Genomic DNA, 72,089 nt, shown 5'->3' with positions numbered 1-72,089 from the left:
CTGTATAAGTCGAATTTCAGCATTTTTGTGTGACCGGGAAAACCACAGTCACAAGCCGAGATGCAGTTCCATAGAAACTTGCCATTTTAACGCTGACTTAGAAATCGCCAGCTCATATACAGTGCATAAAATATATTTATATATATACCCTTATACACCATTTAATAAAAAATATCACAAAATTCTTCTAAGTCCCTCGGGAAGAGTGAAAGACGCGCACGTTCATTTTCAGAGCTCCTAGACCTACCTATAAGAAGTAAGCCAAAAAGTAGCTTCGAAAAACGCTTAGGTTAAGTTTCAGAGTTGCTTCTAATGTACCAAAGCTGGACTTAGACATAATTTCACTCTCACAACATTATGGCTTGTTGGAGACAGTCCGAACCACAAGTACCGGGTCCATGGTTCTGGCCGTATACTGGGGGGGACGGGGACGACTCCCATTAACCCCTGACTATACCGGGGATACGCTTATCACAATGCCTTTCTGGTCTGTGCTGAAGCACGGCATTCTGGCAGCCAAGTGGCTTGACCTTTATTAGTGAGCCTGGTTACCCCCTCTCGGAACCACAGACTTAGAAATCGCCAGCTCATATACAGTGCATTAAATATATTTATATATATACCCTTATACACCATTTAATAAAAAATATCACAAAATTCTTCTAAGTCACTCGGGAAGAGTGAAAGACGCGCACGTTCATTTTCAGAGCTCCTAGACCTTCCTATAAGAAGTTAGCCAAAAAGTAGTTTCGAAAAACGCTTAGGTTAAGTTTCAGAGTTGCTTCTAATGTACCAAAGCTGGACTTAGACATAATTTCACTCTCACAACATTATGGCTGGTTGGAGAGAGTCCAAACCACAAGTACCGGGTCCATGGTTCTGGCCGTATACTGGGGGGACGGGGACGACTCCCATTAACCCCTGACTATACCGGGGATACGCTTATCACAATGCCTTTCTGGTCTGTGCTGAAGCAGGGCATTCTGGCAGCCAAGTGGCTTGACCTTTATTAGTGAGCCTGGTTACCCCCTCTCGGAACCACAGACTTAGAAATCGCCAGCTCATATACAGTGCATAAAATATATTTATATATATACCCTTATACACCATTTTAATAAAAAATATCACAAAATTCTTCTAAGTCCCTCGGGAAGAGTGAAAGACGCGCACGTTCATTTTCAGAGCTCCTAGACCTTCCTATAAGAAGTTAGCCAAAAAGTAGCTTCGAAAAACGCTTAGGTTAAGTTTCAGAGTTGCTTCTAATGTACCAAAGCTGGACTTAGACATAATTTCACTCTCACAACATTATGGCTTGTTGGAGACAGTCCGAACCACAAGTACCGGGTCCATGGTTCTGGCCGTATACTGGGGGGGACGGGGACGACTCCCATTAACCCCTGACTATACCGGGGATACGCTAATCACAATGCCTTTCTGGTCTGTGCTGAAGCACGGCATTCTGGCAGCCAAGTGGCTTGACCTTTATAAGTGAGCCTGGTTACCCCCTCTCGGAACCACAGACTTAGAAATCGCAAGCTCATATACAGTGCATAAAATATATTTATATATATACCCTTATACACCATTTAATAAAAAATATCACAAAATTCTTCTAAGTCACTCGGGAAGAGTGAAAGACGCGCACGTTCATTTTCAGAGCTCCTAGACCTTCCTATAAGAAGTTAGCCAAAAAGTCATTTCGAAAAACGCTTAGGTTAAGTTTCAGAGTTGCTTCTAATGTACCAAAGCTGGACTTAGACATAATTTCACTCTCACAACATTATGGCTGGTTGGAGACAGTCCGAACCACAAGTACCGGGTCCATGGTTCTGGCCGTATACTGGGGGGACGGGGACGACTCCCATTAACCCCTGACTATACCGGGGATACGCTTATCACAATGCCTTTCTGGTCTGTGCTGAAGCAGGGCATTCTGGCAGCCAAGTGGCTTGACCTTTATTAGTGAGCCTGGTTACCCCCTCTCGGAACCACAGACTTAGAAATCGCCAGCTCATATACAGTGCATAAAATATATTTATATATATACCCTTATACACCATTTTAATAAAAAATATCACAAAATTCTTCTAAGTCCCTCGGGAAGAGTGAAAGACGCGCACGTTCATTTTCAGAGCTCCTAGACCTTCCTATAAGAAGTTAGCCAAAAAGTAGCTTCGAAAAACGCTTAGGTTAAGTTTCAGAGTTGCTTCTAATGTACCAAAGCTGGACTTAGACATAATTTCACTCTCACAACATTATGGCTGGTTGGAGAGAATCCGAACCACAAGTACCGGGTCCATGGTTCTGGCCGTATACTGGGGGGACGGGGATGACTCCCATTAACCCCTGACTATACCGGGGATACGCTTATCACAATGCCTTTCTGGTCTGTGCTGAAGCAGGGCATTCTGGCAGCCAAGTGGCTTGACCTTTATTAGTGAGCCTGGTTACCCCCTCTCGGAACCACAGACTTAGGGTCTCCCTTTCAGGCGATAAGTTCAAGACTTCTACCGCCGCTTTCATTGACTCAGGAGCTGGAGGAAACTTCGTGGATCTTGAATTCGCCAGGTTAAACCGCATACCACTCGTGAGAAAGAAGGTTCCCATCGCACTCGTCTGTATCGATGGACGTCCTCTTACCCCGGCCCACATCTCCTTAGAGACGGCTCCCTTGCTTCTGTCCTCACATCTGCACAAGGAGATCTTAGTTCTCGATGCCACTCACGCTCCTGGGATACCCATCACCCTTGGTCTTCCTTGGCTACAGCTTAACAATCCTCTCATTGACTGGACTTCCTCTGCTCCCATTTCCTGGAGGCCGAGGTCAGACGAGACTCATCAACTGCTGGCCAATACCTCTGTTCCCGAAGTTATTCTACCTTCCATTTACCATCAATTCCGGGACGTTTTCAATAAGGTACAGTCAGACCTCTTGCCGCCACACAGGACTTACGATTGTCCGATCGATCTAGTTCCCGGTTACTCCCTACCCAATATGTATAAACGTAGAGATTGACGCTCATACAAGTGTATGGACTCACAAGCTGTATTACAGCATATAGGTAGATAGGAACTTCTATAAATAATTCCAGCATGTATATAATACTAGGTCAAGGGGGGACATGAACATGGGACCTAGCGGTCAGTCAGCGCGACTACCGCAGATATGGTTTACCCTGCTTACCCCCCTTAACATATACACTTCCCTAAATACACTTATCTACTTAGATTAGAATATAGTCTTCTAAAATGATTGAAGTCTAAATGTAGCTTTGTGACTGCTTAAAACATCTTCTTTCTCTTTATTTATCAAAGGTTATTCAATGTGATTAGTGTTTGTTTTTAATGTAATCCTAAACTAAAGTAGCACTGTGTCTGTTTGCAAAGTTTAGCTATGGGCAAAATATGTTTGTCTCTTTTTTTAACATTAATAAAGTTGTTGAGTGTAAAAAAATGTAGCTTTCATCCCTCTTCCGCCTTCGCCCAATAGGAGCACAGCTGGCATGCGTTCCAGGGTGGAAACGGACGCATCCCAGTGACGTGGTCTCTGACTCTAGGACTAGTGCCAGAGGGGAGGCGATGTCACAGAGATGCGACGCGTCGCCGGCGCGCATGCGCAGTGTACTCGGTTGGGCGATTTTGGCGCAAAACGGGTGTATTAAAGGTAAGGAGGTATAGTGATGTGGTACACCTTGATAAAGTCCCGTGGGACGAAACATGTCGGTTGTGGGCTGTGTTTCTGTCCCTGTGCATTTATCCAATAAATCACCCTCAGTTTTAGCACGGAGTTGTGCCCTTTATTCATTTTTTCTACAGGATTCTCCCTGCAGACTTCTACTTCAGCTGTGCTCCTTGCTTCCCAAAACTCTACTCCCTACCCAAGTCCAAGACCTACCCCTTGTCGTTACCAGAATCTCACGCTATGGATGAATATATCCAGGAGAATCTCAAGAAAGGCTTTATTCGTCACTCCAATTCCCCAGCAGGGGCTGGGTTTTTCTTCGTCAAGAAAAAGGACGGATCGTTGAGGCCTTGCATCGACTACAGGGGTTTAAACCACATCACTATTAAAAATCGTTACCCCTTCCCCTTATTACCGAACTGTTCGATAAATTACAGGGGGCCAAGATTTTTTCCAAGTTAGATCTACATGGTGCCTACTGCACCGACACACTTTATTCGAGCAAATACCCGGTATGTACCTGGCAGATACCTGGAATGCGCCACTCCTAACCTCTGACAAGCCCCGTTGCATTTGCCTTCCCAGCCTGGGTTCATGCCTGGCTGATGGGCGGCTGATCTGTTAAATGATAATGATTAGGATTTAATAGGCTGCAATGCTTCGCGTGTCTACCAGATGGCATAAATTCATGAATTGTAATGCAGTATATATATATATACTGTGCAGTATTGCAGCCAGCAGGAATAAAATGCTTCAATCCCTGCTTGGAAAATAACTCAATGTACTCGGGCAGAAAACAGTCACAAACCTCAATACACCCGGGTATACCCGAATTCGTGGGACTAGCCAAGCTCGAATAAAGTGTGTCGCCAGTGTATAACCTGGTGCGCATCAGGAAGGGGGATGAATGGAAGATGGCCTTCAACACGCGTCGCGGAATCACTCCCCTCGGCGATTCCTCTGCACAGCGCCGGGCGCGCCCACGCCCTCCTGCACGCACACCTGCACCATCCACTGGCTCTGTTCACACGCGTACACGAGTTACGGAGCAAGCTCAGTCTGCACACTCTTATTCCCGTCCCCCGGACCTCAGGCTCCGCCCCCGCACACTGCACGGGCATACTCAGGTTACTAACAAGACTCACCTGGCCTGTTATGCCTGCACCAATCTGCAGTGTCTCCCTGTAGCTCTTCCTGTCCCGCCTCCGTTCCTAATTAGACCTTCCTGCTTTATCTAGCTCCTCTCTGCTCAGTCTTTGCTCGACATAGTCTCTGTATGGAAGTACTTCTGGATTCTCTCAGTGTTTTCACAGGTTCTGACGCAGCTCGTACGACTACGCCTCTGGCTCTCGATCTCGGCACTCCTTGGACAACGCTCACTCTGGTAACCCCTTGAACTCGGCTTGGACTACGACCTATCTCCACTCTCCACTCCCTGACTTCGGAAAGGCATCATTCACTCTATCTCTACAACCGGTACCGGCAAGTATTGTCTACCTTACTACACCTGGCCTGGCAACGCTTCATACCACACTACGGACACGCTCCCTTTGCTGCGGGTGCGTGTATTACCACTTCCCCCTTCAGCTCAGGGGACGGGTCTGGTCTGCGGGCAGCACCGGCGTAACAAGCGCCTCCATCTATAGTAAGCCCCAGGAATGCGGGGAGGAATCCTTACCACAGAGATTCCCCACAGGGATGAGAGATTCCAGTCTCACACACGGATTATCTTTAAAAGCAGCAGTCTCTTTATTCTCTTGGGCAGCAGCAGCAGCAGCCGACAGGTACAGTTGATGCACAGTCCACTAACTGTTCTCCCTTATGATGTTCCCTGCCGTCACTCTGGACCCAAAGGGCATCCAGAGTGGGGCTAGCTCTTCCCTCACCCCCTAAGCAGGGTGAGAGGTATTTGGTCCACCTCACTAACTACAGCTATTTCAGCTCTACTCATGAGCTGATCACTCCTCTCCTCACTAACTCACTCACTCACTACTCTCAGACTGACAGAACAGAACACACTAAATAGGAAATGCACTGCTCTTTTATGATCTCAGCAGGCACCGCCCCTGTGTCTCTTGCTTTGACACAGGGTCAGGTGACCTACCTCCACCACTCAGGGCAAGTGCTTGAAGTGGGGGGAACCCATTATAACTCCAGGCAACCTGCCCTTACCAGGGATTATACCAGGAGAAGGATAGAACTATAGCACCATTTCTTACCAGGGCTACATATAATAGGATTGCAGCAATAAAAGTACAGTACTACATTAAGACGTATATTCAAAATAGGAGGTAAATGAATAGAAGATTATTTACAGGGAAAAATCAGAGTGTAGACAAAGAGAATAATAATCTACTGAGGATGTAACGGACAAGCACACATTCTCAATCACAGACAGGTTATTGCCCCACAACCAGTGTATGTATGTATATATATACAGTATTTCAATATCCCTTTTAATTGCTAATAGTAAAGCTTCTCTCTGCATTGATCTAAATCATTTTCAGATGAGGTTTTAGAGGACAGATCCAAACCGCCCCCCCCCCCTTCATTTCTTTAATACAAGAATGAAGCAGACGGTCTCGGGAGCAGAACCCCGTTAATTTCAGCTCTGGGGTCCCCCTGCTTCCGAAGATACTGTCCTCCGAAGGGGGTGCCTGTATCTCCTGCAGTTTTCTGCAGTTTAAAGCCCCCGATCACATGGGCCAATAGGAAGTTGCACCTGATGACATTACGGCTTCCTATTGGCTCGCAAGCTTTGAAAAGCAGTCGTAATGTGAACCCTGGAGTGGCTTCCGGCACCCACCACGGAGGTAAGTACCTCTGGAAGCAGGGGGTCCCCAGATGTGAAATTAATGGGGTTCCACTCCGGAGACCCCCTGCTTGAATTCTGTATTTAAAAAAATTAAAGAAAACAACAAAACAAACGGCTTGGATTTCCTCTGCAGGGGGGACATTATTGCTAAGAGGGTAATGATCAGTAATTAATCTTGTAACAAAGCTCCCATCAGGCTTCCAAGGATCGGCAATTTTCAGATTCAGTCCATTTTCTTGGTACCATTTTTACACAGACAGTACTTAGAGATAACATTTGTAAATGTACCCACCCCTTATTTATTTTTTTATATATAAACCAATAACTTTGACATATAGCCATTTCTAATTATGTCAGCTGCAGCAGATCACAGGGACCCTGTGTGTGCACGTACAAAAGAACCTAATACAAATGTTGACTGATGTCATCAACATTGAGGTTACATCACCAGATAATGCCAATTCTATGCCGTTCTTATTAACACAAGTTAAAACTGCAGTAGATTACTATTCTGTGATTTAAAGAGATTTATGGTGGTATCAGCTTAAATCTGCTTTCTTCTTTATTAAAGTTATTAGGTCTTTAGCCTTTAAAAAAAAAAAAAAAAAAGCATTTAATCATTTTTTTTTCTTTTTATGGGCGCATAGATGAATGTTGTTATGAACAGATGGCAACACCCCAAGAGAGAAACAGAAGAATTCCAGGTGCTGTCTTCTATTTTATATTTCCAAGCAAGACACAAACATACACGAATACTCTGATCACAGTAGAGAACTCTGAACAGCTTCACATTTTCAATGTGTAATCATTACTATACGCTTGACACAGCCTGGATGAGGTAAAGGAAGATGTATACATTGGTGAGGCTGATGTGGTAGAAAGTCTTGACTGGTCAGATTAAGGAATAAAAGCGTTTTAAAAGCAATATCTATTCTCTCTCTTCTCTCTCTTCTCTCTCTCTCTCTCTCTCTCTCTCTCTCTCTCTCTCATTATGCACGCCAAACTATAAGACCTAGGGCAACCAAACTTGGAAGGTTTACTTTATGTATAAAAACCATAGTCATGGTTTGGATCCTCTCGAACATTCCAAAGAGGGTGCTGCTAGGAACGTTATGTTCCATGTGCTGTAACTGGTAGGCTTTGTATCTGGCACGTGCCATCATAATGCACATAGCCTGGTTGGTAGCAGATAAGGAGAGTCAGATAGCTATAAAGTTTACCCAGAAAGCAGACGAAGAAAGAAAGAGGAAGTCAGGTGGCACGTGAGGAGAAAAATCGGGTTATAACGGAAGGTCTGCTGCAGCTATATCAAATCGAATTGTACTGGAGAACAGGAGGAGACATAATGTATAAGGGAGATGTTTTATAGAGCTATAAGCAAAAATCCCTGAGTCCTCGGTTAAGCCGGTGTGAGTAGCCTCTACTCACTATTAAGCACCGCCCTGTGACTCCTTTGGATTGAAGCTGCTAGCATGGCTGCTGCTAAACTGTGTGCGTCCTCCGGTTTGCCCCGGTGGCGTTTCCTCGATCAAAAAAGTAGACAGAACAAAAAAGGATCAAAGTAACAGCTGCTCCAAGGTAGAAAAAAATGGGGAAACCCACCAGCCATAGAAAATTAAAAACAATTTATTAGGCTACATAAAAAACATAAAGACAGTGAAAAAACTCCACCCACGCATTTCACGCCACCTATGGTGCTTTTTCAAGGAAAAAGATTCCCCATTTTTTCTACCTTGGAAGAGATGTTACTTTGATTTTTTTTTGTTCTACAGACATAAATTGGCATATTTTATTATTATTTTATTACAAACTTTGAAAGAAAGACTGTTGATCACATTTTCCTTTTATTTTATTTGTTTACTATATTCTTCAGGTGGAATTTGAGGAACAAGTGTGTTATGCAGCACTGGACCTCAGCCCTAAAAAGCCCAGGAAAAATAAAAAAAAGAAAGCCTGCCATATAGATGCTCAAGATTGTGTGGAGGACAGAAAATCCCTGAAGCCTGGCAATATCGTATCTAGATCCAGCATATACCTCAACAGTGAGCAGTTAAAAGCTGAAAGCAATGCCGCAGAGGATATGATCCATGACGACCCAATCAGGCTCTACCACCTAATACATATGTAACCCTTCTATGGTACCCCACCTGACATGAGATTGGGGGTACACTCCTTCTGGTCACTGAGTGGTCTGGGTGCTGTGACCTGCTGGTAAACAGGAGGGCTGAGTGCTCTGCGGTGTTGTGGGGAGAACCCAGGACAGGGACAGGAGGTGTGGTGTGGGACAGGTTACCTTGTTCTCTCAGGGTGCACAGTGCCTCCAGCCAGCAGGGATCCCCTGGGTCTACAGAGGAGAGACCCCCACTGACACTCCATTCTCCATACACAGGGACACACACAGCAGCTTCTTTTCTGTGGATCTTTATTCAGAGCAGCATAGATGTGCAGACAGCATACAGCATGATATCACAGGCTTGGAGTAATCTCTGCCCCTCTGCTCATGGCAGCTTGAATTCCCCTCCCTCCTCACCCAGGTGGGGAAGGAGGGAGAGAACTCTTCTTGGCTTGCTATCTCTCTCAGCTCTCTCTGAAGACTAACTCCTGATCACTAACTAACATACTATATTTTTGGAGACATGTCTCAATTTGAATATCCTCAGGGAGTGTCTCTAACTTTGAATCATTACAACTCAAAGCTGGATAACGATTGTCTCACACACACATCCGGGGGTGTTCCAACCCATATCCACCCTTTGGATTAACATGCTCAAAGGTTGCTTAGGCCCGCCTCTGAATATTGCTACAATACTTCAGAGCTGAAACTCACAAACAGGCTAACTGAAGGAATGAACCTTTCCACTGCCCGTTCTAACAGGACTGACAGAGGAAAGGCCCAGAATTAGCAATAGCTGCCGAAGGCCAGGCTATACATAAAACAAGAAACATATCTACAGAGGACCAAAATCAAACTGATTGACCCACCCGAAGCAGAATTTGTGATCTGCTGACTGGGATTTTTTTGTGCTTAATATGATCTGGGGTACTTGCATCATCTGTACTTGGCATATACCACGAACGGAAAAAGTGTAATTGCGAAAATAATATACTGAGCAATAAACAAGAAGAATATAAAGGAAGCATGTTGAAAGAAAACATGATAGGGAGCTCACTTTAACAGGTCAACGGCCTCTAGATTCTTTTAGTACTGAGATGAGAAAAGGTACAAGCACAGATCCCTCATGACCAATTGTTAGTAGCCTTATTTACTGACTGTGGGACCTTCCTTAGGTCTTACAGTAGTAGTAGAAAATGAGTGTGCTGAAAGCTCTTTCATCTCACTGGTAAAGATGTTTGCAGTAGTGTGAAACATGAATACAACTGCACAAAAGAGCGTTCAATAATGCCAGCCTTGATTACACATCCAAAGCGAAGTAAATATATTGCAATAAGACTGTTTTGTATCGGTCTTCGTTTGGAAGGACTGTAATACTTACTAAAAATGAACAGTGCAGTATACGGAAAAATGGTTGTAGATAACTTTGTATAAAATGATTTCATATATAAACAAGTACATATACATGTGCTGGATTATATGAATATATTAAGATGCTGGAAGAACCACTGTGTGAATTTACAAATAACCTATATATGTTTTTTTATATTTAAGGACTTGAAGAATCCAGTTCTCCATGTTAATTTGTTGGTAAAATCTGTGTTTATTTATTTTGTTTTTCCAGTGCTCTCCTTTGTATATATTTAAAAAAAAAATTAAGGGACACATCTGAATTAGGTGCCTGTCTGTGCACTTTTTTTTGTGGTTCCCATTGTGTCTTTTTTCTTTATCTCATAGCTTAGTGATGAAAGTTATAGGAAGGGGTGCTTAACAGTCAGTACAATTCTTCTTTTTTTTTTTTTTTACGGTGATTAGTTTATAATTTTTCACTTACAACAAAAATTCTTATGTATAGTTTATTAATCTATTTCAAGTTTTCATTGCTGCAACAGATAATAATGGGGTCCATATGCAGTAAAGCGCAGAGATTCTCAAATGTCCCCATCTTGTGGGCAACTGCATTGTTAGTAAACATTTGGAAGATACACACACACACACACACACACACACACACACACACACACACACACACACACACACACACACACACACACACACACACACACACACACAGTATATAGCAAATGAAAATATAAATTGTGAGCACATTCACATGTCTTAGACAGGTCTGCAACCCCGCCTTTCAACCATTATCACCTAACATACAGTGCTTCCACTGCAGCAAGGGATTCTGGGAAATTACATGCAAATGAGCACACAATGTGTCACCTTTTGCCTGAAATCCATTTACATGGACCCCATATAAGCAAATGCTCTGCTGTTCACACAGCTTTTACGCACAGCATGGGATTAGATGCAAAGCCAGTCAAACCACGCACAGACATGCTTCAACCTTAATGGGTCTCATCAATGTGAGGTTTGTTGTACTGGCTTTGCAATTTTCAAGGCTGGGTGGATTTACCTAACACATTTTAAGTCATGGTGGGTGAAAAAGGCAACAAAAAATCTCCAGCGTTAGCATATAGCCAATAAAGAATATCACTTGTGAGCACATTCATATCCCAGAATCCCTTGCTGCAGTGGAAGCACTGTATGCTAGATGATAATGGTGAAAGGCAGGTTTGTAGACCTGTCTAAGACATGTGATTGTGCTCACAAGTGATATTCTTTATTGGCTATATGCTAACGATGGAGGTTTTTTGTTGCCTTTTTCACCCACCAAAACTTAAAATGTGCACACACACCACTACAAAGGAAAAGGGGGGAGAAGCTGGTACAAATTAACAGGGTCTGAAAGGGGGCCCGGGACCCGACTATATTGCATGTTTTCGCTTTCTCGGTAGTATCATTATTTGTCACTCCTTGCTGCCGCCCTCCTTCTCCTTCTGAACCGCAGTATTAAATGACATCAGAACGTCGTGTTATCATGGCAACGCGACACCGTCACGGTGACGTCAGCGGCGTCATTTTACGCTGTGGTTCAGATGGAGAAGGAGGCCGTAAGCAAAGAGGCGGCCACACATCTAAGTGCGGGAGAGAAAAGAGCTGCTAAGTGTCCCGGAAAAAAACATTTCACCGGGGCCCGAACTCACTCTTGGCAGCCCAGCATGTATCTACGATTAACCATATATACCGTACAATACCCAGGCAGGAACTTGGATAAAGGACACAGCACACTGAGTGAATCAAAAAAGTTTGTATTGTGGTCAAGAAATGATACCAATGTTTTGGTCAGCTATGGGGCCTTCATCAGCAGACGGAGACGTTGGTACCATAAATAAGTAAGATAAAAGTGACAGACCTCAGCAGAAAGTTGTGTGGAGAGAATATGAAAGGCTTCAGGGATAATCACTGTTGAGTCAAGGTCTGATGCATCTGAACTTCATAAAGAAACATAGAAACCTTAGAACCTTAGAACAACACTCCATTCCATTACTCATTGTACTATGACCTGCACGGTATTGTGATGTCATTTCACCCATTCAATATGTTCTCAGAGAATACCAGTAACTCAGACTAATCCACGGAGGAAACTTGGATTCACTTTACTATTTGGGATTACACATGGACTACCTGATTCCCACTCAGATTTTGTGATTGATACTACTGTAACCCCCTGTATCTGCTATCAGCACAGGACATGGCCCCTTTAAGAATTACATTCCACTGGACCATGTGACTGTGCTTAGCCAGTGGAGTGACAGTTGGAAAGGGAGCCGAGGGAGTGAGGCTACTACAGAGAGAGATTAGGGAGCCCGGCTGTGCATGAATTACACCAGGTTGGAGTGGGTGAGCTAACCCACAAAGGATTTAAACTGCAGTTATATTGCCATCAGTTTGATCTTTATGAAGCACCAGGCCTGCAACACACACACAGTTTATGAGCTGCAACGATTGTGCTAGCGCACCAGGATCTACAGGCCAGTACCCCATGATTGGGAGGCCAGACAGAGATAAAAGTTATTATTTGTTTGCACAGCGTTCGCACTGTTGGTATAGTTTGCTTAAATATGTGTATGGAGTGATTCTGAGATTAAGTCACCGTACTAATTCATATGAGATATGCAACGCCACAAATTATAGCTATGAGAATATAAAAATTGTTATAATTCATTACCACTGTGTTGTATCTTGTCACTACAGTCTCACACAACATGTAGCTCACACTATAAGAATTAAACAATAACCCATAGGACTCAGGCTCCCACCTCAGTGATAGGCCATATAATCTGAGGTAAAATAAAGAGGGGTTATATGTATATAATATATATATATATTTTTTTTAATTCTCAATATATTTTAATACATAACACAAAAAAAAGCACACGCTTCATAGCGCGTAACTGTGTACAAAAATGGGTAAATTTATTAAGGAGAGTGTCCTTAGGAGATACACTTACAAAAGGTTAAAATAACATGTACATTGGAGAGAAACTGTATGGGGCGTCATCTACAGGAGCAGGGGGGGGGGGGTGGGGGGCATAGTGATACTGTGCATCTGGTGTAGCTGCATCTGACTCCTGCCACGAGCCCTGCAGCGTTTCAAGTGCTCAAAAGAGCTTCCTTCTGTAATGCACCGTTGGAAATACAGGCAGAGCAGCTGAAAGGTAACGAGAACACAGTACCTCCTCCCACACGCCCGCCTGAGATGACGTCACCGCGTCTCTACGCGTTTCGTCACGTTGCGTGACTTCCTCAGGAGTTGATTGGTTGATGTGTCATAGCCAGTTTTATAGGGCAAAGTCCACGTAAACACGGCGAAAAAAGCTCAAAGAAGACTGGAATCAGCTCTGCTGATTCAACACACAATCGAAAACGGCTAATAGTATGATATTATTGTTAGAAAAATGATATAATCAATACTAAAATCGCATAAAATGCACTGTGTGCTATACAAAACTAACAAAAACAAACCAGTATAAATATTAAAGGTGGATACATTAGTGATAAATATAAAAATAAACACTAGCAATAAAAATCGGTGTATATATAATACCCGTAAATATAGCATAAACTAATCTAATCATTAGATCTTCAGTGGTGATAGAAAATAAATGCACTGTGGTATACAGCTACTTGAAGTAAAATTTATAATATTTGCAGTCCACCTACAATCAATGAGAAGCATTGATTTAATTATTTTGTCGAGGGAGTTTATGATTTTTCGATTAACTGGGTCAAAGTTACAAGATTATACAAAAATTGTGACAAGTTTTAGAAGTAGATAAAAAGGAATCTGTACGTTGCTTTGTATAGGGTTCCTGAAAGATTACGGGTAGATTTGGAACAGATATTAGCACGCATTAAAGAACTGCATCCGTTATAATAAAAAACAAAGAGAATATCCACCCAAGTTAAACTTCGTATCTCTGACCAACATTGTGTATATTTGTCAAGAGTTGGAAAACTTCAGAAGAATGTCAAATATTGAAAAGACCCAGAGCTAGATATTTATCCTGATCCCCTTCACCCATGATGTGATCAATGAAAAGTGTATGACCTAGATCTATATACAGATGAGGCGCGATACAAGTTCCCCGTGCATCACGTGGTGGACCGCGGCTCAAGTGCGGCCAAGCACGATCACAGCCCAGCGCAGAGGTAATTTCCCTAGAATTTTTAACGTTGCTGCCTATATCTATACTGTATATATTTGTTTATTCTCTAATTAAGTTTACGTCAAACCACTTATTTTGCTTAGGGAGTGTACAAAATACATATTGGGTGTTATTCATTCAATTGAGATGGAGCCGATAGAGGCACTATGGCACACAAACTCCCATGGATGTCAATGGCAATTTCCACTCGATGGTGCCATTACAGATGAATTAATAACCCCCATTGTCCCATCTGTAACCCCAGGGGATGCTATGTACAATAATGGTTGTGTTACCACTTATATAGTAATATTCTTTGCAAGTACCTAAGCAACTGAAGGTTCACATATCAACAAAATAACACTGCTGTACTAAAACCATGACGACACAGCACTGGTTGTTCCAAGAACAGTCTGACATTGATTGACCTGCTAAATCTGAAAGGAATTTCAAGATTAACTAAACCCTAGTATCTCTGCCTATGAAAAGAATATGAAAACCAGAAACAGGCACTCAAAACATTAATATTTGACATTTCAGTTACTGTACCAAAGTAATCTTTATCAAGCCTTAATGAATAAGCACAAGCAAAGCTCCCTTCATTACACCTTCTTCAATGTTATGGTTAGAGGTCCAAGAAAAATCAAGGTCTTGGCAATTAAAGATTGAATGCGTAATTGAGAAGACTCCCACCCCCTCATTAAGAGGTCCTTGATGAAAATAAAATTTTACTTAAAAGAAGTTAAAGCAGACATGTTTTAAAGTCTGATTACATTTGTTTAAACAAAGACCATTTCATTGCTACATTTTCATTATACCGCTCAACCCCCTTATAACGCTTTTCTTGGGGTCCAAAGAATCACATCGCGCTATAAGCAGATCGCGTTAGAAATAATGTATAATTGTATGCATTGTACAAGAAAGTATTTAAGATATCAATAATCGTGTTAAGTATTCATAAATAAGAAAAGTGGGAGCCACGCTTGCATCGCGGTATAAGCAGATTCGCGTTGTAACGGATCGCCTTATAATGGGGTTGAGCTGTATATATGTTTTGGTAAACTAGGATTGTGCATGTAAAGGCAGGCTACAGATTAAAAAAACAATACATTATGAGGCAAAGTAATACATTTTACACCTACGGAAGGGAATGCCAAACCAGTTTACATTCTTGCACCCAATACAAAATCCTTAGAATAATTCAAGGAGAACAAGTTATTGTAAAAAGTATGCCCTCTAACAGCCAGGTATATTTTATGCATCATTCAGTGTTGAATGAACGTGACTTGTTGCTAAATGCTGGCCTTATATATGGTGAGAACGTATAGTAGAGGACTTGCTATACAGGTGTAGTGTGTTAGGATCGTGCAGTAAACTTCAATTTCAGGAAATATAACTTTCTTGCTTTTTTTTGAGAACATGAATATTTTCACAAAATCTGGACATACAAAAACAATAACTATACAAGACGAAGTATTTTATATAGTAAACCACAAAGTTTAATGACAGTTCCACAATATTAACTCACAAAAACATTACATTGAACAAATACTGTATAAAAGTAACCATATACAGGTTTAGTGAACACAACCATACTGTTGAAAATATTTACATCTTTCAGCATAAATGTTGAGGTTTCCATAGTATTTGTATAACTGGGCAATCGGTGTTTTAAAATAATAATAAAAAAATTTAAAAAAAAGAAAAGAATCGCCACAATATTTAAAATAAGTATTACATTTGGATAAAACGGATCTAAATAGAAATGTTTTTACAATTAAGAAACAGTTGAACTAGACACACTAAGTGGCAGTTAAAATAAAAAAAAAACATGTACATTACAGGAATATCCCGTTATCAGTTACACAATTGCCTCGATTAAAAATGTATCCTAACATTAAAACCATGCTTTTCAACTCAACTGAATTTACTTGCTAATTGGAAGTAAAAAAAGGATAAAATGCGGCGAATTCAGATTTCCCCAAATCTGCATTTCAAATCCACTTAACACGTTAGTAATATAGCTGAGACTTCCTATCCACACAAAAGGTTTACAGGTTTATTCTCAGTCGGCACACGAAATACGCGTCAAGAATGGAAATGTTGGATTCCGTGATGTTACGGCGCATCTCATGACATGACCAACTGAGTTCTATGACAACATTTTCACGTGCGTATTATAGCTCCTGGGAGATAGGCGATGGAGAGCAATATCCACCTTCACCTACATAAGGGACAATGCAGAAACTGGAGACGTACAGCTGTGGACTCCCGTTGTAAAATGTGCAGATGCTTAATACAGGTGTAGCTAAACTAAATTTACCTATAAGCTAGGAAAGCCACAGGCTTGTGACCACAGCGTTCCCCGGCAGCAGGCATCGATAGTGCCTAGGGACAGATACAAGGAATGAACCCTCTCCCACAGGAAGCCGTGGCTTTTACCTTCCCTGGAGCCTAGGGATGTTTGTTTTTTTTCTGCCGTGGCTCCAGGAATGCTAGATTTGCCTACATTTGTAGGCAACCTAAAAGGACTTTAATGATTTACTCTTAGGATAAAATGCAACCAGCAAAGGGATTGCTTAAGCATGAATCAGTACAAAAATATACATATTTCAAAAATGATCTTGCAGTTCTCAGCAGCCGAGTCAATATCTTACTTGTAGCTCAATTTCCTGTAGATGCTAAAAAGAAGAGCAGTATATTAGAAATCTTTAATATCCCATAACTCTTCACAAATACAAAGAGATGAAAAAGACAAATACAGGGGGTCTCTAATGCTGTTACTTCTTCACCCCCCCCCCCCCCCATATCTGGCATTCACTAATCTACCAGGATCTATGGAGCATGTGGTTAACTTAATTTATCATAACTAGAATGTACACAACTTTCACGTTAACCCTTAAGAGAAGTTTCAACAGTTTATACATTGGCAGGTTCTACGTATTCTATTTTAATGTCGCGACTGGAGATAAAAATGTTACACAAATGAGCAAAACTGGTCAATTTGGGACTTCCGCCACAAACAAATAATTAGTGACATTTCCAAATATTCGCCACGCTTTACAAATGTATTATTTACTACAAGCTCTGGTGAGATGCCATCTTCAGCAAAATGTACGTGAAATTAGTTACTGTAAATACAATCTGTGCGGCACAGAGACAGAAATACACCACATGCCTAACTGGAGTCAGAGTTGGTAGTAATACTGTAGTATTTGTGTATGAATGGGAGTCTTCTGGGCTGCATATAAGGGAAACAGTAAAAATCCTGATGAACAATAGGCCTCAGCCCCTAGGAGAGTGCAAGAGAACCTGCCACGCCCTGGCTACTTTTCCCCCACTTCACAACTGCCACTTCAATGTGAGGAGCTTAGGGGGGATGGAAACTGAATGCGGAACACGGATCTCAGTCTCGCGATCCCTCTGAGCTCAAGCACAGTGCTAGGACATGTCAGTAGGGACCACCACAACCTGTTAGAGCCACCAAGAGAACCATATGATACCTCTAGCACCGATTGACTATATATATATATATATATATATATATATATATATATATATTATATATAAATATATATATATGAACAGATGGCATTCTCGTGTATAAAAGTGATTGTAGGTGCTTGTCCCATAATAAGCAGATAGACAAAAGTATCCTCACCGGGCAGACTTTGTAGCAGGCTTTCCAGAAAGAACGAGACCGCACATCAGGCAACCTGAATTCCAAGATGTATTGCAGGTAAGTGGCACAAACACCCGACGTTTCGGTCCAGTTTGTAGGACCGAAACGTTGGGTGTTTGTACCACTTACCTGCAATACATCTTGGAATTCAGGTTGCCTGGTGTGTGGTCTCGTTATTTCTGGAAAGCCTGCTACAAAGTCTGCCCCATATAGTTACTGGAGTAATAATTATGATTCAACATTTAATTATTATTCAATTGAATTTATATAGTCACAATATAGTAAATATTGCTTTTGTGTGCGGTATGATGAACACATTTAGTAAGGTTAATACCCTGGTTAAGTTCTGCCTTGCGTCTGTGTCAAAAGCTTAGGTTCCAAGTGCAGGCCCATGTACTAAAATATATAAGGGAATGCCGGCTCTCTAATTCTTTATATGAAAATGACAGCTGGGGCGACCAAGACGGATCGCGTGTACTCAGATTTGCAATTCTAAGGACGTTCTCTCCAAAGGATCCATTAAAACCAGATTTAAATGGAGTTACCATGGGGTTGGTATGTCTTTACAACTACAGGCTAGCAAGAATTAAATGTTTTGTACAGTATGTGTTGGTGTACAAACCAATGTACGTGGTTGTTATAATGATATTCTACACATTTTTACATGTAACCAGTTGCAGATACATTAATTTCACCCACAAATTACATTTAATATGTATATATCTGAGGGGTTATCTGGAATATGATGGTGCTGGTTAAGTACTTGGAGAGACTTATGGAGTCTTTTATACTCTGATTAAAGTCGAAATAAATGAAAGTCCTCGATTTCAGGTCATAAATGTGTCCCCGGTCAAGGGAAAGTGATAAACAATCAAGACACTCCCCTACAGACTTGTAAAGGTATTTAGAGACCCGTTTTGTGGTTGATCCCTTTCATACACTCAAGCATCTACGTGACATTTATCAACATGGCTTTCTTTCTATTGTACTCTTTTTCCATAGGAGAAATTCTCTACCCGCAGATTAGTGAAGTGCTCAGGGACGAGAATGCGGTAAACACTCCCTAATTGGAATGCATGTTAAATGTGGTGAGAGATAATATAATGTGTACAGTTGCATTTATGCTTGTACTGTACTTCTTTTACATCTGACATTCAGCTCTCGTGACATGTTTTACAGGAACATTTATCACGACTCCATATATTAACCAAACTGTGATGGTAATAACAACAGCCAAACCAGGATTTGATACTAAACATTGTGCCTTTAAAAACAAAAAACAGAAACAATGCACATTTATGCTTTCAAACAAATAGTTAAGAAATGAAAAAACACATGGATTTTTACTGGCTGCTCAACAGCTAAATCAGGTTTCAAATTAAACTAAGGAGTACTGAAGAAAGCTTATGTTACTAAATCCTTTGTTCCATTTTTTAGAAGTTACCGTCATTTCACCATACCTGGTGTTGGTCCTTTGTACTCTTCTAGGTGAGCTCCAAGTATTGGGACCTCTTGGGCTCCAGCTGTATCCCCTCTGAGCCAAAGAACCTTGAAGCAGAATGAAAATTCATATACCGAGATTTGGTCATAGGAATGACAGGCTGTCGTAATTTACTTCTGTTGTAAACATGTTGTTTTCATTGGAATTAGACAGTCAATACACATTTGAAGTGAGATAATATCATAGGTAAGTTGGCAAGAGAAAACTGTGCTGTGATGAGTAACAAAATAATACCTATAACAGAAAACCTGCTGCACTGCACCTTCCTATATCGATGTTCTCTCTTGGTCATCATACCATAAATATGTCAGTATATCTACTCGTTCCATACTCAAAAATAATTCAAAACGTGTGTGAAGTCTGCTTCTCAACAGGTTAACTACAGATTTGACAATCAATTAGGTAAGATTGTTTTTCTCTGTACCTGTTCCCAAATCTCTGTCACCCAGAGTACACCAAATTATTGTAAAATGAACTTGCACTGCAAATTGATAATGAAATACATTGCTAAGTGTTCTAAACAACTTACCAGAGGCACTTGGACTCAGAGATAATGTACGATTTGAAAGAGCAGGATATTCATTCTGCAAATCAAATAGTTCTATATTATGCAAAGCACAGACTTATTATTTCTTACCTTAACTACTAAACATTGCTAATAAACATTATTTGAATTTAAACCGGTCACCAAAAGAACAGGAAATTTGGCATACTTTCTAGGAGCACGTGCCGTCCGACTTAAGAATGTAAACTGGCGATGCAATAAGGATTAAGCAATATAACATTGTCTCTTCAACTTTGTTAGCCCTTCACAGTTTAAAGTACAAAATTGAGACCACTGCAACATTAAAAAAAAAAAAAAAAGCTGTGTGTGCTGAGCACGCGCATAGTAAGTGAAACTTCTTTGACTTTTGTCACAGAAATTGTATTTGTGTTGGTGATGTTTTAATTAAAAATCAAAATACAATTTCAGTTACAAAACGCAAATAAATTTGACTTAGAATGCGCGTGCTCGGCACACATCCCATGTATTAGCTATTTGCACTAAGTGTGAATTCCTTGTGTGTATGTGTGTCAGTGTGTGTGTCAGTCAGTCAGTCAGTCAGTCAGTGTGTGTGTGTGTATGTCAGTCAGTCAGTCAGTGTGTGTGTCAGTCAGTGTGTGTGTGTGTGTCAGTCAGTGTGTGTGTATGTGTGTCAGTCAGTGTGTATGTGTAAGTCAGTGTGTGTGTCAGTCAGTGTTTGGGTGGGTCAGAGTGTGCGGGGGGGTGTGGGTGAGTCAGTCAGTGTGCGGGGAGGGGTGGGTGAGTCAGTCAGTGTGCGGGGAGGGGTGGGTCAGTCAGTCAGTGTGTGGGGAGGTGTGGGTGAGTCAGTCAGTGTGCGGGGAGGGGTGGGTCAGTCAGTCAGTGTGCGGGGAGGTGTGGGTGGGTCAGTCAGTCAGTGTGCGGGGAGGTGTGGGTGGGTCAGTCAGTCAGTGTGCGGGGAGGTGTGGGTGGGTCAGTCAGTCAGTGTGCGGGGAGGTGTGGGTGGGTCAGTCAGTCAGTGTGCGGGGAGGTGTGGGTGGGTCAGTCAGTCAGTGTGCGGGGAGGTGTGGGTGGGTCAGTCAGTCAGTGTGCGGGGAGGTGTGGGTGGGTCAGTCAGTCAGTGTGCGGGGAGGTGTGGGTGGGTCAGTCAGTCAGTGTGCGGGGAAGTGTGGGTGGGTGGGTCAGTCAGTCAGTGTGCGGGGAAGTGTGGGTGGGTGGGTCAGTCAGTCATTGTGCGTGGAGGTGTGTGTGGGTGGGTCAGTCAGACAGACAGTGTGCGGGGAGGTGTGGGTGGGTCAGTCAGTGAGTGTGCGGGGAGGTGTGGGTGGGTCAGTCAGTCAGTGTGCGGGGAGGTGTGGGTGGGTCAGTCAGTCAGTGTGCGGGGAGGTGTGGGTGGGTCAGTCAGTCAGTGTGCGGGGAGGTGTGGGTGGGTCAGTCAGTCAGTGTGCGGGGAGGTGTGGGTGGGTCAGTCAGTCAGTGTGCGGGGAGGTGTGGGTGGGTCAGTCAGTCAGTGTGCGGGGAAGTGTGGGTGGGTGGGTCAGTCAGTCAGTGTGCGGGGAAGTGTGGGTGGGTGGGTCAGTCAGTCATTGTGCGTGGAGGTGTGTGTGGGTGGGTCAGTCAGACAGACAGTGTGCGGGGAGGTGTGGGTGGGTCAGTCAGTGAGTGTGCGGGGAGGTGTGGGTGGGTCAGTCAGTCAGTCAGTGTGCGGGGAGGTGTGGGTCAGTCAGTCAGTCAGTGTGCGGGGAGGTGTGGGTGGGTCAGTCAGTGTGTGGGGGGGTGGGTGGGTCAGTCAGTGTGTCAGTCAGTGTGTGGGGGGGGGTGGGTGGGTCAGTCAGTGTGTGGGGGGGGGTGGGTGGGTCAGTCAGTGTGTGGGGGGTTCAGTCAGTGTGTGGGGGGCGGGGGTGGGTGGGTCAGTCAGTGTGTGGGGGGGTGGGTGGGTCAGTCAGTGTGTGGGGGGGGTGGGTGGGTCAGTCAGTGTGTGGGGGGGTGGGTGAGTCAGTGTGTAGGGGGGTGGGTGGGTCAGTCAGTGTGTGTTCAGTCAGTGTGTGGGGGGGTGGGTGGGTCAGTCAGTGTGGGGGGGGGTGGGTGGGTCAGTCAGTGTGTGGGGGGGGGTGGGTGGGTCAGTCAGTGTGTGGGGGGGGTAGGTGGGTCAGTCAGTGTGTGGGGGGTGGGTGGGTCAGTCAGTGTGTGGGGGGGGGGTGGGTGGGTCAGTCAGTCAGTGTGCGGGGAGGTGTGGGTGGGTCAGTCAGTCAGTGTGTGGGGAGGTGTGGGTGGGTCAGTCAGTCAGTGTGCGGGGAGGTGTGGGTGGGTCAGTCAGTCAGTGTGCGGGGAGGTGTGGGTGGGTCAGTCAGTCAGTGTGCGGGGAGGTGTGGGTGGGTCAGTCAGTCAGTGTGCGGGGAGGTGTGGGTGGGTCAGTCAGTCAGTGTGCGGGGAGGTGTGGGTGGGTCAGTCAGTCAGTGTGCGGGGAGGTGTGGGTGGGTCAGTCAGTCAGTGTGCGGGGAAGTGTGGGTGGGTGGGTCAGTCAGTCAGTGTGCGGGGAAGTGTGGGTGGGTGGGTCAGTCAGTCATTGTGCGTGGAGGTGTGTGTGGGTGGGTCAGTCAGACAGACAGTGTGCGGGGAGGTGTGGGTGGGTCAGTCAGTCAGTGTGCGGGGAGGTGTGGGTGGGTCAGTCAGTCAGTCAGTGTGCGGGGAGGTGTGGGTGGGTCAGTCAGTGTGTGGGGGGGTGGGTGGGTCAGTCAGTGTGTGGGGGGGTGGGTGGGTCAGTCAGTGTGTGGGGGGGGGGTGGGTGGCTCAGTCAGTGTGTGGGGGGGGGTGGGTGGGTCAGTCAGTGTGTGGGGGGTTCAGTCAGTGTGTGGGGGGGGTGGGTGGGTCAGTCAGTGTGTGGGGGGGTGGGTGGGTCAGTCAGTGTGTGGGGGGGTGGGTGGGTCAGTCAGTGTGTGGGGGGGTGGGTGAGTCAGTGTGTGGGGGGGTGGGTGGGTCAGTCAGTGTGTGGGGGGGGTGGGTGGGTCAGTCAGTGTGGGGGGGGGGTTGGTGGGTCAGTCAGTGTGTGGGGGGGGGGTGGGGGGGTCAGTCAGTGTGTGGGGGGGTGGGTGGGTCAGTCAGTGTGTGGGGGGGTGGGTGGGTCAGTCAGTGTGTGGGGGGGGGGGGTGGGGGGGTCAGTCAGTGTGTGGGGGGGGTGGGTGCGTCAGTCAGTGTGTGTGGGGGGGGGGGGGGTCAGTCAGTGTGTGGGGGGGGTGGGTGGGTCAGTCAGTGTGTGGGGGTGGGTGGGTCAGTCAGTGTGTGGGGGGGTGGGTGGGTCAGTCAGTGTGTGGGGGGGGTGGGTCAGTCAGTGTGTGGGGGGGGGGTGGGTGGGTCAGTCAGTGTGTGGGTCAGTCACTGTGGGTGGGGTGTGGGTGGGTCAGTCAGTGTGTGGGGGGGGGGTGGGTCAGTCAGTGTGTGTCGGGGGGTGGGTTCAGTCAGTGTGTGTGTGGGGGGGGGGGGTCAGTCTGTGTGTGTGGGGGGGGGGTCAGTCAGTGTGTGTGGGGGGGGGGCGGGTGGGTCAGTCAGTGTGTGGGGGGGGGTGGGTGGGTCAGTCAGTGTGTGGGGGGGGTGGGTGGGTCAGTCAGTGTGTGGGGGGGGGTCAGTCAGTGTGTGGGGGGGTGGGTGGGTCAGTCAGTGTGTGGGGGGGGTGGGGGGGTCAGTCAGTGACGGGGGGGGGTGGGTGGGTCAGTCAGTGTGTGGGGGGGGTGTGGGGGTCAGTCAGTGTGTGGGGGGGGTGGGGGGGGTCAGTCAGTGTGTGTGGGGGGGGTCAGTCAGTGGGTGGGGTCAGTCAGTGTGTGGGGGAGGGGGTCAGTGAGTGTGTGGGGGTGTGTGTCAGTGTGTGTGTCAGTCAGTGTGTATGTGTGTGTGTGTATGTGAGTCAGTGTGTGTGTATGTGAGTCAGTACAGTATGTGTGTATGTGTCAGTGTGTATGTGTCAGTGTGTATGTATGTGTGTGTGTGTGTGTGTGTCCTGCCCCCCTTTCTCCTGACTCTCCCCAGCACACTTGTCCTCCCCCCAGCACACTTGTCCTCCCCCCAGCACCCTTATCCTTTCCCTGCACCCAGACCCTTTCAGCATTCCCCCCCCCCCCCATTCCTACCAGATCGCGGCACAGAGGAGATGGAGGCAGTGTCGGCGGGGGGAGAGGGAGAAGCGCGTCATCGTCAGCTGGAGCCAACTCGGAGGCTTCTGATGGTGCTGTGGGGGACGTGGGGGACGCAGCGCACTCATCACCCCCCTCCTCCCCCCCCGTTTCCGGAGCAGTTCTATGCCTCGGCCGGGGCATGCACCGGGAGGAGAGGCCGCAGGAGATCAGTGCCTGCATAGAGCCCCGGGGAGCAGTGTGGGCTTCAGTGTCCCTGTGAGGAGAGTCATGGCGTCTCGAGCGTCGCCATGACTACCGGGCATGCGCAGCATATCAATGGGCGGGGAACGGGCGGGGAATCAGCGGCGCCGTCACAACTGCGCATGCGCGGCATGGCAGCGGCCGTTAGGAGCGCCGCATTTGTCACGATGTGTGGGGGGGGTGGGGCTGGGGGGGGGAGGGGGCTTAGGGGGGGGAGCGATTAGGAGCGGCGCCGGCGGCGATCTGATTTGTGGAGCGGGTGTGATGTCAGTGTTGGGGTCGGGCTGAGCCAGAACACAGCCCGGCCTCAACTGCCAGCACTGACGTCACATCCGTTTCATTTCTGTCTCCACAATTCTTTTTTGCCCCATCACGAATGAGGTGCCACTAAGGAAGTTTCACTTCAAAAAAAGTTTGCACTCACTATAATCAGTTTTTCTCAACAATCTTCTCAGGACAACTCAAATGTTAGGAATAACAAATTAATTACCAAGCATGTGTGCAATTATATTAAATATGAATGTGTGATGGATATAACCAGCCAATAGCCTAGCTAAGGTGCCCAAGTGAGAAGATTGAGAGAAAGTGTCGCAGACACACACAATTACAAGTTGCTATAAAACTACTTCAGAGCAATTTGCAGTCAGCTCTGAAGTGGGATCCAGCAGAACTTTCTAATGCACTAATTTGCACAGAACGATAGCCTACAAAGTGAAAAAAGATCCCAGCTCTGCAAGCTGAGGCAAAGAGACTAGTAACAGGCACTGGCATTCACGGACCGTTCTACTCCAAAAAGCTCAAATGGCTAAAATTCAACTAAAGCGTATTTTTGGAACAAAGGATCAGAGTTACAGTTTTGATTTGATTCAATAAGGTGGGTGGGGAGGGAGAGAACCCATACACTGCACTATATCCAGGAGGAAGATTAGAAAACAGACTTTGGCTTAGTCAGTATGCACTCTGTTCTAGAACCATAACAGTAAAATACATTTGCAAGACCAAAAAGGCAGATTGACTTACTGGATAATGACTAGAGTTGCCATTGTACGAGGCTTCGAAAACACTCTCAGTCATGCCAGTCCTTTCCCACTGGGGACACCGGTTTGCTATATAATAAGATTGTGGCTGCAATGCACCCGACATATGGCTTTCTGGTATACTTCTGTGCCTTTTAAGCTTTGAAAAAGACAGATCATCACTTGCTGCCCTTTTACGTCTGCTTGACACTGGTGAATTGATCAGAGCATTTACAGTTTCTGATACTTGCGTTTCTTGGCTAATTGCGTTTAGGATTCTTCGCCTGGGCAAAAACATCGGATGTGGATCCCCTAAAACTAGTTTCCTGTACACGGTTTTAAGTTCTGAACTGGTTTTAGCAGGACTTTTCACTATAGGAAATGTGGAAAAAGAATGCCTTCTTCTTATGGTGCCTTGAATCTCTTTGGGCCACATAATCAGCCCTACATGGTTAGAAGTCTGTGCTGGTGACTTTATCTCACAATTCTCCAGCTTCCTTTGATTCAGCAACGCCGCAGACAACAGTTTTGATGGCGATTCACCAACTTGATAGCTTTCTCTTGGACCCAATAATGAAGAACATGGAAGTACACATCTGGTAAACCATGCGTCACTTTTACGCAAACATTCTGGCCTTGATGCGATGCCGCTCTCATTACAGATTTCGTTAGTAAAAGTCTGGTCTGTGGGAAGGGTATGTGACAAAAAAGAAGCTTGCAGTAGATTCGGCTTTGCAACTTGAAGACTTTGTTCTGTGTAAGGATCTCTGGAGCACAAGCTCCTCTGCCCACGTTCAGCAATACCGGAATTGTTCAAATCGCTTGTATCTTCAGGTCTCCAAGGCATGTGGGAATTTGCCTCATAATTAACAGTGCAACACGCTTTCTCTTTCTTAGAAATTGGGCCCAGCAGTGACTTTGAAAGCCTGGATGTGGGAATCTCTCTTTTTACTCTGGTAAGATCTGTCTTGTGCTTGTTAGCGTACCAAACATTGCGTCTGTAGTATTGAAGTACATTAACGGCTGCCCATTTTTTGCTTTGGATTTCCATCAGTCTGCTGAAAAATTGTATCATATTCGGATAAAAGTCAGCAAGAGTGACATCCCCGAATTCAGAGAAATTAGAGTCGTTACAGTCCACAGATTCTGGCTTATCTGTTTCACTGTCCTCCCCTTCCGTAAAACAAAGTGTCTGCTTACATGCTCCTGCTGTACTATCCGACGCCAACTGTCTATTGTGTCTACCAATAAATCTTTTCAGTTGTGTGGCAATGGAGACTTTTAGAGGAGAAGCAAAAGAACGGGAAGCATTGGTACTTTTATGTTCAAGATATCCAAGAGAAATATCTTCTCTGTTACCTGGAAAATGAAAATTTATAACGTTATCAATTACATTTTAAAGATCTAAAAAAAGTCAATAATTGTTCAGCTTTAACACTGTGTATTTATTCTGCAGTTGTTTTTGTAACTGGATTGGACAAGTCCCATGACCTGCATTATTTTCAGCTCTGTGACCTCCTAGTTCCAGACATACCTTCGGTGAAGTTACCGCTGTGGAAGCAGGAGATTTAAATGGCCATGATTCCAGCTTCCTATTGGCCTGCGATTTGAACGGACATTTAATTTCCCTGGAGGCTTTATACCAGTAATTTGCACCAGCATATAGTAAGATTCAGCTCCGGGGAACTCCCCAAAACTAATAAAAACCAGCCGGGTTTGCCGCGAGATCTTTGATAGATGTACAATGTTCTGTTACGTATGCTGTAGAATAGGGGCTAGTGAATATATTCTGTCATGATGTAACAATGTGACAAAACATTGACATAATGCTAACTCAGATCACACAAGCTTTCCATCTGCAATGACACACCCTCTGTGAAGTGAAGTAATGCACCATTATAACAGTGACGTCACTTCCATTCACATAAATGAAAGTTAATGCACCATTGATTGTACAGTACAGCACATTGCTTCTCACCATAAAAGAGACCGCAGTTCCTAAACAACCAACTGGACAAGACAGATATCAGATTTTTCAGTGAATGGTTTCCAAATCAACCAATTTTGTCTACAAGGTCCTTGAGCAATCTACCAAACATTACTATACAGATGCAGCCTTGGTCGTATCAGGTAGAATAAACCCACTGAAAGCAGCCATGGTTTTTACGGTTCGTTCCCCGAGCCGCAGCGTTTTGCTTTTCTTCACACAGCTCTGGCGATAGTAATACTGGCTACATCTGTATCCAATACAAAGGCAGAGAATGGCGGGGGAGGGGGGCATTTTTTATTACCGTGTTTATTTTTCATTGGCGAAACTTTTACAGAAAAATATTTTTCTCCTGTGCGTTCAACCTACAAAAAAAAGAAAAGAAAAAGATAATAGATCACGTCCTAACTAAGGCCTCGTCCAGGCTCTTCGCTTGCGTGCTGAGGCGCAGGGAAAGCGTTGTCTTTCCCTGGCCTTGCGGTTGCTTGCCCTGCGCTCCGTCAGGGGGCGGGCCAGTTCCGTCACGGAGCTGGTCCGCCCTCATTGGGCGAACCGCTCACGTGACCGGCAAGCGCTTGATTTTTTTGGATTTTTAAAATTGGGTAAGACCTACGGTTCCGCGCGCTTGCGGAAGCGTAAGCGAGCCCCTACTGAAGCCGCTCTAATTGCGACTGTAGGGGCTCAGTGCTGAACGGGAGCGCGCGTCAGCATGCTTCAGCAAGCAAGTGCTTACCATGGACGAGGCCTAAAGGTGTAATTAGCAGTGACATCTACAAGTCATACTCTACATTTTACTTGCCAATTTCCTATCAAATGGCAGAAAAGCCAATTGGCTACAGATCATAGAATTTACTTAGTAAAAAGTCATTTATTTATAAAGAGATAATATTTAGCAGCGCAGTACAACGGGCTGTGAAAGACCATAACAATAAAATGACATTAACAGACAATAAGCAAGGAGGGCCTTGCTCAAAGGATACAGTCCAAAACGTGAGGGCGTGCAAGTTACAGTGGGGAAGAAAAAAGGAAGGGTGTGTGCCGAGCATGCGCGTTCTAAGTGAAACTTCTTTGTGTTTTGTCACTGACATTGTATTTTGATTGTTATGATTTTGATTGAATTAAAGACTTGAGTATAATTTTTTTTCCTGCAGAAATTTCCATAATACCAGTTGGAAAAGATGATACAATTGACTTATGATAACTAAAGTAAGATATACAGGTAAACCCCGTTATAGCGCGACCCGTTATAACGCGGTTTTCACGTGGCTCCCGTTTAAAAATAAATAAATATATAAATCAAAATTTTTTTTTACATGTTTTTTTGCACACTGCACGCTTCACACTGCACACACTGCACACACTGCACACACACTCTCACTGCACACACACACACTCTCACTGCACACACACACTCACTGCACACACACTCTCACTGCACCACTGCACACACTCACAGGACACTACATACTCACAGGACACTGCACACACTGACTGCACACTGCACACACACTGCACACACTCACAGGACACTGCACACACTCACAGGACACTGCACACTGCACACACTCACAGGACACTGCACACACTCACAGGACACTGCACACACTCACAGGACACTGCACACACTCACAGGATACTGCACACTGCACACACATTCACAGGACACTGCACACACACTCACAGGACACTGCACAGCACACACACTCACAGGACACTGCACAGCACACACACTGACAGGACACTGCACAGTACACACACTCACAGGACACTGCACAGCACACACACTCACAGGACACACACACTCTCTCCCTCTCCCCCCCCCCCCCCCACACACAGGATAGAATGTCTGTGGTGTAGAGCAGGAGAAGCTATCAGGAACACAGACACACAGACACACAGCTCTCTTCCTAGACAGGGCAGGCTCCCCTGGCGTCCCTGAAAAGTTTGCGAGTGAGAGCAGGAGAAGCTGCTGTGCGGGTGATCAGTGGACATGTGAGTAAAATTGCCATGGAGAGAAGGCTGCAGCCCTGAGCCTCGCACTCTCCAAGCACTGCCTGCAGCTCTCTGACTGCTGGGGAGGAGGGAGGAGTAGCACAGTGCAGCACAGTGCGATGATGCGATCCCAGCTCTCCCCCCTCTGTAGACACGGAACCCCGGGCGCGGCGGCCATTTTTAAATTTGTTTAATTAATTAATTAATTTAATTAGCGCGACCCCGTTTGTAGCGCGGTCGGATCGGGTGGTCCCCGAGGACCGCGCTATAACGGGGTTTACCTGTATACATAATTTGGATTTTAAAGTATCTAAATGCCGATACTTTCAAAAGTCTTTCATTCAATCAAAATCATAAAAATCAAAATACAAATCAGTGACAAAACAAAGAAGTTTCACTTCGAACGCGCGTGATCGGCACACACTTTTTTTTTAAAACTCACTTCTATATTTTGCTTTCATTCAGGATTACCCATGTTGTCCTTAGTTACAGTATGTGATACATTTGTATTTTATTTATTATTCATCCTCATGCTTGTGTTGCTGGTTCTTTTCATTCATAAATTTTCAACACACATACTAAGTTTTTTTTTTCAATTATCCTTAGACCAGAAGTGTTTGTTTATTTAGACAGTTGCATACATTGTATTGTATTGTATTGTATTGTATGTCTTTATTTATATAGCGCCATTAGTGTACATAGCGCTTCACAGTAGTAATACATGTGGTAATCAAATAAATAACAGATAATATAAATAAAAGATCATGGGAATAAGTGCTTTAGACATAAAAGTAACATTTCGGAAGAGGAGTCCCTGCCCTGAGGAGCTTACATTCTAATTGGTAGGTAGGGAGAACGTACACAGACAGTAGGAGGGAGTTCTGGTAAGTGCGTCTGCAGGGGGCCAATCTTTATGTATCCTGTGTTCAGAATATCCACAGTGCTATTTATATGCTTCTTTAAGTAAGTGTGTCTTAAGGTGGGTCTTAAAGGTGGATAGAGAGGGTGCAAGTCGGGTACTGAGGGGAAGGGCATTCCAGAGGTGTGGGGCAGTCAGTGAAAAAGGTTTAAGGCGGGAGAGGGCTTTAGATACAAAGGGGGTAGAAAGTAGACATCCTTGAGCAGAACGCAAGAGTCGGGATGGTGCATAGCGAGAAATTAGGGCTGAGATGTAAGGAGGAGCAGAAAAGTGTAAAGCTTTAAAAGTGAGGAGAAGAATGGAGTGTGAGATGCGGGATTTGATCGGAAGCCAGGAGAGGGATTTCATGAGGGGAGATGCTGAGACAGATCTAGGAAAGAGTAGAGTGATTCTGGCAGCAGCATTTAGGATAGATTGTAGGGGAGACAGGTGAGAGGCAGGAAGGCCAGACAGCAGGAGGTTACAGTAATCAAGACGGGAGAGAATGAGGGCCTGAGTCAGAGTTTTAGCAGTCGAACAACAGAGGAAAGGGCGTATCTTAGTTATATTGCGGAGGAAAAAGCGACAAGTTTTAGAAATGTTTTGAATGTGAGGGGCGAATGTGAGAGAGGAGTCGAGTGTGACCCCTAGGCAGCGTGCTTGGGCTACTGGGTGAATGATTGTAGTTCCAACAGTAATGTGGAAGGAGGTAGTAGGGCCAGGTTTGGGAGGAAGTATGAGGAGCTCTGTTTTAGCCATGTTGAGTTTAAGGCGTCGGAGGGCCATCCAGGATGATATAGCAGAGAGACATTCAGAAACTTTGGTTTGTACAGCAGGTGTAAGGTCAGGTGTTGAAAAGTATATTTGTGTGTCGTCGGCAAAGAGGTGATAATTAAACCCAAAAGATGTTATTAGGTCACCTATAGAGAGTGTGTACAGAGAAAAGAGAAGAGGTCCCAGGACAGAGCCCTGGGGTACCCCCAAAGAGAGATCAAAAGAGGAGGAGGAGGTGTTAGCAGAAGAGACACTAAAAGTACGATGGGAGAGGTAGGATGAGATCCATGATAGAGCTTTGTTCCGAATACCTAGAGTATGGAGAATGTGGAGGAGAAGAGGGTGGTCCACGGTGTCAAATGCTGCAGAGAGGTCGAGTAATATGAGCAGAGTGTAATGACCTCTGTCTTTGGCAGCATGGAGGTCGTCAGTTATTTTGGTGAGGGCTGTTTCGGTGGAGTGAGCAGTGCGGAAGCCAGATTGTAGAGGGTCTAGGAGAGAATAGGTGTTGAGAAAATGGAGCAAGCGAGAGAATACAAGACGTTCAAGTAGTTTAGAGGCAAAAGGCATGAGGGAGACAGGTCGATAGTTAGAAAGACAGGTAGGGTCAAGCTTGCTGTTTTTGAGTAATGGTATGACTGTTGCATGTTTGAAGGAGGATGGAAAGGTTCCAGAGCAGAGGGAGGAGTTAAAAATGAGTGTAAGCGTAGGGATTATAGTAGGAGCTAGAGGTTTTAGGAGATGGGAGGGAATGGGGTCAAGAGGGCAAGTGGTAGAGGGAGAAGAGGAGATCAACAGCGACACATCCTCCTCTGAGACAGTGGAAAAAGACTCAAGGAAGGCAGGAGGAGAGTTAGGAAGAGGTGTAGGATGGGGGGAAGAAACAGAGGGGATGTTCTGCCGTATGGATTCCACCTTTTCCTTAAAATAGTCAGCAAAGTCCTGAGCGGAGATGGAAGAAGGAGAGGCAGCTGAGGGTGGTTTGAGTAGAGTATCAAAGACAGAGAACAGTCGGCGTGGGTTAGACTTGTGCATGTTGATTAGTGCAGAAAAGTAGGCTTGTTTAGCTTGCGAGAGGGCAGAGTTGAAACAGGATAGCATAAATTTGTAGTGAAGGAAGTCTGCGAGAGTGTGAGACTTCCTCCAGAGGCGTTCAGAGGAACGAGTGGAGGAACGCAGCATGCGCGTGTGGGAATTTAGCCAGGGTCTAGGGTTAGAAGGGCGAGGGCGGCAGAGAGAAAGCGGGGCATGTAGATCAAGAGACGAGGACAAGACAGAGTTGTACTTTCTTTCATACATACAATGAATTTAACAGATGGGTGTGTAATATCAATTGTTACTTCTTTATAAGCTCATGTTCTGCTCATTTAGAGGGCTATTGAATCACCTTTGATGAAGCGAGAATTTACCTCACAAAATGTGCCAGGTGTGCCATAAATAGTGGGAACACCATAGCAACGTTTCCCAACATCCAGCACATGTGCAAGCAGCTCTGGCTGTTTCTGCACATGCGTGAAAATGGGAAACCTCTTCTATGCATGCGTGAGGGTGGACGGCCGTTTACACGCATGCACAAGCGGCTCTGGTCGTTTCTGCGAATGCGGTGCTGGCCTCTGTTAGTTGTTTCTGCGCATGCACGATAATGGAAAAGTTCTTCAGCACATGCGCGAATGCCATCAGGCGTTTGTACGCATGTGGATGCAACTTTTGCCGCTTCTGCGCATGCACTCTGACTGCTCCTGCACAAGCGGTTCTGATGTCACCTGCGCATGCGGCGACCACTTCTGTGTATGCGCGGTGCAGCACCAGCAAATTACGTCACTTCCGTTACACATTTTCGCCTCCGTGAAGGAGATTTTGTCCTATGAGAATTTACTAGGTGCCATTAAAGTTTCACTTCAAAAGATGGGTGTGGTTGTAAAGACTACTATGAATCTAGCACAGGGGTGGGCAACTCCAGTCCTCAAGGGCCACCAACAGGTCTGGTATTAATGATATTCCTGCGTCAGCACAGGTGGCTCAGTCAAAAACTGCCACCTGCGCTGAAGCAGGGATATCCTTAATACCGGACCTGTTGGTGGCCCATGAGGATTGGAGTTGCCCACCCCTGAGCTAATGTGTGTTGCAGTAGAGGCAGGAATAAGCAGAGTAACATAACAGGAGGATGTTGAAAACCATTCTTCGAAGGAAGGCGTTTTTCAGACACCTTATGTGAAGGGTAAGGCAAATTTGATGTTCCAGGGTAGGTAGAAAATGTTTGGACCCGGCAGAGGTTTTGGATGCAAGTTGAGGAATAGGAGACTAAAAAGTGAGATATCATGGAAAATGTGTGTGTGGAAGAGTTGTTTGGAGAGAACTTGCAATGTGTACAGAGCAGTGGTTCTAAAATGTAAGATTCAAAAATATATACTTACGGCCAATGTTTTAGGAATTGCTCTTTCATTGAAGTGAACAATAATATCTACATCTGCAACATATTTTTTCCCAAGCTTCAGATCTGAAAAATGCACTAAAGGAGCATGATCCTGTTAAAAAAAAAAAAAAAATATATATATATATATATATATATATATATATATATATATATATATAGTATAGAATAGATCATGAAGCATATTTATATAATTTTTAAAAAAAAAGGGAAGAAGGGGAGGATTCAGCACCCACCTTCCGATTTCATTTTGGACAGACCATACTGTGCAGTGATATTTTGTGGATACCTCCCACGGGAAAATAGACCTTTAACTTGATCCAAAAAGTATGGGGTGTCACATAAATGGAATGATTTACTTAAATCTGCAGTTCAGGCTGCCGTTTTTTTTTAATGTATTTATTTTTTCATTTAATATGTGCATCAATAAAATCTGCACACTGACAAGTGATTAGCTAAGCTGCAGATCGATTGTTTCTCCTGTAATTAATCGCTGAAGATTTGGTTTTGGGGGTTCTTTACATCACCATTAGGGCAGCAGAAGATTCCCCAAGATGCAAAGTTCTGTGGGAAAGATCATGTGACCAGGCAGCCACTAGATACAATTGGTGTACTGCTAGAGAGGGCAAAAGGGGTATGCCAGAGCGTTTCAGAAGAGGAAGTGTGTGTGACTTTGTAAATGGTTGCTATAGAAACAAAAATGCTTGTTACATTATAATACATTAAAAATGTCTTTAAAAAATTGTTAAAAAAAAAAAAGGGCTACAAGTATTTTCTCATTGTACAGAACTGATTTATTAAAACAAACATACACGTAGGATATTGCTTGAACTGCAGCTTTAAACCCGTCCCCTGAGCTAAAATCTCACTTCTTTGTATTAACTAATTGCAACAACAAAATTGAAACAGAAAAAAAGCCCGTCTCTCAAAAACGAATTTTAAATAAATGGTTACATTGCGCAAACGTGGGAAATTCTGGTGGTCAGTTTGCCTCCAAACTGAAGATGGACTTCCTGTTTTTGTAAGCAACACATTCCACATCGGACAAAATAGCCACCATCCCTGGTTCAAATCCAAGCCTAAGGCTGGGTCCATAGAAGGGGAAGCAGGGCTGGACCGCGCTGACGCTGAGGCTCGCCTGCTGAAATCTGCGCGATTTCATGCCCATGCAGGCGAGCCAGCGGGCGCGATCGGAGGCGGGGGGAGACTGAGGGAGGCGGGGCAGTGACGTCGCTGGGCCAATCGCCCGCGACGCACCAATGTCAACGTCACGGCGCCGTGACATTGACGCTGCTCCGCGCTGATTGGTTGTTTTCAGCCGACAGCGCTCTGAAAAACAGCTTGGCTGTCGGCTGAAAAATCCAGCGCCTCAGCATGCCTGCGGACGCTCGCGTGAGCCCCCTCTCAAGGCATCCTCATTGAGGATGCAGGGGCTCAGCGCGGAGCGTATATATAAGAAAATAGATCAGGCAATTAAGTCACCAGCAAAACAATGTAATAAGTTAATAATGAATTTCACTGTATCCAATGAGGGAGCAGCAACAACTGAACCCTTTTAGGCACGCTAGATCGTGCGGGTAATCGCTGAGAGAGTTGTGCATCTTCATCTGCACATGAAAAAGAGATGCAGGGGTTTGTAAATCTCTGTACACTCAATTATCTCTGAAAAATTCTAGTTGTTGGTTTATTAAAAAATGTATGACAGTCATTGAATCATTTAAAACTATGAAGGAACATTAATACATAGTGACGGAAGAGTAACAGGGTAAGTTCTTTTTGTTTTTGTTTCCTGTCAATATAAATACTAATAGGGATTGGTTCATTGAACTGCTGCAATTACCTCCACACTCATTTCACTCCATGTTAGAGTGTTTTTGTCATTGAAGACAGACAGATGTAGTCAGATTGAATGATTAGAAGGACGCTCCCTCCCCATCAGAGGTACACACAAAAGCACCCTAAATAATGTAGTTAATGGCTGAACAATAAAGCAAAACATTCTCATGCAAACAATTTATTAAGCCTTAGGCAGAGGCCAGGCAGGGAGCGGGCGCTCATGCGCGGTGACGTCACTCTCCCTGCTCGGTTGGGAGATTTGTGGCTGGCTAGATGCGCACACTGGGGGCGCGGCCATGACGTCATAGAGCTGGTTCGCCCTCATTGGGCAAACAGCTCACGTGATGTGCGAGGAACAAATTCAATTTTGCTTGCTTTGGCAAGCAGGTAGGCGCCGCTCATGCACTTGCTCACACTGGCCACACATTGTCGCAATGTGTTTCATCGCGGCCAGCGTGAGCGCCCGCTCAGCGCCACCCTGACCGAGGCCTTCGTGTTGCATTCATTATCAGGAGCAAATAAATAACAGGCAGTCCTTGGTTATCCAACAGAATCCGTTCTGGAAGTAGCGTTGGATAATGAAAACGTTGTAAAGTGAGTCCCATGTTAATCAGTGGTGGTGAGCGTTGGATAACGCATTCCGGCGTAGAAAAATGGCCCATAGGGTTGCATTGTAAAGCATTGGATATGCCATTCATTGTAATGTGAAACGTTGGACAGCGAGGACTACCTGTACTTGTGATGGATGGGGTAGCTGTCATCACAAAACTGGGATGAAGCCCAGCTAGCTACCCCATAATCCATGTAACTTGGCCACCTATGTAAGGCTTATTTTGGCCAAATGTACTTTAATATCTGGGGGAGAACAGGGAAAGTATAATGCACTATGTATGTAAATCAAAGCACTTTATTCCCTGTAAATGCAAGCCCCCAGTTTAGTGAATCAACATTGTTCTGTGATGTGATTTGGGAGTCAGCCCTGTAAAGTGTAAATTGGATTAGGTGACTGTATGTGCTCATTTCTAAGATGACAGACTTGTAATGTGATTTGCATGTGTACATTTCTATAGAGGGGACTCTGTGATTTAATCAGCTGAGGTTCCTTCAGAGAAATGTGTATTGTGACAAAGGCTGGGAACGTGGAGGTGTTAAAGACATTTGGCGAGTGGGAAAGAGTGGTCAATCAGGTCTGCTCTGATTGGCCAGCAACCCGTCCCATGTAAAGGATAGCAACAGAGGGCTATATAAGAGGCACTGCTGATCAGAGAATCTATCTGGGAGACATTCTGTGAAGGAGTTTGGATCTTGACTGTGACCAGCTGGAGATACGTTAGAGGGGCTGCTGTGTGATCAGCACTCTGATATCCTGGACGAGAAGCGGACAGGGCAAGCCTTTTTGAAGCAGGCCCCTGCACCTAGCGAGGCTAGTCTACTCCCCAGGTGGTATTGTATCTTGCTTTGTGCATCTTTGTTTTGTCTGCTGGCGTGCCAGAATAAACCTCATTTTACTCAACAACCTTGTCCTATTTGGTGCTAGTGATCCCGGTGTAAAAGTTCTGGTCTCCTGTGACAGTACTTACATTAGAAGATTTCAGTTCGGAATTGCTGGTAGTATCTGGATGGCTTCCACTGTCATCTTCACCTTTAACAGAAAGAAAATATATTCTTGCAAACCAATTCATTTAGTATTTTTTTTTTTTAGGGACAGAGTAATATTTTATCCTTCTTACCGGAGATAACGTAGCTGTCACAGCACACATTAATATTATCTTCAATCGCATGCACCTGACAAGGAGTAAAACGAAAGTATCACACCTTTATTCTAAAAACAGTGAAATAATTACAGAATATGGATGTCTGGTAAATAATGTCACCCATTAAAACAAATTTCAGGTATCAGCATTGCATCTTCGTTCGACTTTTTGATAACTCCTATGAACAGCCAGCTGATAAATGCTGGTTAAACCATACTCAAGTTAAAATGATGGAATTGTGAGGCGAGAGAATTTGAGGCCACGCTGGTGAACTGGGAATCTATATTCAGCTACTGTATAAACATGCTTCATAGATAAAATCAATAATCTACTCTACACTCTGTTTTGCCAACACAAAAGGCAAATCACACCTGGCAAGGGGGTCACCCCCTTTATCATTGGAACATGTGAATAACAATCAATAAACCCCACGTATTAAAAAAAAAAAATCTAAATGTAATATCCTCATTACCCGTTATAGAGCTGGCCTAGCCCGCATGGGTGGCTACAGCTATTGACCGGGGGGTGCGGCCCCCCCCCCCCAGCTAGGCTGTTGGTCGCGTGCACGATCAGGGAAGGCAGTTGGGGCGGTTAGTTTTTAAATAGAGCCAAGGAACAAGCAACTGTCACTTGTTCCTTGGCGTTCAACAGTTTCACACACTCTCCTCTCTTCTCCTGCGTTTAGTAGGTTAAAATTGGTTTGATTTGGGCCCCCCTCCCGGGGTGAGGGATTTTCCCTTCCCTCCTCGTGGTGAGGGACCCTCCGCCTCCCCCCGTGTGTTTTTGCCGGTTTTGCCAGTGCCCGGGGGGGGGGGGGGGGGGAATTGCAAGTAAGGCTGTTGTTTTTTGTCCTGCGTGGGACCTCCCTTCCTTCCTCGTGGTGAGGGACCCTCCGCCCCCCCCCCCCATGTGTTTTTGCCGGTTTTGCCGGTGCTCGGGGGGAGGTTGGGGATTGCGAGTAGGGATAGGTTTTTGTCCTGCCTTTCGTTATCGCGCTGTTTTATTGGTAGCAGCGGCGGGGGGAGGAGGGAGAAGGATGAGGAGAGTGACTCCTACCTGGGGCTGATGCGTGTAGGAAGGCGCATCGGCGTGGAGGAGGTTTTTGCTTGGCGCCGTTTGCGAGCCCTGTTCCTGTCCTCCTATTGTGGCCGCTTGTGTGGCTGGGGGGGGGAAGAGAGGCTCGCCCAGCCCACGCTTAGCCGTGCGGTTGGGCTAATGGCAAGGGAGGTCTTTGCATACACGAGTGTCATGTGGTTCCGCCTCCTGACGATGATCAGGGGGTGGTTTTTTTGGGGGGGGGCTGGGGGCAAGGCTGTTATTACGTCTGGGGGAGGGGGCTGTTCGTGGTTTGGCTGGAATGGTGGGCTTTTGCCCCCCCTCCTCCCTCCTCCTTGGGGAGATATTGGCCCTTTTCCTTCCCCCCCTTTTTTCTTCCACTCTTTTAAACAGGGGCTGTCCATTTAAAAAAATAATAATAATTAAATAAATAATTAAAAATATATATTAAAAAAAAAAAAAGGTTTAAAAAAAAAAAACGCCTTTTGAGGTTGGTCTTGGTTGTGGTTAATGGAAGCCAATTCTAAGGTTTTTCGTGTCGTGGGTGACACCATACTTAAAAAAAAAAAAAAGCTTTAGAGCGGTTCTAAGTCTATTCAAGTGAACTGGTTTTCGTGGAAAGATCGGCCAGGCAAGAGTTCAAGAGTAGTTTGCTGGCAGGATTTAGGTGGTGGAATTAAACCAGTGTTTGACGAGCCATTGGATAAATTCAGCGCTAGTAGCGATGTCCTTTCAGGTCAGCACCATGCAGCTTTTGGCGGAGGCGCACAACAATGAGGAAGGATGGTTTCAGAAGCAGATGTGTGCACTAGTGCTGAAAGCTGGAAGTGATCAAGGAAGTTTGGGCAGTCGTGGAAACGCGAGAGGACAGGGTGGTTCCCATGCTACCTGCGCTGAGGCGTGGCCATCATCAAGTGATGAAGGGGGTCCTAGTTACGGAGCACGGGAAGCGTTGGTGGTGCAGAAGGGTATGTCATGGCGGAGTTTTTGGAAATCACAGCCTATTTGGTTGAAGGCTGGGTGACTTTTGGGAGGAGCCTGGGAGATGGGTTCCCACATGAACAGGTGTGGGACATTGGGTCCCTGGAAAAACAGGGGTGGGACATGGGTCTCCACAAAAACAGGTGTGCGACATGGGTCCCCACAAAAAACAAGTGTTGGACATGGGTCCCCACAAAAACAGGTGTGGGACATGGGCCCCTGGAAAAAACAGGGGTGGGACATGGGTCTCCACAAAAACAGGTGTGGGACATGGGTCCCCACAAAAACAAGTGTTGGACATGGGTCCCCACAAAAACCGGTGTGGGACATGGGTCCCTGGAAAAAGCAAGGGTGGGACATGGGTCCCTGGAAAAAACAAGGGTGGGACATGGGTCCCTGAGAAAAAAAAAATAAATAAAAAAAAAAAACAAGGGTGGGACATGGGTCCCTGGAAAAACAGGGGTGGGACATGGGTCCCAACCTTATATAAAAAAAAAAAAAAAAAAGCATGGATGGAGGCGAGCAGTAGGTGGCTAAGTATTCCATTTCTCCCCTAAAAAAAAAAAAAAGGGGGGGATTTTGGGAGAGGGCCGACATGCTCGCCATAGCCGGTTACTGGTGAAAGGAAAGCTGGAAAAGGATAGTTGGTAATAAAAAAAAAAAAAAAAAAAAAATAGAGGTTGGGGGGTTTGGTCCCAGCCTAGAAGAGAACGTAGGTAAAGGATTGGTCCTTTTAAAAAAAAAAAAAAAATAAGCGTTTATTCAGGAATAAAGGTTAGCTTAATTGGGGGTTTAATATTTGCTTCCTCATTTACAGGTAAATCTGGAACGGCCGGGACGCGGTCGACCTCGCTTCGTGGCGCTGGTACGTCGTCCACGGCTCGCAAGCGGTCCGGGCCTCGGGTTGAGCTTGCTGTCAGAGGCTTAGAGGACAAGGGTCTTGGGGCAGGTCCCGACAGGCGGTTCAAAACACCGCCGGGGACTGGGGCATCGAAGGGTAAGCGAAAAAGAGTTGCTTGTTTGGGAAATAAGGGCGTTACCTTGCCGGGCATTGTTAGCTCCCCTGGGCCACAGGTGTTGGAGTTGGGGTTAGCGGGCGATGCCGAGGCAAGAATGATTAGTGCGGTGGTTAAGGGCGTTCAGTTAGCTTTATTGCCGATGACAACGTTATTATCCACTAAGCAAGCAGTGGAGGCATGCAAGTCAAGTGAGCGGCAGGGGGGGTCAGATTCAGTGCTTGATGGGGGGAGCAACCGTGGAACAGTGGGTGGAGAGTTGGCTCAGGTGTCTTTGGGTGGGGAGAGTACAGCAGGTTGTACCCTTAGCACAGTGCCGAAAGTTATTCAAGATGCGTTGGCATCGGCCACAGCATTGCCGGTGCAGGTGGCGGGACAAGGAGCTGATTTAACGACAGTTGTTAGTTTGTTAGGTGAGCATCCGGTGGTGAATTCAGGTGCTGGGCAGGGGACAGGGCTCGGAAGGCCATTGGCAGGTTCAAAAAGGCTGCCGGATGCGGCCTATGGGGACTCATGTACGACCATATCACATTCCTTAGGCGTGCATTTGTCAAAGGAAGTAAAGGAAAAGATTTGGGCGGGTGATTACGTTGAGATTTTGTCATTGCTTCCGGGTTACAATGAAGCGGTAGCTAAATCCGGAAAAAAAAAGGGGGAGGCTAAAAAGGAGGATGTGGAAAAGCGTCTTTTTCCTCGCAAGTTCAGTAATTGGTCGCAGGCATTTGGGATTTTGGCGGGCGTTGCGGGGGAAAAGGATCCGCATTTATGCTCGGCGCTTTTTAAGTATCAGGATACGATTAGAAAAGCGTTTCAGAAACACGGGGGGTCGTCCTTTCGTGGGTCAAATAGCCTCAAAGGGGTCTGGCGGGAGCATTTTCAGGTGCGCACATCAGGGAGAGGGCGTGCAGGTGGGAAGCAGTCGGGGGTATGTTGGCGTTACAACGAGTCAAGATGCAATTTTGAGAATTGTATGTAGATTCCAACATACTTGCGCTGGGTGCGGGGGTCAGCATCCCAAATCAAAGTGCTTTAAGAAAGATAGTAAGGGTTTCAAGGGAGCAGGACAGCAGGCTGTTCAGGAAGGCGGGAACGCCAGTTTCAGCAGAGGCAATGGCGCCTTGGCTGGAAAAATACCCCAATAGACGGGCAGCTAGCTTATTACGAGAGGGGTTTAAGGAAGGATTCAGGATCCCCTTTGAGTATCAGGAGGGATCGGGGGGCGAGAGGAATTTGAAGTCGGTCAGGTTGAATGGGGATGTGGCAAAAGAAAAAATTGATAAAGAGATTGAGTTGGGCAGAATGGCGGGCCCTTTCCTTTCCCCGCCCCTGAAAAATCTTAGGGTGTCGCTGTTGGGAGTGGTTCCGAAAAAGGAGGCGGGGGCTTTCAGGTTAATTCAACATCTGTCTTACCCGAAAGGGTCGTCAGTTAATGACGGGATAGATAGGGACTTATGCTCCGTAAGCTACGCCACTTTTGATCAAGCGGCGGCTTTGGTGGGAAGGATGGGGCAGGGGGCATTGATGGCGAAGGCTGACGTTAAGTCAGCTTTCAGACTCTTGCCGGTACATCCAGATGGTTTTCATTTATCGGGCTGTATGTTGGAAGGGCGTTATTTTGTTGACCTTTGTTTACCTATGGGTTGTGCATTGTCTTGTTTTTATTTTGAAACATTCAGCACATTTTGGAAAAATACCCCAATAGACGGGCAGCTAGCTTATTACGAGAGGGGTTTAAGGAAGGATTCAGGATCCCCTTTGAGTATCAGGAGGGATCGGGGGGCGAGAGGAATTTGAAGTTGGTCAGGTTGAATGGGGATGTGGCAAAAGAAAAAATTGATAAAGAGATTGAGTTGGGCAGAATGGCGGGCCCTTTCCTTTCCCCGCCACTGAAAAATCTTAGGGTGTCACTGTTGGGAGTGGTTCCAAAAAAGGAGGCGGGGGCTTTCAGGTTAATTCAACATCTGTCTTACCCGAAAGGGTCGTCAGTTAATGACGGGATAGATAGGGACTTATGCTCAGTAAGCTACGCCACTTTTGATCAAGCGGCGGCTTTGGTGGGAAGGATGGGGCAGGGGGCATTGATGGCGAAGGCTGACGTTAAGTCAGCTTTCAGACTCTTGCCGGTACATCCAGATGGTTTTCATTTATCGGGCTGTATGTTGGAAGGGCTTTATTTTGTTGACCTTTGTTTACCTATGGGTTGTGCATTGTCTTGTTTTTATTTTGAAACATTCAGCACATTTTTGGAGTGGGTGATCCGCAATAGGGTGCAGGCAGCAGGGATCATACATTATTTGGATGATTTCCTTTTCGTTGGTCCGCAGGGGTCTGATTTGTGCGCAAGGTGGCTTTTTCATTTTCAGCCATGGCGCGCGAATTTGGGGTTCCTTTGGCGAATGAAAAAACAGTGGCACCCACGACCACTCTCAGTTTTCTGGGCATAGTAATTGATTCAGTGAACAGGGAATATAGGTTACCTCCTGAGAAGTTAGTTGTTTTGGAGAGTATGATAAAGGATTTCATGCTTCTTAGGAAGGCCTCATTAAGACAGTTTCCGGTTTTGATGGGCCATTTGGTGCTTGCAGCTCGCATTATGCCTGTGGGAAGGGTGTTTTCCAGGCGCTTGTCAGCAGCTACAGCGGGGGTAAGGTGTCCCAACCACTTCATTCGGGTCACAACAGATATTCGGAAGGATTTGGTGGTGTGGCAAGAATTCTTACAGAGTTACAACGGAAGGACGTTGTGGAGGGGGCGTCCAGCGCGGAACGATGAGCTGCAGCTATTTACGGATGCGGCTGGGTCAGTAGGGTTTGGTGTATATTTTAATGGAGCTTGGTGTGCGGAGGAATGGCCAGAGGATTGGCGAGGGACTCAGCTTATCAGGAATCTGACATTTTTTGAACTTTTCCCTTTACTAGTGGCTGTACATCTTTGGGGGGACAAGTTTGCTAACAGGGAGGTGACGTTTTGGTCCAACAACTTGGGTGTGGTGGAGGCTGTGAATAATTTTGGTTCACGGTCCCCACCAGTGTTGGTTCTGTTGAGGCATTTTGTGTTACGGTGTTTACAGCTTAATATAGGTTTCAAGGCTAGGCATGTTCCTGGGGTGGAGAACAACATTGCTGATGCATTATCACGTTTGCAGATGGAGCTGTTTCGGAGGTTGGCACCGGGGGCGGAGACCCAGGGCGAACGGTGCCCAGCAGTCTTGTGGGATCTGGTAACGGAGGTGTGATTGATATAATCAAGGCTTCACTCGCCCCGGGTACGTGGGGTGCTTAGGTGGCTGCTTGGCGAGAATTTCGGGAGGCGGAAAGGTTGGCGGGAGGAAAGATCTCGGAGGTAGACATTTTGCTGGGTCACATGATGAGTTTGAGGGACAAGTGTTTAGCTGGTGGATCCATAGGGAGAAAGATGGCGGGTATATCGTTCTTCCTTAGGCTGAATGGTAGGGTTGATGTGTTTTGTGGTAAGGAAGGTGCTAGCAGGCATGGTTAAAGGGATAACTAGCAGGGATGGCAGAAGACCAGTGACGCCGGTAATTTTGGAAGGTTTGTTGTGGGTCACAGACGTGGTATGCTCTTCCAGTTTTGAGGCAGTACTTTTTAAGGTCACATTCATCATAGCATTTTTTGCAGCTCTGTGAGCAGGTGAATTGGTTTGTGTATCCAAGAAAGGAGGGGGTGGCTTGCAGCGGGCTGACGTAAGTTTAGGAGAAGGTTTGGTGAGGTTGCTGGTACGGAGGTCTAAAACGGATCCGAAAGGAAAGGGAGCGTGGATCTTGTTGAAGGGTTTGCCTGGAAGTGTGGTGTGCCCAGTAAAAGCTTTGGAAGATTATTTGGCCATTAGGCCAGAACAAGGGGGTCCACTGTTAGTGCACATGAACGGGGGGGCATTGTCAAGGTTTCAATATTTGCGGGTCTTTCGGATGTGTCTCAAGCAGCAAGGGTTAGAAGGGGGCAGTATGGAACGCATTCTTTTCGCATTGGGGCAGCGACGGAAGCAGCACGCGTTGGGCTCGCGGTAGCAAAGATACGGAGGATTGGGCGCTGGAAGTCAGACAGTTACCGGACATACATCAGGCCGGATTTGGTAGGGGAGAATGTTGCGATAGAGTAATCACTCTGCTGTTGTTTTTCTTTTTTCCCACCATGTTTTTGCCTCCTCAGATTTCGTGGTAATTTGGATCGTGGGAGATTCAATGGTACACTGGGCGGGGAAGAGGGTGAATTCGCGCCCGTATGGAAAGAATTTAGGTTTGAGTATGGAGCAGGTGGAGGTAACGTGGTGGGGGATGAGAGGGATGCGGTGGGGACGTCTTTTTCCGCTGCTAATTTCTAGGGCCAGGGGTAGGAGGGCACCGGACATCATCATTATTCATGTTGGGGGTAATGATGTGGCAAAATTGCGGTCGATTGATTTATTCCAGCAGATTAAGCAAGATTTGGCACGCATGTTAGCGTTTTGGCCAAAGGTGCAATTATTTTGGTCCGAGATAATAAGATAATATGCAGGTTGGTTTGGAAAGGTGCGCGTATCCCGGGGAGAGTTAACAAGATGAGGAAGAGGTTAAACAGGAAGGTGGGGAATTTCTTGGTTCAATGTGGGGGTGGGGTCATTCGTCACCCGCAGTTTAGTTTTTAATTGAGTGGATGGTTTAGGGAAGATGGGGTACAGTTGTCGGATGTGGGTGTGGATATGTTTAAAAATGATTTACAGGAAGGTTTGGAAGAGGTCATAAGGGGTATGGCGGTACGGGTCTGATTTAAGGGGGTTAAACAGGCCCGTTGGTGGCGGCAGTTGGGGGGGGGGGTGTTAACATTTCTTTATTTTGCAGATAAATAAGAGTATATATTCGAGACAAGGAAGAAAAGATAACGATGGAGGGGTCAGTGGACCAATTGCTTTGTCGCGGCGGCAGTTGGGGGGGGGGGGGTAGGTGCTTGTTCCCCAGAAGTGGCTCGGGGCTGGTTATCGGGGGGTTTGAAGCAATTGGGCAGGTCACCGGGACGTACTTCCGGGTGCCCCCTTTGCGTTGCCCAGCCCTGAGCATTCTGGCGCGGACAGGTGGTACGCTATCCCCATTTGTGTTAATAAATAAGCCGCGGCCTTTTACCTCCATATATGTGTCCTCTTGTTATTTGTATGTCTTTATGTAGAGGGTTTTTATGAGAGGGGGGGGGGAAGCTCGCGCCTCCTTGGTCAATGAAAATGTTTACGTTTTGAAAACCAGACAACGCATGCATATAATGTAAATATCAAACTTAAGATAAAAAGGATCTATACATTTGTTAAGATATTTAATTCTGAAAGGAGCATTCCATACTAAGGTCACATATTGTAAATCGGTATGAAGCTGAACCGCATTCGTTTTGGTTCTGCGGACCCCATGCTTCCCAAGATACTAACTTCTGTAGTTGCTGTTGGTACTTACTGGATCTAAAACCTCCCATGGCACGTGGGCCAAAAGGATGCAATTTTGTTACCCCAGCAGGGGATGGTACCGAGGGTCACCAGTAGTGGATTTACAAAAACTGCCGGCCATAGTCACTTACCTGGTGCCGCGCCCCTCCTTCTGCAGCATCAAATGAAGCTACAACGTCCCATGGCTTCGCGTTACGATGGTAACGTGACGTCATGTTGTCATGGTACCGCGATGTGACACGGCAGCACGTTGCCATGGTACCGGACGTCGCTGCGTCATTTGACTCTGCAGAAGAAGCGCGGCATGACGCAGAAGGTAAGAACTTTAGAGGCCCTATTCTCTCCTGCAGCAACCAGTGGGGAAGAGAGAGGGGCCTCTTTATATTGTGGGGGGAGGGGGTGTAAAGAAATATGCCGGCCTAGGCACAGGCCTAATGGAAAATCCACCACTGGGGGTCAGAGGCAAGTATATCTGCAAGAGATGATTCCCAAAGCTGAAAATAACGCGGTACAGCTCCTGCTTCCAATCTAGGGGGGACAAAAGAAACCCAAGACCGAACCACAACTTCAATGCATGTTGTTGGAAATTCTAGATCTGCTTTGTAAAGCAGTGTAAAAAAAAAAAGTGTGACCACATAGGTATAATAATAATAATAATAAATGTACTACTAGAATAAGTATTTATTTGGGCTTTCACTGTGCGTGATATGCTATATATGAATACTTAATATCAGGAAACGCTTGTGATTAAAGTTGTTTGTGTATGGTTATATACAGTGGTTGACAAATCACCAAAAAATCTACTCGCCACACAAAAAAATCTACTCGCCACCTAGTACTAAACGTGTGCTGCTTGGGCCAATATTTACTCGCCCGGGGGATAAATCCACTCGCCCGGGGCGAGCAAATGTATAGGTTTGTCGAACACTGGTTATATATATATGGACACATTTCAACGTATGCATATGAGAGTATGCATGTGTAAGTCCCTCAGGAGGGTACGGCAGTCCTTGTCACAGCAATTCATTGCTCCCGTTTCATTTTTCTTTTTAGTCAATCCCTAACCGGGTTAGTCTTCAATTTGTAATTGCTGCAGCATTTACTAAAAAGGAACATTAACTCATAATGGAAGAAATCCCAAGCTTTGGTGGACAGAGCTCTTTTATAGAGGGACACCTAGCTCCTCCCTTACCTGTACATGTATGTCCTGTTGGAGGGGAAAGGATTACACATTATCTCCATAAAAGACTTTGCACTTATCTAAAAGGGAGTTGAGGATTTATGCATGAAATGTTATGGGAGCATGGAAAACACGGGGCATAATCCAGATGAGGAAGAGCGAGAAGAAACCACCAATGATGTACCATGCGTGTTAGTCCTGGTCTCCCGTGACACATGCTACCGGTAATCATTTGATCTCTGTACCACTCCTGAGCGGTGACGTCACCCTTGAGTGTCTGTGTCGCAGCTGCTCCCTGAAAGGAGGTGATTCCAGCCCCCGATGAAGCCACAACGGTGAAACATATGTTGGGCAGGCTAAGCGTCACCACCTAGTGCGCTGGCTATATCGGAGAGGACTGTTGCCTTCTCTCAGTTAGAGTGTTTCGGAGCCTTCTAAAGGAAGCACAACACTCTGACTACTTTCCTATTTGTCATGGTTCTGAGTACAAGACACATACTTTGTGATCTTGAAATAGCTGTTCTGCTAAACATAACAGACCTCTATGTTCATTTACCTTTGAACCCGTTGGTCTGGTACATATGTGTGTGTATATATCCGTATACTAGCATTAGCTGGCTCAACAAATATATTATTCTGAGCACACACACTACATTAAGCTATACTCTCCATTTAGGTGTAGTCCTCAAACTATATAGAACTGTATTGGTATAACTACCACTGTTAGTATAATTATATAGCAGTGGGACATTCTAAAATAGTTATTCCTAGCATACACTGTTAGTTTGAATTAGGCATACAGTTACCTGCTCCGTTTTTTAATTTATTTTAATCACTTTGGTTCACGTTAGCTTTTTGCTGCAATAAATATATTTTAATCATTTATTAATAAATAGTAATTTTTAACATAGGTATAGGTGTTCTCTTGTGCGGCTATTAGGGAGCTTTCTTTCTTTTCTTTGCTTATGATTCCAGCTTAACCTGCTCATCTGAGTGGAGCGTGGGGTGTGGACGCCTTAGGCCTCGGGCATGGTCAGTGCTTAGGCGCTGAGGCGCGCTGCTGCTCGGCAGCGAGCCCCTGCAGCCGCAATGAGAGCGGCTTTAGAAGGGGCTTCCGCAAGCGTGTCTTAAGAAAATTTTAGTTGCAGTGATGGAGTGTATGCTTTGGACCGGGAGAGGGTGCTTTCCCTATCGGAACGGGTATTTCCAATGCTGCAGTGATTGTGTGAATACACCTACCTGCATTGTTACCAATAGGCTGGCTGGGCTTCCTTGTGGGGTCCCTGTCACTTCGGTGTGCCTATGAGGGTCTGGTATTCCGACGACTCCTGATGGTTATTATACCCAATTGTTTTTATTTTTCCACTGTACCATATGTGTATTCAGTACCTTTTACCCACTAAAATATTTGTTTAGTAATGCTTTATGAGGGTTTGGGCTTGTCTTTTCTATCTATCTTAAGCAAAATAAGACTACAAAGTTGATAAATACCTTTTTCTTTGAACGATTTTTATATTTCGGTTTCTTTTTAATATTTTTATAGCAGCCATTCCATATTTTGGGTCCTAGATTTAAAAAAAAAAAAAAGAAAGAAAAGATTGAGTAAAAATGAACACATTAAATAAAGCAGAGAAGGGGAGTCATCCGTTGAGATAATAATTTATTGGATTGCTAGACGTTATAGGTTTGCTTTTTCTTGTCATATTTAATGGGTTAAAAAGTGTCATCACAGTGCTAGGTGAACTACAATGGTAGCACAAATATTGCTGTAGTCTGGATACCCAACCAAGGAATGCTTGCAGTAGCAGCTGTTGGTATCAATATCAGGTCAGAATTAGGCTGTAGCCCGAGAGGAGAGAAATGCTGGCAGCTACAGAGACTTGCTCTGAACCAGTGGGCAGAAGTAGGTTAAAAGAGCCAAAACATCTGAGAAGACATCTACTGAGATAGGTAGGAGTGTTAAATGAACCACTCAAGGAGCATAACGGAGAGATAAGTGGATGGCTGAATAAAGATGGAAAGTATTGCAGACTTGAGGAGAGAGAAGTGGATCGTGTTCAACTTTCAATTAATGAAAGGAGGTCCCAATATGAACTGGCCGAAGACGTTCATTTTGATATCATTGGTAGGGATGACACAAACATCTTCCTACACTTACTAATAGCTACAAAGAAATGATGATCAAATCACGTGCAACCGGAAATTAATTACATGTTCTGTCCAAAACGAAGCCATTGATCTTTGCAACACTGGACACATGTCTAAAAATTTTTTTAGATATATATACAGGCATTAACGTACACAATGGGACCAAAGCATGTATGTTAAGCGAAAATGTACTTAAAGTGAAGCACTACCTTTTCCCCCCACTTATCGATGCTTCGGTACAGGTAGGGAGCCGGTATTGCTGTTCAGGACGTGCAGACAGGCGCATGCGCGAGCTGCCGTTTGCCTATTGGGCGAGGGGAATCAGCGCATCGCTACTACGGCGGTCTGTAGGGCAGAATAAGTGTCCGCACTCGCGAAGCAAGCGTATGGACACAGAGGTATGGTGCTATTGTAAATATGTCCTTACTCGCGAGTGTACTTAAAGTGAGTGTCCTTAAACTGGGGTATGCCTGTAAGCAATTCATTCTTTGACATGATGGTTAATGTAAAAAAATATGAAGCAGTTAGATCTATTCCCACCTTTCTCCAATTTCAGCGATGCCATATTGCAATTATAGAGAGGAGTGCCACCATAAAAAAAAGCTGACACGCTTGGCTACTACAGTGTAATCGGGACACCAAAACAGCAGCACTGGTGTAATTGCCTTGGTACTGCAGAATCTCCAACAAACGCCACTCGCAAATGAATGTTCCAAGTGTTTAATTAAATAGATCAATCTCTGGTCCCGATGGGATCTTTAACACTTGCAACATTCATTTGAATGTGAGACACGCATTAAAATAATGTTACAAGATATAACAAGCCAGAAAATGAAACCGTACAATTATTATGCATACAATCATACACAGTATTAACAGGTCACTTGACATTTCCTGGGGTTTGTTTTTTTAAAGTAGTAAGTAGTTTTCATGTTCATTTGGAAATATAAACACTTTACATGTCCGTGCTATTGGACCAGACTACATTTCTTGGCTCCAACAATTAACCGATTAAAAGAACAATTTACCCACTCACATGAGATTTCCCATGGACTTTTATCGGTTGCAAATACTTCCTTACCATTTGGGGTATCATAAGTTAAACTTGCAATATCTATTAGTAGATCATCTTCAAAAGGCTTGTCGTACTATGTAAAAAAAAAAAAACAGACATGAAAAGGTGTTGCAGCAGTTACTATTTACTTTGTAGCAGACAGAACCATAACAACAAATACCTTCACATTATTCAGCTACACCTCACACTTATCTGATATGGAATGTCGTGGTGGTGTGTGTTGGATACAGATATAACATTCACTGCTGGTTGTACTGCAGCACACAATCTGCTTTTTCAGGTGCTCCACTAAAATTAGGGTTGAAGCAGCATCCCCCACCAAAATAATATATATATATATAAAAAAAATAAAAATCAGAACCCAAAACAGTTAGATTGTATTGTGCAGATTTTTCTTGTTCTATTTAATTTTTTTCCAAAAAACTGGTTTACACAGTTTTCACCGGTTTATTATTGCACTGTTAAGACATCCCCATGCAAATAGCTGCTTTAAAATGTTTGTGGGTGGCAGCAACCATTTTTATTTCCCTCGGAGGGGAAGAAAAATAAAAATCATTTATCCAGAATGCCCTTACAGAATTTAGAAATGAAATAAACATTTATTTTTATGGCGGGCACAGGAGATTGTCACTTTATATGGAATACCAACTTAAAGTAGCCTGTGAAAACACATGCACAGGTGTACCAGGTGTGTTCTCTCTACTCTTGTACAGGCTTTCAAACCCATGTACTCCATTCCTCTGACAGACCTGAGAAATGTCTGCGAACCCCCCTGATGCAGATCACATCATAAATAATATATAGCACAGGCATAGGCTTTAAACGGTTAAATGAAAATATCATGTAAGAAACATCAATCCATATATTCATGGTAGAGCGATATGGCTCCTACCTTCATTAAAATCATTGTCATTTTAGCTTGGAAGACCTTCTCATTTCTGTCCAGTTCACTGTTCAAAACGCCGCTTGGGTCCAGAGGCAATTTCCCGGAGGACAGGTCAGCGAAGACCTGGGTAGGGTAAAATTAAACACGAAAAATCAAGTCTTCCGAATTCACCGACAAAGGCACTCAGGGTAGGGCTTTAACTTCTTAAAATGTCTCACTAATGTCATTGTTGTAGTACAGAAGAAGGGGCAACAAACAAGCCAATACGTTCACTAACTATCTAGGAGGTCGGTTACCTGATGTTTAACCAGAACCAAGCATAATAGGATGGAAGACTAGTGCTGGAACTTAATTTCAACATTACTGTTTGATACTCAAGACAGGTTAAAAATCAGCAGCTCACGATGCTATACCTTTTTGGTTCTTATTTGGTTTATAACTTACTTGGAATTGGGTTCCCCTTGAGCTGATCCATGGTCCTCCAACCTTCAATGGACCATTTAATTCCTGAGATATTTGTTGTTTTTTTGTGTGCTTGTTTTGACACACACAAAAAAAAACCCTACAAATAATAGCCATTTTATGTAAACCTGGCAGTAGTTCCTATAATCTTAGGTATTCTTGCTGGGTTTCAGGTAAGCTTTAAATAATCAAAAAGTGAAAATTGTCACTTTCTGGTCTTTCATCACAGAATTTTCAGTTTATATTTTATATTGTTATACAGTATTGAATAATTCACTAAGCACTTTCTTATTTAAGAATTGCACTTATATTTGGTTTTGAGCACAATTACCCTGATAACACTGTTTTATTCAAGCTTTAAATGATGTTACACTGGTGAGTTCTCTCCTTATAATGGGGCGGTTTATGAATCACTGAACCAAAATATTACACAAGGTTGTCTCTGCACTTCACTAAAAAACAGTATGAACCGGCTCCGGACACGCGCGGCAGTGAAGATACCGGAAAGGAGTGTGGGAATAGGCTCGGGTGACATTTCCAGCACACTCTGCAGTCAGACCACTACTAGAAGCATCCAGCATATACAGCTGCAATGCCTTCGAGGAGAACTACCCACTTTTCTGATGAACCCGCTGATACTGGCATCTTGTGAGTGCATTGATGACTTTACGTTGCCCCACTTAAACTACTGCACAATGCAATCACATTCATGAGTGTCCACCAAAATGGTCTCAGGGTCAGCATTTCGCTTTTTGTGGGGAGTGAAACATGACCGGTTGTCACGTTTGTAACTTTTGTAGTTTTGTTAAAGACATAATATATATAATATATATATATATATATATATTGCATAAATAAAATAGCATGTTTCCCAGGAATCTCAGGGGTGTTCCATTAGGTGCACGTCTCTCTCCACGTTGTATAAAATGGTGTGTTTTGGGAGGTATATACAGGCATACCCCGCATTAACGTACGCAATGGGACCGGAGCATGTATGTAAAGCGAAAATGTACTTAAAGTGAAGCACTACCTTTTCCCCACTTATTGATGCATGTACTGTACTGTAATCATCATATACGTGCATAACTGATGTAAATAACGCATTTGTAACAGGCTCTATAGTCTCCCCGCTTGCGCACAGCTTCGGTACAGGTAGGGAGCCGGTATTGCTGTTCAGGACGTGCTGACAGGCGCATGCGTGAGCTGCCGTTTGCCTATTGGGCGATATGTACTTACTCGCGAGTGTACTTAAAGTGAGTGTACTTAAAGCGGGGTATGCCTGTATAGCACTTGGGACTCTAGTGATAACGAGTCTCAGCGAAATTTATGAAGTTTGTCGGTGCGAACTCTAGTGGCGCAAGGTGAAACTGCATGTTTTTGCACAAACTTTTTATAACAAACTCTTTGCACAAACCTCCACGGATTTGCAAAGAAATAGTAATGTGCGTGAGAATTTGCAGACTGAACACGCTCGTCCATCTCTAATAACGTCGAAGCCATACTTTCTCACGTCTACCCTTAGGGACACCAGAGAGACCAGGTTTTTGTGACTAACCAAAGTATGCAATATACAAAGCGCTGTGTCAGGGCCCTGGAGTCCAAACCAAGGGGGAAATGCAGGCAACCATAGAAAGCTTTATAAAGAAAACACTGCTGTACTGTATTAACGGATCGACATTAAGATCAACACACAATACACACCTAAACGCAAATCAAAAAAGTGTGCAACACACACACCGACCCACTAAAGCGATAGTGAGACATATTAAAAGTCATAAGTGACCCGGCGGTAGCAAGCCTTAGGCTACGTTTATAGTGCCGGCGATCCGACTGTCAGGTGACGGTCGCTGGAAAATCAAATAGAGATGACTTCCAGCGATCGCGACCAATCCGTCGCGCTTACTATAAGCGCACACGATGGCGGCAATATATTTGTTTTGCCGCGACGTCGCCAGCACTATAAGCGCAGCCTTAGGCCTCTCCATGTTGATCAATGTAAATCCATTGGAGTGTCCATACTCTGTGTGCGCGCTCGCGCGTCTGTAGGCGCGATTCATGCAGAGACAAAAATTGTCTGTTGCGCGATGGGCCGGTCACGTGCTTGGTTCAGCCAATGAGAGCGAACTGCGCACGTGACATCACGGGCACACCCCGAGCAAGCCGCCCATCGCGCTACACTGCAGGCCAGGAATCGCCCGTGCTGCAAGCGAGCGCCATGGCGCTCCGTCCTCATGGACAAGGCATAAGGCCTCGTCCCCACTGCTAGCACGTACAAAATACGGCTCTATGGGGCCGGCCCCAGTCAGTGCATGCGCGCATATGATCAAGCGCGAGTGGCGACTACATTTTGAGAAGTCAAGAAATTTGACTTATGGTGCGGCCGAGCGATGGCCACGTCACGGTGGCGGTTCAGCCAATGAGGGCGAAGCAGACACATGAGATCATGGCTGCGCCCCCGCCGCCTCAGATTGCTCGGCTGAAGGCCACGAGCGCCACCAGGCACTCCGTTGCTCGCGCACGCTCACTGGCGCTGTAGCTTTAAGCTTAAAACCACGGGAAACTCTTTTTGAAGTTGAGGTAATAATATAGGGACATTGTGATATGATAATATAATATTGTTGCTTATGCATTCCTGTGCTTGGATTGTTTTCAGGCATAAATCCCTGCACTATTAACATTATAATGTAACATTATAATAACAGTAGTTGAGGCACAAGGGGACGTAAAGTGACTTTACCCAGGACGTAGGCAGCAGACACTGGGTTTTTAACGGTGATCACCCACTTCAAAAGGTTGTGACATTACCACTACTGCTCCTGGCGATTGCGTTTCACTCCCCCTCAATATTTGGGTGCCACGGCCCGTGCCTCGTTTTAGCGCTGGCCTTCCTCTGAGTTTCAGTTTCGATAATAAAAAAAAAAAATCATTAAAATAATGCCAACTGATACGGGTTACTTTAAATGTCCAAAAGTAACTGCATTATTGCCCAATGCTTCATTAATGGTTCCTAAAATCTGGTCTGCTTGGGTTAGATTAAAGGCAACTGTTCTACAATAAAACCCAAATCATATGGGAAGCTCATTACCAACACTACAGCAGTAATGTTCCAGCATATAATAGAGGGTTATCCTACGCCCTATACTTGGCGTGGGCCTCTCGTGAAGCAATGTGTTCCAGAGCAATGACGCAGTATTAATGGCAAAGAAACAACTGGAAAAAGCAATAAGATCATGGCATACATAATCTATAAATAAAAAGATGTCCTTAGAATTCCAGATGAGATTTAACCAAGACATTGTCAGGCAAATAAGGGGCCCCAAATTGACGAAGCCATCTTCATGGTGAAACGCGTAGGAGGAGGAGCATAGGGTTTTTGCTCTCATTCAGTGCAGTGGAGCAAGCAACATCATACAGTGGGCTCCAGCCAGTAGCACCTGTTTCAAGTTTGTTTGCCTTTCATCGGCAACCACCAGGAGGAGAGCTGACGGACGCAGTCCAGAGACTACCGGGAAGGGTCTGTGCGTCACGGCCGGAAGTGACATCAGACCCGGACACCCGGAGGGCTGCGTGGTATCGTGTGTCAACGTGCATCTGTGCAGCGTGTACTGGAGCAAATTTCGAGATTGAAGAAAGTCATCGGACCCCCACGGACCAGCAGCGATTAAAGGGTGAGCATATCGAGCATTGCTTCAACCCTGGGGTACCCCTCTATATCATAATCTGCCCGGGCAGCGCACAGTTTACAGGACTCTGACTGTACACCGGGATTCTCCCGTTTTTAACCCCTTGGAGACCCATTGAGTGCAATTGCACAACAGCTTCATCTGCACAGTTTTTAAACTTTATTGTCTATATATTGATCATCATGTTTTTGTTGTCCTAGAGGGTGATCCCTGGGACAGGATTTTTAATAAAAGTGTCTAGTTTTACCACTACCCAATTTTGACTGCGCTTCTCACTTTTTTTCTTTTTGCTGTAACATACTCTACGCTTGGATTTACCTGGAAAACGCTAAAGCCCTCCTGGTCTTATCTAGCACTTAAAAAGGTCGCAATGCAGGTCGAGTGCCCTACCATATTTCCTCTATTCCGTGGTCACTGAAAGATCGCAACCAAAGGGTTAAACATTAAAGTATAGAGTATAGGCAGCACTCTAAAAATAAACACATCTATGCAAAAGCGCAATGGTGGTACAAGTGGAACATGCGAGGGACCCTAAAACCCTTGAAAATATCCACACGAAAACACACTCAAGTTCCCAGCACTGAAAGGTAAATGATGAGTCTCAAATGGATATGCCAAAAAAACTTTACTTAATTACAAAATCATAACAAAAAACACTAATGAATGAACAATGTAGTGTGTGTGTGTGTGTATATATACACACACACACACACACACACACACACACACACACACACACACACACACACACACACACACACACACACACACACACACACACACACACAGATAAAACCGAGTAGTGTGTGAACAAAATATGAACACAAATGATTCCAAAACAAAGTACAGTGCACACAAGGGAAATACTACACAAAAGAACAGATGACCAAAAAAGGGGGAGGGAGGAAATCTGAATTTGCAGCTATACGGTTCTTTGGTTCCTGCATCACATACCATTAGCCCTGCTGGGGAATATTTAGTATTGAGAACGCTTATACTTGGAGCTTTCCAGCGTTTTGAACTTTTGCTTGTACTTAGCTTTTTTTTTTTTTGCACAAGTTTCGGAGCTCTGTGGGAAAGGGGGAAGGGATGATACTCCCGCATCAGCCTAAGTACCATATTTGCCCGAATATAGTGCGACCTGGTACTTACAGTATAAGGCCGCGCTTATAGTGCTGGCGACGACGGCAGAAGACGTCACCAGCGAAAGTTATAATTTGATTTGAAGCGACGTCCCTGATTGGTTTAGAGACAGTCACATGTGGCGACTGTCTCTAAAAAATCAAATAGACCCGGCGACAAAATGTTTGGTTGCAATGTCGCTCCGTTGCGCTTACTATAAGCACTTGCGAGGTCGTCAATGTATTTGTTTCGGATCGACGTCGCGTCACCGCCGCGGGCACTATAAGCGCAGCCTTAATATATTGATTGATATGTTAACACTGGAGGTGCAATAGGAACAATATAATAATGATAAACAGAACAAGAAAAGTTTCCCTGTTGAACGCACTCACTGTACGAGTGCATTCAACAGGGAAGCTTTTCTTGTTTTGTTTATCACTGCTAGAGGACATACCTGTTTCTTGGGCTATTACATAGGCCAGCCATTGTGCAACTGCTTTCCCATCATTGGGACTACAGTACACATTTTACATCTTTTCTTTGCCAACAAGGGAGGACCTAACTAAGGACTCGTCCATAGTGAATGCGTGTGCAACGTCACGCTCGCCTGTTCTGTCCTGCAGGCAGAAGCGACAGGGAGGCGTGGCTGTGATGTCACAGAGCTGGTTCACACTCATTGGGCGAACTGCTCACGAGAACCAGCATCGCACAGCAAATTCAATAAAGGTTGTCGCGCGAAGCGCCGGTCGCTCTTGTGCACGCGCTCACACTATACACACTTATAATGGCGCCCTAGTGTTTGTTTTCGGCGCAAGCGACGTCACTCACGTCGTCTCCGCACAATGTACGCAGCCTAAGGCTACGGCCCCTGTAACTCAGCTGCAACGCGCGCCCGCGAGATTGGCGGCGCGTGCAGCCGATTACCTGGTCTGCAGGGAGCTGCAGTAAGAGACCGGGGGGGCGTGGCGGAGGAGTGACGGGGGCGTGGCCATGACGTCACCCGGCAGGTTCGCCCTCATTGGCTGAACCGCCGGGGGGCGTGCCGTATCGCTCGACGCTAGGTCCTGCTCTCAATTCTATTGAGAGCAGGAGTAGCTCTCGCTCGAGCGCTGCGGCCCCCGCTCGCAGCGGGCCCGGCGCCATTGCGGGGAGGGCTCTCGTGCGCGCAGCGTCCGCCACAGCGGACGCTGTAGTAGGCAGCGGGGGCAAGGCCTAAGGGTCTTAAGGGAAGTACCACAGACCTTTCGGTGGTAACAGATTTTCATTGTGTTCTTTTCCTTCTCATTTCCCCCCCCCCCCTTTGGTCATCTGTTCTTGTGTGTAGTATTTCCCTTTTGCGCACGGTGTTTTGGATTTGTGTTCACACACTGTGCTCTGTTCTCTCTCTATCCGTGTGTTCTTGCATGTATATATACATACAGTGTCTAAACTGTTCATTCATTCGTGTTTTTTGTTATGATTTTGTAATATGGGTAAAGTTTTTTTTGGCATATCCATTTGACACTTACTCATCATTTATGAGTGCTGGGAACATTTTTTTTCTTCAAAGGGTTAAACATCACCCTCAATAGCAAATCAAAGCTTTGCTGTCAAAGTACTCGGATTCCTTCAGTCACAGGGCCAGCAATAAACTTCAGTGTTTCTGCAAGCAGGTTAGGGGTTAAATGAGTTATTTATAAAAATGTTTTACCAGGAAGTAATACATTGAGTTACCTCTCCTTTTCAAGTACTGTATGTCTTGGGCATAGTTACAAAAATTACACATGCAGTGTTGCATGGTTTCACTATGTAAAAAAAAATGTTTTAATGAATTTTTCTGCATACTTTCAATACATTAAAATGTGGATGCAATTGTGTAAAACAAAAAACAAGAAGCCAATAATAGCTTAATATTAACGCTTTGCTGTTCTGTGCAGTGTTTTTCTTTTACTACAGTAAATGCTTTAATCAGAACTGCTGGACACAACAATCGTGTAACGCGTTTTATTATTAACAAAAAAAACAACTAGGTGTAAAAGCAGTAAAATCTGAATTCCTATGATAAAAAAAATAATACTTGGACAGTACACATGCAGTACACATGCAGTAACATTTAGCCAAACCATTGCTAACATGGCGATGCACTCCTGCCCCATCCCAGATGTCACCACATAAACCTGCAGTGTCCTATGCTGGGAATGAGAGATGAATTGTATGAACGGATGTGTAAGGCTGGTGAGATAGGGCCAGTGGGTAATCCAACCACGGGGCCCTGCAGAGAGCTGTCACTCCAGGAAGCAGACACTCTTCACCTTTGCATATTACTGCCTACCCGGCCCAGAGTCCGGGCTCTTTCACCCTAATCACGGACTTCTGAGCACGGCTCTTCATGCACAAGGCGCTCTTTACCCAATTCTCTGCCCGTGTGTTGCTTGCCACCCTGGCAGCGCGTGGGGTAACCCTGCTCAGTGCCCCGCCGGCTCTGCCCGTGGTTACCTCGTTGCACGGCCGCGCCTGCCCGCTCCTTCCTGCCCTTGCGCCCTGCATGATGATGCCGCCGCCGCCGCTGCAGACGCCCCGTTCTATGCCACCAAACCAGCGCCTGGTGGTGAGGGCAGGCGTAGTGACGTCACTGATAGCCAGCACGCCAGCCCTAGTCACAGTAATGCAGCACGGAGGGGGCTGGGGCAGCAGTCTCCCTAGCTGAGGTGCGCGTGTTCTGTGCGCTGAGGTGCGCGTGTTCTGTGCGCTGAGGTGCGCGTGTTCTGTGCGTTCTTTTAACAATGTTACTCTTTCTGTTATTAAAGCAGAAATCATGTTGAAGGAAACACGGATATCAGTCTCCAAGGACAGAACATGAGTGACATGTAGGTGTTCTGGACCGAAAGTGGCCTTTTCATTTTCATCAAGAAGATCTGATTGTATTCTACAAACCTTCCCAATTCAATATGCTGTGAAGGTGCTTTTGAGTACTGGACAAGATTGTAGTCACATTAGATTGGAGCTGATCTCATCTCCAGCCAGGGAAAGGGGAATAATTTAACAGCATAGTACTGTGTATAATTACAGGCTGTCCTCGGTTATCCAATGGAATCCGTTCTGGAAGTAGCGTTGGATAGTGAAACCGTTGCAAGGGCTGTTCTATAGAGGGCACGCTTGCTACGTGATTGAGTGTGTGTGTTGTGTCTGTGTGTGTTGTGTAGGTTGTGATATGAGTATGTGTTCTGTGTGTGTTGTGATCATGTGTGCTGTGTCTGTGTTGTGATTGAATGCAGCAGTGCGTAAACGGGGGGGGGGGGGGGCGCAAGATTATCTATGGGGGCGCGTGCAGCGAAACCTGGTGTGCGTGGGCCGGCAGATGCTGTGCATGGAAGGGCCAAGAAGATGTGCACGGACGGGCAGCCGAAGATGTGCGCGGGCGAACAGGATAGTGCCGGTGGCGGCCACGTGATTGTGTGTGCGCACGCGCGAGGGCTTCGGAGGTACGGGGAGGAGCACGCCCCAGCGCTGTGATGTCAAACGCCCCTCCTTCCGGTGTCTGCCCTGCAATAGCGCTGGGTTCCTGCTCTCCGCTGGCAAACTGTTTCGCTGCGATCCTCTGCAACTTCCTCTGCAAGTGAAAGGGTAGGCTGCCACTATCAATCATACTATGAATATACAGAAATAATTAAAAATAACACAACATTGAAAACGGAAATAAATAAATAATACATAATACTGTAGGTAGGAGTGTGGATGACACTGGGGAAAGCAAGCTAAAGAGCAGGGAGAATAAAAAGGCAAATGGGAGAAGGAAAAAAGGGAGGGAAGGGAAAAAAATGGAGAGAGGAAAGGGAGGTAGCAAAGAAGTGGATGAATGCCCACCCTAAAGGATTGCCTTTGTGCACGTACGCTCTCCCAAGCTTGGCGCTTGGGGAGACAAACAAAATTGTCTTTGTAGCACGCTCAGCAGCAGTCAATGCACACAGCCACACACACACAGCTACACACAAAAATAGCCCTGATCCACTCCCCCCCCCCCCCCCACTCGTGCTTGCAAAATTATGTGACTCATGCTTTGAGATGTCACCGCTCTCAGCGGCAACATGGACGCAGCCTAATTTTGCAAGCGTGAGCTGTTGAAATATATAAGTATTTAGACATATTTGTATTTACATTGTATACCGTTTAATAAAGGGTTTTTTTTTCCATACGATTTTTATTACATCAGGCAGGGGGGCCCCGAGAAAGGTCATGGATGAAAAGGGGGGCTCGGCATAAAAAGTTTGCTCACCCCTGGATATGCCATTCGTTGTATAGTGAAACGTTGAAGAGCGGGGACTAACTGTAATGGTATGATAATGCACTACAGTATTCATTTATATAGCACTCTATATACAGCTTCCAGGCACTAGTCCCCTGCCTGTGTAAGGCCGCGCGTATAGTGACCGCGACGGCGACACGTGACGTCACCCGTCGCCGCTAGCGAAAGTTGTATTTCGCTTTGCGGCGGCGGCGCGGGCGACCAGGCCACTGATTGGTTCAGGAGCTGTCACACGAGGCGACAGCCCCTGAAAAATCAAATCTTCCGGCTGCAAAAAATCGCGTCGCCCCGTCACGCTTACTATAAGCGCACGCGACGGCGACAATGCATGTTTTCGGGCGACGTCGCGTCGCCACCACCGGCACTATAAGCGCGGGCCTAAAGCTCACCGTTTAATTATTGCACCACTATACAATATGCTGTGAAACTACTTTCCTGCACTGGGGAAGAGAGCAGCTCCATTTAAACAATAGGGACTAAAATAGTTTCTTGCACAAAGAAGCGGCTCCACAGCATGTTACATTAGGGCCTTGGAGCTTAAGGACAAAGCAGACAAAGTGACTATCCCACAGTTACAAGGAGCTTGTACTGCTTCAAATCCTGTTTAGCCACTTCACAGTTCTAAATGCTTTAAAAGAAATTCTATTCTTCAGCAACCAAGCACCAAACCACAGCTTTTATCAAATGCACTACCACCACTGTCCATAGTTTGTTACCAATCATAATGCTCCTTAACCATTGTAAGATCTAATAGGACATAGCCTTCAACTGAAGCGGAACGCAGGGAAGCAGCTTCATGAGGACAGATTTCGGGCTGACAACAAAGTGAGGGCTGCCGATGCTGATAACTATATCAGACATGTCAATGCCCATTGATTTTCTCCATATCACTGATTCTGAGTTCGTCACTGATTTTTAGCATGAGGGGTTTCATAGACTTCAATATAGTCTGATGAAAGTCAGTCTGGAATAAGTTGGACACTGAACCGAGCCTTCTCCACAATATCTAAGGCCGTGCCTATAATGCCGTCGACCGCGACTCGACGTGTGACGTCGCCACCGGCGGAAGTTATGTTTCGCCGGGCAGCAGCGTTGCGGGATTCCGGCAATTTGATTTGTTCAAGGGCCGTCACGTGACGCAACAGCCCTTGAAAAATCAAAATTTGCCGGCTTCCAGTTTTTGCGACGGCGACATCACTCCGTTACTTTGTCGCGCGCACTATTTTACGTTGGGAAAAAAAAAAGGCATGCATTTATTTGCAGAAAGATCACAACAGTTCAGAGAATGATTCCCTATGTCAGGTGCAGTGAGCAAGTATAGTGCTCCCCACTCTCTTAAATAGTATGGAGGCTGCAAGACCACCACTTAAATTTCCCACCACGCAAATCATGACATTACCGTAAAGCAGGGGTGCGCAAGGTTTTTTTGGGCCGAAGAAGTCTTCCAGCGATCGCGTCGACCCCATTATGGGCACCCGCGATGGACTGCATGTACTTGCTAAGGCACTGCGCAAAATCGCAGTCGCCAGTACTATAAACGCAGCCTTAGGCTGCGCTTATAATGCCGGCGACGTTGCGGCAAAACATGTATTGCCGCCATTGTGTGCGCTTATAGTAAGCGCAATGCGACGTGGCGGCGCGAAATTTGGTGCTGGTCAAATTTGATTTTTCAGAGGCTGTCGCCACGTGACTGCCTCTGAATCTATATATATATATATATATATATTTCAACCATTATCACCTACAGTACAGTAGCATACAGTGCTCCCACTGCAGCAAGGGATTCTGGGAAATGACATGCAATGTTTACTCGCTCATCCCACAACGTGGCGGTATCAAATATAGCGTTTTCCCAGTTATTATATCCCTGCAGGATGTAGGATAATCCCAGCCAAACCCACATACTTACTACATTCCCGTTATGTCACATGTATTATTTCCTGTGAAGGAAGCGCTATGTATATTCCCATTATGGTCACAAATTGGACGATACTGTATTTCCATTATGTCTCCTATTATTTTCCCATGATATCTCATAGAATACTGTCATCCAAAACCACATCATTATTGAATGATTGAAAATGATGCCTCCGTTTTATGTCAAGATTGTCTTGACACTTAGACCCCCAAGATTTCAATAGCGCCTCACTTAAAAGATGACATTATTTTTGATTCAAATTAACTTTTATGGTGCAGAAGCCGCATGGTGCCTGTGCCTACAGTGTATGTATTTGTCAGTGTGTCTCTATCTGCATTTCTGTCTCTTGCTGGCCGCCAGCCTGTGTGATGATGTCAGCCTGTCTGTGATGTAAGAGAGACATTGTGATATCATCACATACTGTAGGCAGGATGGCAGGTGTAAAGCTTCTAAAAGAGAGAGGGAGGGAGAGAGGTAGAGGAGAGAGAGGGAGAAAGAGGGAGAGAGAGAGCAAGCAGCTCCTCCCTCCCATGCAAATGACTGGAGGCAGAGGAGTAGAGGGACAGAAGCCTGTGCTGCTTGTAATGGGACAGGATTTGGGGTGCTGTTTCATGCTCTATCTCCCTCCCTCCCACTGTCTCAGGTGCAGAAAGTTTTCAAGGGAGAGAGGAAAGGAAGAGGAAAATGGAAGCTGAGGAGAGCTGGTCCTGTCCCTCTTGTTGGTAAAGAGGGGGCATCCAGAAAGAGGTAAGGAGATAGTTTTATTTTAATTCAAGAAGGAGTGCCTGGTGGCGAAGCTGGTGTGCTCTGTCACACTACAGACCCCTCCCTGTGTGTGTGTGTGTGCGTGCGTGCGTCTGCAGGGGGTATCTGTCCCATCCATAGATATCAAGGGTACTGCAGCTGCTGCTGCTGTTCAAACTTTTGCTTTAGGCCCATTCCTTTGATGTTAATAAGCGTTTCTAGTACAATCTTTTTCGCTCTGTTCACCCACATCTTTACATTACCTCGTGTGTGTGTGTGTGTGTGTGTGTGTGTATGTGTATGTGTGTGTACGTGTGTATAGCATGTGTTTGAAACACTATACTGTATCTGCATAGAAAAAAAGCCTTCTTTTAGTAATGTACAGTTCAAATACTGTATGAACATGACCCCATCTCATCTCATCCCCCTGACTCTGGATACAAAACATTCATGTATTCGTTTGCAACTTTTCATACAATTTGCTTGCACCATTTCAGAGAAATTAAATATTTAAAATGGAAATAAATTGGTAACTGCAGTAACAAACAACACTGTACATGCTAATAGTACATCCATGTAAGCAGTACATACATGCTCAGGAGTTGTTTTTTTGGATCGGTATATACTTGTCATTATCCACTTCAACCATTTTAATTCCCCCCTTTTAAATTATTGTACTGGTTGATGTGTATGTATATATATATATATATATATATATATATATATATATATATATATATATATATATAGATATATATCTATATATCTATATATATATATATATATATATATTTCAACCATTATCACCTACAGTACAGTAGCATACAGTGCTCCCACTGCAGCAAGGGATTCTGGGAAATGACATGCAATGTTTACTCGCTCATCCCACAACGTGGCGGTATCAAATATAGCGTTTTCCCAGTTATTATATCCCTGCAGGATGTAGGATAATCCCAGCCAAACCCACATACTTACTACATTCCCGTTATGTCACATGTATTATTTCCTGTGAAGGAAGCGCTATGTATATTCCCATTATGGTCACAAATTGGACGATACTGTATTTCCATTATGTCTCCTATTATTTTCCCATGATATCTCATAGAATACTGTCATCCAAAACCACATCATTATTGAATGATTGAAAATGATGCCTCCGTTTTATGTCAAGATTGTCTTGACACTTAGACCCCCAAGATTTCAATAGCGCCTCACTTAAAAGATGACATTATTTTTGATTCAAATGAACTTTTATGGTGCAGAAGCCGCATGGTGCCTGTGCCTACAGTGTATGTATTTGTCAGTGTGTCTCTATCTGCATTTCTGTCTCTTGCTGGCCGCCAGCCTGTGTGATGATGTCAGCCTGTCTGTGATGTAAGAGAGACATTGTGATATCATCACATACTGTAGGCAGGATGGCAGGTGTAAAGCTTCTAAAAGAGAGAGGGAGGGAGAGAGGTAGAGGAGAGAGAGGGAGAAAGAGGGAGAGAGAGAGCAAGCAGCTCCTCCCTCCCATGCAAATGACTGGAGGCAGAGGAGTAGAGGGACAGAAGCCTGTGCTGCTTGTAATGGGACAGGATTTGGGGTGCTGTTTCATGCTCTATCTCCCTCCCTCCCACTGTCTCAGGTGCAGAAAGTTTTCAAGGGAGAGAGGAAAGGAAGAGGAAAATGGAAGCTGAGGAGAGCTGGTCCTGTCCCTCTTGTTGGTAAAGAGGGGGCATCCAGAAAGAGGTAAGGAGATAGTTTTATTTTAATTCAAGAAGGAGTGCCTGGTGGCGAAGCTGGTGTGCTCTGTCACACTACAGACCCCTCCCTGTGTGTGTGTGTGTGCGTGCGTGCGTCTGCAGGGGGTATCTGTCCCATCCATAGATATCAAGGGTACTGCAGCTGCTGCTGCTGTTCAAACTTTTGCTTTAGGCCCATTCCTTTGATGTTAATAAGCGTTTCTAGTACAATCTTTTTCGCTCTGTTCACCCACATCTTTACATTACCTCGTGTGTGTGTGTGTGTGTGTGTGTGTGTATGTGTATGTGTGTGTACGTGTGTATAGCATGTGTTTGAAACACTATACTGTATCTGCATAGAAAAAAAGCCTTCTTTTAGTAATGTACAGTTCAAATACTGTATGAACATGACCCCATCTCATCTCATCCCCCTGACTCTGGATACAAAACATTCATGTATTCGTTTGCAACTTTTCATACAATTTGCTTGCACCATTTCAGAGAAATTAAATATTTAAAATGGAAATAAATTGGTAACTGCAGTAACAAACAACACTGTACATGCTAATAGTACATCCATGTAAGCAGTACATACATGCTCAGGAGTTGTTTTTTTGGATCGGTATATACTTGTCATTATCCACTTCAACCATTTTAATTCCCCCCTTTTAAATTATTGTACTGGTTGATGTGTATGTATATATATATATATATATATATATATATATATATATATATATATATATAGATATATATCTATATATCTATATATATATATATATATATATATATTTCAACCATTATCACCTACAGTACAGTAGCATACAGTGCTCCCACTGCAGCAAGGGATTCTGGGAAATGACATGCAATGTTTACTCGCTCATCCCACAACGTGGCGGTATCAAATATAGCGTTTTCCCAGTTATTATATCCCTGCAGGATGTAGGATAATCCCAGCCAAACCCACATACTTACTACATTCCCGTTATGTCACATGTATTATTTCCTGTGAAGGAAGCGCTATGTATATTCCCATTATGGTCACAAATTGGACGATACTGTATTTCCATTATGTCTCCTATTATTTTCCCATGATATCTCATAGAATACTGTCATCCAAAACCACATCATTATTGAATGATTGAAAATGATGCCTCCGTTTTATGTCAAGATTGTCTTGACACTTAGACCCCCAAGATTTCAATAGCGCCTCACTTAAAAGATGACATTATTTTTGATTCAAATGAACTTTTATGGTGCAGAAGCCGCATGGTGCCTGTGCCTACAGTGTATGTATTTGTCAGTGTGTCTCTATCTGCATTTCTGTCTCTTGCTGGCCGCCAGCCTGTGTGATGATGTCAGCCTGTCTGTGATGTAGGAGAGACATTGTGATATCATCACATACTGTAGGCAGGATGGCAGGTGTAAAGCTTCTAAAAGAGAGAGGGAGGGAGAGAGGTAGAGGAGAGAGAGGGAGAAAGAGGGAGAGAGAGAGCAAGCAGCTCCTCCCTCCCATGCAAATGACTGGAGGCAGAGGAGTAGAGGGACAGAAGCCTGTGCTGCTTGTAATGGGACAGGATTTGGGGTGCTGTTTCATGCTCTATCTCCCTCCCTCCCACTGTCTCAGGTGCAGAAAGTTTTCAAGGGAGAGAGGAAAGGAAGAGGAAAATGGAAGCTGAGGAGAGCTGGTCCTGTCCCTCTTGTTGGTAAAGAGGGGGCATCCAGAAAGAGGTAAGGAGATAGTTTTATTTTAATTCAAGAAGGAGTGCCTGGTGGCGAAGCTGGTGTGCTCTGTCACACTACAGACCCCTCCCTGTGTGTGTGTGTGTGCGTGCGTGCGTCTGCAGGGGGTATCTGTCCCATCCATAGATATCAAGGGTACTGCAGCTGCTGCTGCTGTTCAAACTTTTGCTTTAGGCCCATTCCTTTGATGTTAATAAGCGTTTCTAGTACAATCTTTTTCGCTCTGTTCACCCACATCTTTACATTACCTCGTGTGTGTGTGTGTGTGTGTGTGTGTGTATGTGTATGTGTGTGTACGTGTGTATAGCATGTGTTTGAAACACTATACTGTATCTGCATAGAAAAAAAGCCTTCTTTTAGTAATGTACAGTTCAAATACTGTATGAACATGACCCCATCTCATCTCATCCCCCTGACTCTGGATACAAAACATTCATGTATTCGTTTGCAACTTTTCATACAATTTGCTTGCACCATTTCAGAGAAATTAAATATTTAAAATGGAAATAAATTGGTAACTGCAGTAACAAACAACACTGTACATGCTAATAGTACATCCATGTAAGCAGTACATACATGCTCAGGAGTTGTTTTTTTGGATCGGTATATACTTGTCATTATCCACTTCAACCATTTTAATTCCCCCCTTTTAAATTATTGTACTGGTTGATGTGTATGTATATATATATATATATATATATATATATATATATATATATATAGATATATATCTATATATCTATATATATATATATATATATATATATATATTTCAACCATTATCACCTACAGTACAGTAGCATACAGTGCTCCCACTGCAGCAAGGGATTCTGGGAAATGACATGCAATGTTTACTCGCTCATCCCACAACGTGGCGGTATCAAATATAGCGTTTTCCCAGTTATTATATCCCTGCAGGATGTAGGATAATCCCAGCCAAACCCACATACTTACTACATTCCCGTTATGTCACATGTATTATTTCCTGTGAAGGAAGCGCTATGTATATTCCCATTATGGTCACAAATTGGACGATACTGTATTTCCATTATGTCTCCTATTATTTTCCCATGATATCTCATAGAATACTGTCATCCAAAAGCACATCATTATTGAATGATTGAAAATGATGCCTCCGTTTTATGTCAAGATTGTCTTGACACTTAGACCCCCAAGATTTCAATAGCGCCTCACTTAAAAGATGACATTATTTTTGATTCAAATGAACTTTTATGGTGCAGAAGCCGCATGGTGCCTGTGCCTACAGTGTATGTATTTGTCAGTGTGTCTCTATCTGCATTTCTGTCTCTTGCTGGCCGCCAGCCTGTGTGATGATGTCAGCCTGTCTGTGATGTAAGAGAGACATTGTGATATCATCACATACTGTAGGCAGGATGGCAGGTGTAAAGCTTCTAAAAGAGAGAGGGAGGGAGAGAGGTAGAGGAGAGAGAGGGAGAAAGAGGGAGAGAGAGAGCAAGCAGCTCCTCCCTCCCATGCAAATGACTGGAGGCAGAGGAGTAGAGGGACAGAAGCCTGTGCTGCTTGTAATGGGACAGGATTTGGGGTGCTGTTTCATGCTCTATCTCCCTCCCTCCCACTGTCTCAGGTGCAGAAAGTTTTCAAGGGAGAGAGGAAAGGAAGAGGAAAATGGAAGCTGAGGAGAGCTGGTCCTGTCCCTCTTGTTGGTAAAGAGGGGGCATCCAGAAAGAGGTAAGGAGATAGTTTTATTTTAATTCAAGAAGGAGTGCCTGGTGGCGAAGCTGGTGTGCTCTGTCACACTACAGACCCCTCCCTGTGTGTGTGTGTGTGCGTGCGTGCGTCTGCAGGGGGTATCTGTCCCATCCATAGATATCAAGGGTACTGCAGCTGCTGCTGCTGTTCAAACTTTTGCTTTAGGCCCATTCCTTTGATGTTAATAAGCGTTTCTAGTACAATCTTTTTCGCTCTGTTCACCCACATCTTTACATTACCTCGTGTGTGTGTGTGTGTGTGTGTGTGTGTATGTGTATGTGTGTGTACGTGTGTATAGCATGTGTTTGAAACACTATACTGTATCTGCATAGAAAAAAAGCCTTCTTTTAGTAATGTACAGTTCAAATACTGTATGAACATGACCCCATCTCATCTCATCCCCCTGACTCTGGATACAAAACATTCATGTATTCGTTTGCAACTTTTCATACAATTTGCTTGCACCATTTCAGAGAAATTAAATATTTAAAATGGAAATAAATTGGTAACTGCAGTAACAAACAACACTGTACATGCTAATAGTACATCCATGTAAGCAGTACATACATGCTCAGGAGTTGTTTTTTTGGATCGGTATATACTTGTCATTATCCACTTCAACCATTTTAATTCCCCCCTTTTAAATTATTGTACTGGTTGATGTGTATGTATATATATATATATATATATATATATATATATATATATATATATATATATATAGATATATATCTATATATCTATATATATATATATATATATATATATTTCAACCATTATCACCTACAGTACAGTAGCATACAGTGCTCCCACTGCAGCAAGGGATTCTGGGAAATGACATGCAATGTTTACTCGCTCATCCCACAACGTGGCGGTATCAAATATAGCGTTTTCCCAGTTATTATATCCCTGCAGGATGTAGGATAATCCCAGCCAAACCCACATACTTACTACATTCCCGTTATGTCACATGTATTATTTCCTGTGAAGGAAGCGCTATGTATATTCCCATTATGGTCACAAATTGGACGATACTGTATTTCCATTATGTCTCCTATTATTTTCCCATGATATCTCATAGAATACTGTCATCCAAAACCACATCATTATTGAATGATTGAAAATGATGCCTCCGTTTTATGTCAAGATTGTCTTGACACTTAGACCCCCAAGATTTCAATAGCGCCTCACTTAAAAGATGACATTATTTTTGATTCAAATGAACTTTTATGGTGCAGAAGCCGCATGGTGCCTGTGCCTACAGTGTATGTATTTGTCAGTGTGTCTCTATCTGCATTTCTGTCTCTTGCTGGCCGCCAGCCTGTGTGATGATGTCAGCCTGTCTGTGATGTAGGAGAGACATTGTGATATCATCACATACTGTAGGCAGGATGGCAGGTGTAAAGCTTCTAAAAGAGAGAGGGAGGGAGAGAGGTAGAGGAGAGAGAGGGAGAAAGAGGGAGAGAGAGAGCAAGCAGCTCCTCCCTCCCATGCAAATGACTGGAGGCAGAGGAGTAGAGGGACAGAAGCCTGTGCTGCTTGTAATGGGACAGGATTTGGGGTGCTGTTTCATGCTCTATCTCCCTCCCTCCCACTGTCTCAGGTGCAGAAAGTTTTCAAGGGAGAGAGGAAAGGAAGAGGAAAATGGAAGCTGAGGAGAGCTGGTCCTGTCCCTCTTGTTGGTAAAGAGGGGGCATCCAGAAAGAGGTAAGGAGATAGTTTTATTTTAATTCAAGAAGGAGTGCCTGGTGGCGAAGCTGGTGTGCTCTGTCACACTACAGACCCCTCCCTGTGTGTGTGTGTGTGCGTGCGTGCGTCTGCAGGGGGTATCTGTCCCATCCATAGATATCAAGGGTACTGCAGCTGCTGCTGCTGTTCAAACTTTTGCTTTAGGCCCATTCCTTTGATGTTAATAAGCGTTTCTAGTACAATCTTTTTCGCTCTGTTCACCCACATCTTTACATTACCTCGTGTGTGTGTGTGTGTGTGTGTGTGTGTATGTGTATGTGTGTGTACGTGTGTATAGCATGTGTTTGAAACACTATACTGTATCTGCATAGAAAAAAAGCCTTCTTTTAGTAATGTACAGTTCAAATACTGTATGAACATGACCCCATCTCATCTCATCCCCCTGACTCTGGATACAAAACATTCATGTATTCGTTTGCAACTTTTCATACAATTTGCTTGCACCATTTCAGAGAAATTAAATATTTAAAATGGAAATAAATTGGTAACTGCAGTAACAAACAACACTGTACATGCTAATAGTACATCCATGTAAGCAGTACATACATGCTCAGGAGTTGTTTTTTTGGATCGGTATATACTTGTCATTATCCACTTCAACCATTTTAATTCCCCCCTTTTAAATTATTGTACTGGTTGATGTGTATGTATATATATATATAAATATATATATAGATATATATCTATATATCTATACTGTATATATATATATATATATATATATATATTTCAACCATTATCACCTACAGTACAGTAGCATACAGTGCTCCCACTGCAGCAAGGGATTCTGGGAAATGACATGCAATGTTTACTCGCTCATCCCACAACGTGGCGGTATCAAATATAGCGTTTTCCCAGTTATTATATCCCTGCAGGATGTAGGATAATCCCAGCCAAACCCACATACTTACTACATTCCCGTTATGTCACATGTATTATTTCCTGTGAAGGAAGCGCTATGTATATTCCCATTATGGTCACAAATTGGACGATACTGTATTTCCATTATGTCTCCTATTATTTTCCCATGATATCTCATAGAATACTGTCATCCAAAAGCACATCATTATTGAATGATTGAAAATGATGCCTCCGTTTTATGTCAAGATTGTCTTGACACTTAGACCCCCAAGATTTCAATAGCGCCTCACTTAAAAGATGACATTATTTTTGATTCAAATGAACTTTTATGGTGCAGAAGCCGCATGGTGCCTGTGCCTACAGTGTATGTATTTGTCAGTGTGTCTCTATCTGCATTTCTGTCTCTTGCTGGCCGCCAGCCTGTGTGATGATGTCAGCCTGTCTGTGATGTAAGAGAGACATTGTGATATCATCACATACTGTAGGCAGGATGGCAGGTGTAAAGCTTCTAAAAGAGAGAGGGAGGGAGAGAGGTAGAGGAGAGAGAGGGAGAAAGAGGGAGAGAGAGCAAGCAGCTCCTCCCTCCCATGCAAATGACTGGAGGCAGAGGAGTAGAGGGACAGAAGCCTGTGCTGCTTGTAATGGGACAGGATTTGGGGTGCTGTTTCATGCTCTATCTCCCTCCCTCCCACTGTCTCAGGTGCAGAAAGTTTTCAAGGGAGAGAGGAAAGGAAGAGGAAAATGGAAGCTGAGGAGAGCTGGTCCTGTCCCTCTTGTTGGTAAAGAGGGGGCATCCAGAAAGAGGTAAGGAGATAGTTTTATTTTAATTCAAGAAGGAGTGCCTGGTGGCGAAGCTGGTGTGCTCTGTCACACTACAGACCCCTCCCTGTGTGTGTGTGTGTGTGCGTGCGTGCGTCTGCAGGGGGTATCTGTCCCATCCATAGATATCAAGGGTACTGCAGCTGCTGCTGCTGTTCAAACTTTTGCTTTAGGCCCATTCCTTTGATGTTAATAAGCGTTTCTAGTACAATCTTTTTCGCTCTGTTCACCCACATCTTTACATTACCTCGTGTGTGTGTGTGTGTGTGTGTGTGTATGTGTATGTGTGTGTACGTGTGTATAGCATGTGTTTGAAACACTATACTGTATCTGCATAGAAAAAAAGCCTTCTTTTAGTAATGTACAGTTCAAATACTGTATGAACATGACCCCATCTCATCTCATCCCCCTGACTCTGGATACAAAACATTCATGTATTCGTTTGCAACTTTTCATACAATTTGCTTGCACCATTTCAGAGAAATTAAATATTTAAAATGGAAATAAATTGGTAACTGCAGTAACAAACAACACTGTACATGCTAATAGTACATCC

The 72,089-nt window shown here is 44.8% G+C and overlaps 2 protein-coding genes across 4 annotated transcripts; one reads left to right on the top strand and one right to left on the bottom strand.

Annotated features, from left to right (window-relative positions):
- Nucleotides 1-18,991: 18,991 nt before the first annotated feature.
- On the bottom strand, nucleotides 18,992-58,449 carry LOC142476751 (uncharacterized). The gene is made up of 12 exons (XM_075581915.1): nucleotides 58,438-58,449; nucleotides 50,702-50,818; nucleotides 49,816-49,882; nucleotides 48,078-48,151; nucleotides 36,906-36,960; nucleotides 36,756-36,817; nucleotides 33,323-33,433; nucleotides 27,549-27,609; nucleotides 25,262-26,616; nucleotides 19,881-19,935; nucleotides 19,295-19,398; nucleotides 18,992-19,114 (listed from the first exon to the last, which is right to left on the bottom strand). Exons 2-12 carry the CDS (start codon nucleotides 50,720-50,722, stop codon nucleotides 18,992-18,994), a joined length of 2,088 nt encoding a protein of 695 aa, XP_075438030.1. The 5' UTR covers nucleotides 50,723-50,818; nucleotides 58,438-58,449.
- LOC142476750 (uncharacterized) lies at nucleotides 38,257-45,152 on the top strand. 3 transcript variants are annotated; one of them, XM_075581914.1, is made up of 3 exons: nucleotides 38,257-38,953; nucleotides 39,784-39,963; nucleotides 43,128-45,152. In XM_075581914.1, the coding sequence occupies exons 1-3, from the start codon at nucleotides 38,710-38,712 to the stop codon at nucleotides 43,262-43,264; spliced, it is 561 nt and encodes a 186-aa protein (XP_075438029.1). In that variant the 5' UTR covers nucleotides 38,257-38,709; the 3' UTR covers nucleotides 43,265-45,152. The 3 variants fall into 3 exon arrangements, 2 of the variants coding, with proteins under 2 accessions (XP_075438029.1, XP_075438028.1); XR_012791957.1 differs by having other exon boundaries at nucleotides 38,257-39,963; nucleotides 44,152-45,152; XM_075581913.1 differs by having other exon boundaries at nucleotides 39,784-45,152.
- Nucleotides 58,450-72,089: the final 13,640 nt, after the last annotated feature.

The sequence above is a fragment of the Ascaphus truei genome, unplaced genomic scaffold, assembly GCF_040206685.1.
Source record: "Ascaphus truei isolate aAscTru1 unplaced genomic scaffold, aAscTru1.hap1 HAP1_SCAFFOLD_170, whole genome shotgun sequence".
Classification (NCBI taxonomy): Eukaryota; Metazoa; Chordata; class Amphibia; order Anura; family Ascaphidae; genus Ascaphus; species Ascaphus truei.
The sequence above is the reverse complement of the archived record's forward strand: the minus strand, read 5'-3'. Positions and strand labels throughout refer to the sequence as shown.

Excerpts from the sequence above, each read along its gene's own strand:
- LOC142476750 (XM_075581913.1), top strand. The coding sequence starts at position 38,710 with ATGTCCTTTCAGGTCAGCACCATGCAGCTTTTGGCGGAGGCGCACAAC. Across the intron at positions 38,954-39,783 it reads AGCGTTGGTGGTGCAGAAGG|GTAAATCTGGAACGGCCGGG; the intron begins GTATGTCATGGC and ends CCTCATTTACAG.
- LOC142476751 (XM_075581915.1), bottom strand. The coding sequence starts at position 50,722 with ATGACAATGATTTTAATGAAG. Across the intron at positions 49,883-50,701 it reads TGACAATGATTTTAATGAAG|TACGACAAGCCTTTTGAAGA; the intron begins GTAGGAGCCATA and ends TTTTTTACATAG. Across the intron at positions 48,152-49,815 it reads AACTTATGATACCCCAAATG|GACCCAAAATATGGAATGGC; the intron begins GTAAGGAAGTAT and ends TTTTAAATCTAG.